The following is a 72,089-nucleotide window of genomic DNA, read 5'->3' as shown; positions in this document are numbered from 1 at the left end:
CATTTCATGCATGTTATCATGGAAAACCTGGGGGTCAGGTGGCCCCCCTTGTGAGGAGCATATTGTCATGATCCAGTTTGGGTTTTGAGTCCTGCTTGCCTTTTCCCGGGCAGATCATGTCAAGTGCAAAAAGAAAAAAAAAGAGCATGAACCGCACATCCCAAAATCATACGTTGATCTAAAGCCGCTAGGCAAAAATTTAAATACTGAACATGAGGTTTTCAGTTTAACATTCTGATCAGACTCTATGAAGCCCACTGCCCCTTCACGGCAAACCTCGTAGTGGGTCCTAACGCCCTAACGGAGCGGAGCCGTGCGGCGACCACCGCCGCAGCGGCCATGCACCAGCAGGGCGGACGGTCTGTTGCCCCACAGCACCCATGCTGCGAGACTGAGTCCCCAAGACTCCAGACCGCGCCGCCCCACCAGCACAAAGCCACAGCAACAATGGCCGCCACACAGCACCAGCACCAAAATGAAGGGAGCATTTAAACTCACCTTCCTCCAGCTCTTCAGTGAGAGCCAAAATGGGCTAGACCCCTTACTTTGCAGTCTCCTGCTACTTAAAATCACCTGAGCCAAATGGGAGGAGTGCTGGTCCAAAAAAAAGAGACAAGTACATGCTATGTGCAAAAAGAAAAAAAAAAAGAGCATGAACCGCACATCCCAAAATCATACAGTGATCTAAAGCCGCTAGGCAAAAATTTAAATACTGAACATGAGGTTTTCAGTTTAACATTCTGATCAGACTGTATGAAGCCCACTGCCCCTTCACGGCAAACCTCGTAGTGGGTCCTAACGCCCTAACGGAGCGGAGCCGTGCGGCGACCACCGCCGCAGCGGCCATGCACCAGCAGGGCGGACGGTCTGTTGCCCCACAGCACCCATGCTGCGAGACTGAGTCCCCAAGACTCCAGACCGCGCCGCCCCACCAGCACAAAGCCACAGCAACAATGGCCGCCACACAGCACCAGCACCAAAATGAAGGGAGCATTTAAACTCACCTTCCTCCAGCTCTTCAGTGAGAGCCAAAATGGGCTAGACCCTTTACTTTGCAGTCTCCTGCTACTTAAAATCACCTGAGCCAAATGGGAGGAGTGCTGGTCCAAAAAAAGAGACAAGTACATGCTATGTGCAAAAAGAAAAAAAAAAGAGCATGAACCGCACATCCCAAAATCATACGTTGATCTAAAGCCGCTAGGCAAAAATTTAAATACTGAACATGAGGTTTTCAGTTTAACATTCTGATCAGACTGTATGAAGCCCACTGCCCCTTCACGGCAAACCTCGTAGTGGGTCCTAACGCCCTAACGGAGCGGAGCCGTGCGGCGACCACCGCAGCGGCCATGCACCAGCAGGGCGGACGGTCTGTTGCCCCATAGCACCCATGCTGCGAGACTGAGTCCCCAAGACTCCAGACCACGCCGCCCCACCAGCACAAAGCCACAGCAACAATGGCCGCCACACAGCACCAGCACCAAAATGAAGGGAGCATTTAAACTCACCTTCCTCCAGATCATGTCAAGTGTTAACTTTGCTCTGCCTCATTCTGGGTTCAGGTTTGCTATTTAGCTCCGCTGCATCCTGCAGGCGGTGTCAGTTACATTTTCTGCCTAAGGCATGAATATTTAACTCTGGTAGTACCCTGATTGGTCCTGCTGTGCTTTCTGACCTTTGCCTGTGTCTATTACTCCTTCTGTTCCCGTCCTGTCTTGGTGTTTCCTGATTGCTTTTGGATTTATCAGTGTTTGACTTGGCTTTGACTCTGACTTGACTTTGCCTCTGGTCCCTGGTACTTCTGCCTTTTTTCTGGTATTGACCCTTTGGCTCTCCCCTGACTTTTTCCCCTTTGTACTGCTTTACTGTTTAGGTTTTGACTCTGCTTTTTTGACTATTCTGCTGCCACCTGGTGGTAGCTTCGCTGCTGCACTGCAGGTCTGCCCTTGCAGACTTGTTAACCCCTTCCTGACCTTTGACGCCATGTAGGCGTCATGAAAGTCAGTGCCAATCTGACCTGTGACGCCTATGTGGCGTCATGGAATGATCGCGTCACTGCAGATCGGGTGAAAGGGTTAACTCCAATTTCACCTGATCTGCAGGGACAGGGAAACAGCCAATCAGAGCGATTTGTAATATTTCACCTATGAAAATGGTGAAATATTACAATCCAGCCATGGCCGATGCTGCAATATCATCGGCCATGGCTGGAAAACCTAATACCCCCCCACTGCCACCAATCTCCTCCCCAGTCCTCCTTTCTGTCACGTAATGTGGTCCGCTCCCCTCTGTCCTCCTGTCCGCTCCCCCCATGCTCCGATCCCCCCCTGTGCTCCGATCTCCCCCCTCATACTTACCGAGCCTCGCGGTGTCCATCCGTCTTCTTTATGGGCGCCACCATCTTCCAAAATGGCGGGCGCATGCGCAGTGCGCCCGCCGAATCTGCCGGCTGGCAGATTCGTTCCAGGTACATTTTGATCACTGTGATAAAACCTACAGTATCTCAGTGATCAAAATTAAAAAAATAGTAAATGAACCCCCCCCCCCTTTATCACCCCCATAGGTAGGGGCAATAATAAAAATAAAGAAAATATATATTTTTTTTTCTTCCCCCGCTAGGGTTAGGGTTAGGGCTAGGGTTAGGGTTAGCGTTAGGGCTAGGGTTAGGGTTAGGGTTAGGATTAGGGTTAGGATTAAGGTTAGAATTAGGGTTAGAACTAGAGTTAGGGTTAGATTAGACTATGTGCACACATGGTGCGGATTTGGCAGTGGATCTGCAGCGGATTGGCTGCTGCAGATTCGTAGTAGTTTTCCATCAGGTTTACAGTACCATGTAAACCTACTGAAAACCAAATCCGCTGTGCCCATGGTGCGGAAAATACCGCGCCGAAACGCTGGGTTGTATTTTCCGCAGCATGTCAATTCTTTGTGCGGATTCCGTTTTACACCTGCTCCTCAATAGGAATCCACAGGTGAAATCCGCACAAAAAACACTGGAAATCCGGGGTAAATGCACAGGTAAAACGCAGTGCCTTTTACCTGTGGATTTTTCAAAAATGATGTGGAAAAATCTCACACGAATCCGCAATGTGGGCACATAGCCTTAGGGTTAGGGTTGGAATTAGAGTTAGGGTTGGAATTAGGGCTAGGGTTGGAAATAGGGTTAAGATTAGGCTTGTGGTTAGGGTTAGGGTTAGCGGTGTGTTGGGGTTAGGGTTGTGGTTTGGGTTGGGATTAGGGTTAGGGTTGGAATTAGGGTTAGGGGTGTGTTGGGTTAGGGTTGTGGTTAGGGGTGTGTTGGGGTTAGGGTTATATCTAGAGTTGGGATTAGGGTTTGGGGTGTGTTGGGGTTAGTGGTGGAGTTAGAATTGAGGGGTTTCCACTGTTTAGGCACATCGGGGGTCTCCAAACGCAACATGGCGCCACCATTGATTCCAGTCAATTTTGCGTTCAAAAAGTCAAATGGTGCTCCCTCCCTTCCGAGCCCCGCTGTGCGCCCAAACAGTGGTTTACCCCCACATTTGGGGTAACAGCATACTCAGGACAAACTGGGCAACAATTATTGGGGTCCAATTTCTCCTGTTACCCTTGCGAAAATAAAAAATTGCTTGCTAAAACATAATTTTAGAGGAATGAAAAATTATTTTTTAATTTCACGGCTCTGTGTTATAAACTTCTGTGAAGCACTTGGGGGTTCAAAGTGCTCACCACACATCTAGATAAGTTCCTTGGGGGGGTCTAGTTTCCAAAATGGGGTCACATTTGGGGGGTTTTTACTCTTTAGGCACATCAGGGGCTCTGCAAATGCAACGTGACACCCGCAGACCATTCCATCAAAATCTACATTTCAAAACATCACTGCTTTTCTTCTGAGCCCTGATGTGTGCCCAAACAGTGGTTTACCCCCACATATGGGGTACCAGCATACTCAGGACAAACTGGACAACAACTATTTGGGGTCCAATTTCTCCTGATACTCTTGCGAAAATAAAAAATTGCTTGCTATAACATAATTTTTGAGGAATGAAAAATTATTTTTTATTTTCACGGCTCTGCGTTGTAAACTTCTATGAAGCACTTGGGGGTTCTAAGTGCTCACTACACATCTAGATAAGTTCCTTGGGGGGTCTAGTTTCCAAAATGGGGTCACTTGTGGGGGGTTTCTACTGTTTAGGCACATCAGGGGCTCTGCAAACGTAACATGATGCCCGCAGACCATTCCATCAAAGTCTGCATTCCAAAACATCACTACTTACCTTCCGAGCCCCGACTTGTGCCCAAACAGTGGTTTACCCCCACATATGGGGTATCAGTGTACTCAGGACAAACTGGGCAACAACTATTGCAGTCCAATTTCTCCTGTTACCCTTGTGAAAATAAAAAATTCTTGCTAAAACATCATTTTTGAGGAAAGAAAAATGATTGTTTATTTTCATGGCTCTGCGTTGTAAACTTCTGTGAAGCACTTGGGGCTTCAAAGTGCTCACCACATATCTAGATAAGTTCCTTGGAGGGGTCTAGTTTCCAAAATGGGGTCACTTGTGGGGGGTTTCTACTGTTTAGGCACATCAGGGGCTCTGCAAACGTAACATGATGCCCGCAGACAATTCCATCAAAGTCTGCATTCCAAAACATCACTACTTCCCTTCCAAACCCCGACGTGTGCCCAAACAGTGGTTTACCCCCACAAATGGGGTATCAGCGTACTCAGGAGAAACTGGGCAACAACTATTGCTGTCCAATTTCTCCTGTTACCCTTGGGAAAATAAAAAAGTGTGGGCTAAAAAATCATTTTTGAGAAAAGAAAAATAATTTTTTATTTTCATGGCTCTGCGCTATAAACTTCTGTGAAGCACTTGGGGGTTCAAAGTGCTCACCACACATCTAGATTAGTTCCTTGGGAAGACTAGTTTCCAAAATGGGGTCACTTGTGGGGGAGCTCCAATGTTTAGGCACACATTGACTCTCCAAACGCGACATGGTGTCCGCTAACGATTGGAGCTAATTTTCCACTCAAAAAGTCAAATGGCGCGCCTTCCCTTCCGAGCCTTGCCGTGCACCGAATCAGTGGTTTACCCCCACATGTGAGGTATTGGTGTACTCAGGAGAAATTGCCCAACAAATTTTAGGATCCATTTTATCCTGTTGCCCATATGAAAATGAAAAAATTGAGGCTAAAATAATTTTTTTGTGAAAAAAAAGTACTTTTTAATTTTTACGGATCAATTTGTGAAGCACCTAGGGGTTTAAAGTGCTCACTATGCTTCTAAGTAAGTTCCCTGGGGGGTCTAGTTTCCAAAATGGGGTCACTTGTGGGGGAGCTCCAATTTTTTGGCAACGGGGGCTCTCCAAACGCAACATGGTGTCCGCTAAAGATTGGAGACAATATTTCATTCAAAAAGTCAAATGGCATGCCTCCCCTTCCGAGCCCTGCCGTGCGCCCAAACAGTGGTTTACCCCCACATATGAGGTATCAGCGTACTCGGGACAAATTGGACAACAACGTTTGTGGTCCAGTTTCTCCTTTTACCCTTGGGAAAATAAAAAATTGTTGCTAAAAATCATTTTTGTGACTAAAAAGTTAAATGTTCATTTTTTCCTTCCATGTTGCTTCTGCTGCTGTGAAACACCTGAAGGGTTAATAAACTTCTTGAATGTGGTTTTGAGCACCTTGAGGGGTGCAGTTTTTAGAATAGTGTCACTTTTGGGTATTTTCAGCCATATAGAACCCTCAAACTGACTTCAAATGTGAGGTGGTCCCTAAAAAAAATGGTTTTGTATATTTTGTTGTAAAAATGAGAAATCACTGGTCAAATTTTAACCCTTATAACTTCCTAGTAAAAAAAAATTTGTTTCCAAAATTGTGCTTATGTAAAGTAGACATGTGGGAAATGTTATTTATTAACTATTTTGTGTCACATAACTCTCTGGTTTAACAGAATAAAAATTCAAAATGTGAAAATTGCAAAATTTTTGAAGTTTTTGCCAAATTTCCATTTTTTTCACAAATAAACTCAGAAATTATCGACCTAAATTTATCGCTAACATGAAGCCCAATATGTCACGAAAAAACATTCTCAGAATCGCTAGGATCCGTTGAAGCGTTCCTGAGTTATTACCTCATAAAAGGACACTGGTCAGAATTGCAAAAAACGGCCAGGTCATTAAGGTCAAAATAGGCTGGGTCATGAAGGGGTTAATATCCTTCCACTCTATTGCCATCTAGTGGAAGTTGCAGTTACCTGCATAGCTGCGGCGTGACATGTACTAAATATCTTGGTCAACTTTCACATTTGAAAGAATTTGTTTTTGCAACTGTATTTTTCTGTGTTTCATTTATTATTCTCCTTTCATGCTCATATAATCTTTTTTTCTTGATTAAATAGAACATTTTTATAGCAAAATTATAGTGAGAGTAAGGTACAAACTACGTCTTCATTATTTTCTTCTTGTAACTACAGAACCATATTTGATTTAAAACAGATGGTGCTAAGCTACCATAGTTTGCTGAAATTGCCTAACTTAAATATGAAATTAATTAAAAATTTCCAACAAGAAAACATTAAACTGTATAATTGACTTAAGAGTGCAGTTAATTGTCTCTTCTTACAAATTTAAGTAATGCTACAACATAAAATTTCTGAAAATTTTTCCAACTCTACCTCTTCTCCATGGTCACAACACAAAATACTTGATTCAATAATTTGTGGAGCTTTTTTCAGTAATTTTTTTTCTCCTGCTGCATTCTTTTATGCTTTTTATGGCACTTTCTACAGACTGGTGCAAGTGGTTCATGAATTTTGAGCAGAATAAATATTTTTTTTTTTGGGGGGGGGAGTCAAACCTTCAGCTAAAACAAAAATTTGACTTGCTGATTTTTGTTTTTTTTCCTCCCAATGAGTTAATAAAAACTGATAAAAAGGCACATTGAAATGGCACCATTGAAAATTATAGCTTGTCAAGCATAAGTAAAGCCCTCATACAGCTCAGCTGGCAGAAAATTGTTAAAAGAATGGCCCTGAAAATATGGCATCCCAAGATCAATTTTTTTTTACAATTGTAATTATACAAAAGCAATAGGAAAAAAAAAATTACATAAATTTGTAAACCCACAGACTAACACTATAATTGTGCAGCACGGTGACTAGCATAAAAGTTAAAATGTAAAGAAACCAATGAAAGAATTTTTGTTACATTTATATTTTTTTTCTATATAGAGCTAATAAAAGTTTGTTGTAAGTTATGTGTTACTCAGAATGAGGCACTGATTACCACAACTCGTCCAAAAAACAAGTCCTCATATGACTAGATTTATAAAAAAAATAAAAAATTGTGGCTCCCGGAATGCGAAAATAGAAAAGTGAAAAAAACAAATGGTATGTCCAATTGGTCTGTCGTAAAGGACACAATTAGCTGTGAAACCAACGGGTTAATTACCAACAAATATATTCATAAACTCACAATAAATTACATATACCAATTTCTCAATATAACTCTTCTCATTAGAAATCCGTTATGCCCTTCAATCTTGGAGAAAACCCTCTTCGACAGATTTTGTATAATTTTCTGGTTGTTGTCATTCCACTAGTTGCACACATTGGTTTTATTGAAGCAGCTTGTGCATCAATCATTTACCCTCCGGGTACTACGGTTTCCTCCCACATTTCAAATATATACTGATAGGGAATTAAGATTGTGAGCCCCATCGGGGACAGGGATGATAATGTGTGCAAACTGTAAAGAACGGCGGAATATGTTAGCACTATATAAAAATAAAGATTATTATCTACTATATAATTGTCTAAGGGTCACTTCCATCTTTCTGTCTGTCCTTCTGTCTGTCTGTCTGTCTGTCACGGATATTCATTGGTAGTGGCCTCTGTCTGTCATGGAAATCCAAGTCACTGATTGGTCACGGCAAAACGGCCACGACCAATCAGTGATGGGCACAGTCTGGCGGCAAAATGGCCGCTCCTTCCTCCCCGCAGTCAGTGCCCGCTCCATACTCCCCTCCAGTCAGTGCTCACACAGGGTTAATTGCAGCGGTAATGGACCGCGTTATGCCACGGGTAACGCACTCTGTTACCGCTGTTATTAACCCTGTGTGACCAACTTTTAACTATTGATGCTGCCTATGCGGCATCAATAGTTAAAAGATCTAATGTTAAAAATAATAAAAAAATAAAAAATTGTTAATTACTCACCGTCCATCAGCCCCCGGATCAGGAACAGGCCTTCCCCGCTCCTCGCAACGCTCCGATGACTGCTCCATGCATTGCGGTCTCGCGAGATGATGACGTGGTGGTCTCGCGAGACCGCTACGTCATCATCTCGTGAGACCGCAATGCACTCTTGGGTCCGGAGCACCCGAGGAGCATCGGTAACCGCTTCGCCTGGATCTGGGGCCAATGGAAGTTGGGTATACAACTATTTTTTATTTTAATTCTTTTTTTAACAGGGATATGATGCCTACATTGCCATATACTGTGTGGGCTGTGCAATATACTACGTGGGCTGTGCAATATACTATGTGGGCTGTGCAATATAATACGTGGGCTGTGCAATATACTATGTGGGCTGTGCAATATTCTACGTGGGCTGTGCAATATACTACGTGGGCTGTGCAATATACTACGTGGGCTGTGCAATATACTACATGGGCTGTGCAATATAATACGAGGGCTGTGCAATATACTATGTGGGCTGTGCAATATACTACATGGGCTTTGCAATATAATACGTGGGCTGTGCAATATACTATGTGGGCTGTTATACACTCCGTGGGCTGTGCTATATAATACGTGGCTATGCTATATACTCTGTGGGCTGTGTTATATACTATGTGGCTGTGCTATATACTACGTGGCTGTGCAATATACTACTTGGCTGTGCAATATACTACGTGGCTGTGCAATTTACTACATGGGCTGTTATATACTACATGGCCGGCCGTGAACAACCAGCGACAGGCGCAGTCCGGCCGTGAATTGGCGCGGGATTTGAACCACGCTTCGCTAATTGGTCACGGCCGGCCGAATCCTGTGTATTCAATGTATTATTCTAAAATCTTCATAAATAAACTACGTACATATTCTAGAATACCTGATGCATTAGAATCGGGCTACCATCTAGTTATTATATATATGTATACAGTTTTGGCAAAAATTAAGAGACCACCACCACATCAAAACCCTGTCATGGGCAGCCAAATCTCCAGACCTGAACCCCATTGAGAACCTCTGGAATGTAATCAATAGGATGATGGATAGTCACAAGCCATCAAACAAAGAACTGATTACATTTTTGCACTAGCAGCAGTGTGAAAAACTGGTGGAAAGAATGCCAAGATGCATGAAAGCTGTGATTAAAAATCACGGTTATTCCACAAAATATTGATTTTGGAACTCTTCCTGAGTAAAAACATTAGTATTCTTATTTATAAATGATTATTAACTTTTTTTCTTTGCATTATTTGAGATCTGAAAGCCTTTTTTTTCATTTTGACCATTTTTCTTTATCGTAAAAAAATACAAAAATTATTGCTTGGAAATTTGGAGAAATGTTGTCAGAAGTTTATAGAATAAAAGAACAATTTAAGTTTTACTCAAAAATATACCTATAAAGAGAAAAATCAGACAGACTGAACATTTTTCAGTGGTCTCTTATTTTTTGCGAGAGCTGTATCTATATAATGAATTTAAGTATATATTTAGTAGCAAATAATTATATACAAAGGTTTAGAATGTAAGTGGATTGCTGTATACTAATTTAGAATTACATTTTCTATTTCTTTATTCTTCTATGAAGATGTAATGAGTGGCTGCTATTTATATTACTGATTAGGAGATGCTATGATGCCCCAGAAGAAGATGTGACAGCGAAACCCTGCATTGGGCTTATACAAGGCGTGAAATTGTTTTTAATGTTTAGGCTGATAGTTGATTTTATTTATGTGAGTAAAGATGGATGTAACAAAATAAGAGAAAAGGTCAGCTCACCCCTGAGATGTCCAGGAACCAGAGCATGAAGAGTCTGTATTGAAGCAGTATTAGTAATCGAAAAGGAGGTAATCCAGCTCTTTGTTCCTTTACATCCATCACTTATTGAAGCATTACATTAAAATCCAGCATCATATCATACAGCATAAGTGTCACCAGCTTCCCCAGGGATCCGCAAGCAGACGCGTTTCGAGCTTAGTGGCTCTTATTCATTTAATTTGACATGGATGGACTTATTTGTGGGACCCCACTACATTAATAGAAGGATCATGAATCTCTTACCTTAATATAGCCCAGTTTTTCATTGTCTGGATTTTACTACATCATCAGTGCATCACACCAGGCTAATCAGAAGCTGCAGTAGAAGGCAAGAGATTTGTGAACCTCCCGTCCAGAGACTACTAACTTGGCCGATGTACCCGACTCCAAGAATCTATGAGGTATCTGCCCATCTCTACTTGTTAGCATAGTAAATATATCAAATATACCTTGCTGTCTTGTAATATCTTTGTACCATGTACATCTTTATCTCATGAAATAGTTGAATTTGGTAACTAAATCCCACAAAAATCCAGAAAGGAAGTTGAGTGATGCAAAATCTGACTCCATATTCTGATTTTATGGAAATTAGAGGATCCTCATATAATCAGGATATTGTAATTATTCAATAATGTTGACCTAATTTTACCATTTCTTCTCCTATATTTTGGGAGGACTAAGCACTGAATTAAATTCTCTTCAGCTCCATATGGAAATACACAACTGATTTGATTCCAAGTTTAAAAAGTAAGCAACCTCTCTTGAATTCTCACTCCCAACCATTTATTCTCTGTGTAGCAGGTGGCTTGTCTTGTAATTTCTCTATTTATATACCCCAAAGACAGTTTGAGTGGTGCAATATGTAACCATAATATTTTAATGGTGCTAGCTGTATGAGGCTTTCCATTTAGAAGTTGGCTGATTCCTTCCTCGAGAGCTTAGGCATAGACACCGGGCAGTAATGGCATTAGATGGACAGCTTGCTTTCCACTTTAAGTTGATATTTTTTTCTGCAGGAGGCTTTTATTAGGTGCCAAAAATGTTAGATTGCCAATTGTTGCCACTACCCCCTTTTGTATTCAAGCACACCTGTTCATCATTATGTGCCAAAGGAATGAAAGAGATTAGTTTATAGGCACAATTAGCTGCCAAGAAGTTAGAGTATATTGCAATACTAATTTAGAGAAAAAGTACAAGCAATGTATAGAGGGAAGAGGTATTACATTGATGACAGCAAAATGAATTTGCTGTGCTCTCTGATTTATAATCAGTTGATAAACAGTAACTCTGCTTTCAAGACCGGCCATACGCACTGGTAACAGGTTTTATGTATTTATACGCTATTCTTTATAACTTACATCTAGTTTTATAGGAGCAATTTTAGCCTTCCTAACATACCTGGATGTAATCTTAGTAAGTATATTGGGTAAGATATCAATTTTATCACCAGCATTAGCACTGACCATCGCCCTAGTGAAATGAACAAGCTCATTGTTGACTCATGAAGGGAATAGATGGGAAGAAGGAGGAAAGAGGGAAAGAAAAAAAAGAATAGTAGAGAGAAAGGAAAAGAAAGAAATAGAAATAACGATAGAAAGGGAGATGGAAAGAAAGAATGAAATAAAAAAAGAAAGAAAGAAAGAAAGAAAGAAAGAAAGAAAGAAAGAAAGAAAGAAAGGGTAAGAAAGAAATAGTAGGAAACGAAAAGAAAGAGAAAAAAGAAATTAAAATGAAAAGAGAAATAAAAAAAGGAAATAAAGAAAGAAGGAAAGAGAAAGAAAGAAAGAAAGAGAAAGAAAGAAAGAAAGAAAGAAAGAAAAAAAGAAAGAGTACGAAACAAAAAGAAAGAGAAAAAAGAAAGTAAAATGGAAAGAGAGAAATAGAAAAAGGAAATAAAGAAAGAACGGGAGTAAGAAAGCAAGAAAGAATGAAAAAAGAATGAAAAATGGAAATTAAAGAAAGGGGAGGAAGGAACATAAAAGGTGAAAGAGGAAAAAATAAGAAGAGTGAGCTCATTAGTCCATTTGTATTTAATCTCCATCCACTCATCCTAACAATTGCAGCTTGTACTGAGCAGTGTTAGAATTCAGCATCAGCCAGGAAGAGAGAAAATAAGGAGCTGTTAAGCAGGTCAAGTGGATGGACATTAAGTGGACACTAGTAAAAAGATTATTTAGCCTTTCTGATACAGATTTTCAAAGTACACCAATCTCATCTGATCTATGAGATTTATTTAAAAGTATGTGCACTTTGTATCATGAAATCTGGCAACAAAATATGCTGTATCACAAAAAAGAGTAATAAACTTTAGGTATTTTAATCATTTCAATTTGACAAACTAAAATAAATGAGAAACGTCTCCTTTTCCTACCCCATGCACCTGAAAATTCATTGTTTCCTTTATGATCTTATATGTTTCTTTAATATTTATCTAAAAAACAACTTAATAATGTCCTCCAAATTCACATTATTTTACTATCTTACATCACTGAAGCCAAATGGAGATAGCTTTCTGAAATAGGGGTATTGATGTAAATGAGTTTGTTTGGGATTTAGATTTTCTAATGAATATACTACAGTGATTTGAAGGCAAATCTCAAGACTCAATTAGGTAAATAAGAAGTCATGCCGTGACTTCATTAAGTGTCATCAAGAATGATAAAAATATTGCTCTTAGGAAAAGCATACTTAAAAATGTGCATTAGAACATTGTGTATGCAAGGCACTCATTTGTGCTTTTTTAAGATGTTGATATTTACAAAATATTTAGGCAATAATCCCTACATTACAGTTACAGATGTAGACGGCGCTAACTTTTCATTTGTTTGAAAAAAGTTTTCCACCACATATAATAAACTTTTTAATTTGCCTTACATCAACAACACTGCTTCTTTTTCAACTTACAAGCCTCTACTTTTCTCTCTATCCTCCTGAACTAATAATTCTCTCATAATTGCAGCGACAATATTTCTTGGTCAAAATAAGTGGAACTGCCAACTCTTTGAAAGATCAGATTACAGCTGTCTATTGAAGTCTATGGACTAGGTCTTCAAATTGAGGAAAATTTCAGTGGCGATGAAGACACGGCTAGTACATAGCTTGGCTTTCTATGTGGTTAAAAAGAGAAACAAAATTTGGATGAAAAAGAACAAGACAGAAAAAGAATCAACACCTTCTAGACCTTCTAGATGTGGTGCTGGAGAAGGATGTTGTCAATATCATAGATGGTAAGAAGAACAAACAAACCAACTTTGGAACAAATCAAGTCAGACATGTAACTCAAAGCAAGGATCACCAAGCTATGACTTGCCTATTTTTGTCAAATCACACGAAGTTAGTAATGACTGGAGAAGGACATCATGGTGGGAAGAATAGAAGGAACAAGGCAAAGAAGAAGACCAGCAACCTGATGGTTTTATTCTATCAAGATAACAGAAGAGGAAACCTTGTTTGACCTATCTAGGCTTGCACAAGATCAATCTTCCTACAGATCATCCATCATCAAGTCACCCGACATTTTCTGGATGTTTTGAAATCCATAAAACAATTAAGAAAATAATATAATTTTAAGCAAAAATGTTGAAATCATGCTCAAAAATATGTTTGAGCATCTTCATGGCAGCTTATTAGCCTCCCAATGTCTCAATTAATCCTCTCACTGTGGTGGGTGGAAGCTCAGCTGTCTACTCTGGGGCAGGGGCATGCTGAGCTGAGTGTCATGATAGACAGCTTAGCTGTCCAATCTGTGGTTGGACATGGCGAGCTGTCAGTGTCATGAGTGACAGTCCAGTCACCCAATCAGAGCCAGGGTGGGCTGGGTTTCCTACAGGTGTCTCCTGCTCTGAAAGATTCTCAGGCAATTTAGCTGACTGTCTGCATGTGCTATCTGTCAGATGTAACTTGGCACAGTATGGTGTGTGTTGGCTCTGTGCCTTGACCCTGTTTGACTTGATACACTACTTTCTTGGAATTCTGACCCTTGACTGTGACCTGACTAAGCCTTTGCCTGTTTATGACATACCCCCTGGCTTTTGATCTTAGATTCCCTGACTTCCCCACCTCATGGTGTGTCCAAAATAGTGAATAGCGTCACACCATTGACTTATGTTGTAATGTATTGTGCATATTCCTAGTGTTAAATATCAAAAGAATGTAAACTATTTTTTTTAAATGCTTGGTGTCTTAAACATCTTTAACCCCTTCCCGACATTTGACGTACTATCCCGTCGAGGTGGGGTGGGCCCCCATGACCGCCGACGGGATAGTACGTCATACGCGATCGGCCGCGCTCACGGGGGGAGCGCGGCCGATCGCGGCCGGGTGTCGGCTGCATATCGCAGCTGACATCCGGCACTATGTGCCAGGAGCGGTCACGGACCGCCCCCGGCACATTAACCCCCGGCACACCGCGATCAAACATGATCGCGGTGTACCGGCGGTACAGGGAAGCATCGCGCAGGGAGGGGGCTCCCTGCGGGCTTCCCTGAGACGATCGGTACAAGGTGATGTACTCACCTCGTACCGAACGTCTTCTCCCTGCAGGCCCCGGATCCAAAATGGCCGAGGGGCTGTATCCGGGTCCTGCAGGGAGCACTTCCGGGTCGGAGCAGGCTGCAGATGAAAGCTGCAGCCTGCTCCGATGAAAGGATGATCGCCGATCTCATAGAGTGCTGTGCACACTATCAGATCTGCGATCTGTGATGTCCCCCCCTGGGACAAAGTAAAAAAGTAAAAAAAAAAATTTCCACATGTGTAAAAAAAAAAAAAAAAAAATTCCTAAATAAATAATAATAAAAAAAAAAATATTATTCCCATAAATACATTTCTTTATCTAAAAAAACCAAACAAAAACAATAAAAGTACACATATTTAGTATCGCCGCGTCCGTAACGACCCAACCTATAAAACTGGCCCACTAGTTAACCCCTTCAGTAAACACCGTAAGAAAAAAAAAAAAAAAACGAGGCAAAAAACAACGCTTTATTACCATACCGCCGAACAAAAAGTGGAATAACACGCGATCAAAAAGACGGATATAAATAACCATGTTACCGCTGAAAACGTCATCTTGTCCCGCAAAAAACGAGCCGCCATACAGCATCATCAGCAAAACAATAAAAAAGTTATAGTCCTCAGAATAAAGCGATGCCAAAATAATTATTTTTTCTATAAAATAGTTTTTATCGTATAAAAGCGTCAAAACATAAAAAAATGATATAAATGAGGTATCGCTGTAATCGTACTGACCCGACGAATAAAACTGCTTTATCAATTTTACCAAACGCAGAACGGTATAAACGCCTCTCCCAAAAGAAATTCATGAATAGCTGGTTTTTGGTTATTCTGCCTCACAAAAATCGGAATAAAAAGTGATAAAAAATGGTCACGTGTCCGAAAATGTTACCAATAAAAACGTCAACTCGTCCCGCAAAAAACAAGACCTCACATGACTCTGTGGACCAAAATGTGGAAAAATTATAGGTCTCAAAATGTGGAGACGCAAAAACTTTTTTGCTATAAAAAGCGTCTTTTAGTCTGGTTTCACACTTGCGTTTTTATCTGCATGCGTTTTTTAAAAAAACCGCATGTGTGAAAAAATGCATGTAAACGCGGTAAAACGCATGCGTTTTTATAGAAAAACACAAGAAAACAAGAAAAAAAAAAAAACCCTAACCCTACCCCTAACCCTACCCCTAACCTGAAATACGTGGCACTGAAATACGTGGCACTGAAATATACGTTTAAATACGTATATACGTATATAAGTGCCACGATATTTCAGTGGCCACGTATTTAAGTGCCACGTATTTAAGTGCCACGTATTTAAGTGCCACGTATTTCAGTGCCACGTATTTCAGTGCCACGTATTTCAGTGCCACGTATTTCAGTGCCACGTATTTCAGTGCCACGTATTTACGTGCCACGTATTTTTCAGTGCCTGAAATACGTGGCACTGAAATACGTGGCACTGAAATACGTGGCACTGAAATACGTGGCACTGAAATATCGTGGCACTGAAGTATTTACGTGCCACGTATTTTTCAGTGCCTGAAATACGTGGCACTGAAATACGTGGCACTGAAATATCGTGGCACTGAAATACGTGGCACTTAAATACGTGGCACTTAAATACGTGGCACTTAAATACGTGGCACTTAAATACGTGGCTCTTAAATACGTGGCACTTATATACGTGGCACTTATATACGTGGCACTTATGACTGTCAGAAAATGTTCAGTAAACGGTTAGGGGTGAGGTTAGGGGTAGGGTTTCAGGTAGAATTGGGGAGATTCCACTGTTCAGGCACATCAGGGGCTCTCCAAACGCGACATGGCGTCCAATCTCAATTCCAGCCAATTCTGCGTTGAAAAAGTAAAACAGTGCTCCTTCCCTTCTGAGCTCTCCCGTGCGTCCAAAAAGGGGTTTACCCCAACATATGGGGTATCAGCGTACTAGGGACAAATTGAACAACAACTTCTGGGGTCCAAGTTCTCTTGTTATCCTTGGGAAAATAAAAATTTGGGGGGCTAAAAATCATTTTTGTGGGAAAAAAAATATGTTTTATTTTCACGGCTCTGCGTTGTAAACTGTAGTGAAACACTTGGGGGTTCAAAGTTCTCACAACACATCTAGATAAGTTCCTTGGGAGGTCTAGTTTCCAATATGGGGTCACTTGTGGGGGGTTTGTACTATTTGGGTACATCAGGGGCTCTGCAAATGCAACGTGACGCCTGCAGACCAATCCATTTAAGTCTGCATTCCAAATGGCGCTCCTTCCCTTCCGAGCTCTGTCATGCGCCCAAACAGTGGTTCCCCCCCACATAGGGGGTATCAGCGTACTCAGGACAAATTGGACAACAACGTTTAGGGTCCAATTTATCCTGATACCCTTGTGAAAATACAAAACTGGGGGCTAAAAAATCATTTTTGTGAAAAAAAAATAATAATTTTTATTTTCACGGCTCTGCGTTATAAACTGTAGTGAAACACTTGGGGGTTCAAAGTTCTCACAACACATCTAGATAAGTTCCTTGGGGGGTCTAGTTTCCAATATGGGGTCACTTGTGGGGGGTTTGTACTGTTTGGGTACATCAGGGGCTCTGCAAATGCAACGTGACGCCTGCAGACCAATCCATTTAAGTCTGCATTCCAAATGGCGCTCCTTCCCTTCCGAGCTCTGTCATGCGCCCAAACAGTGGTTCCCCCCCACATAGGGGGTATCAGCGTACTCAGGACAAATTGGACAACAACGTTTAGGGTCCAATTTATCCTGATACCCTTGTGAAAATACAAAACTGGGGGCTAAATTTCATTTTTGTGAAAAAAAAAAAAAATTATTTTCACGGCTCTGCGTTATAAACTGTAGTGAAACACTTGGTGGTTCAAAGTTCTCACAACACATCTAGATAAGTTCCTTGGGGGGTCTAGTTTCCAATATGGGGTCACTTGTGGGGGGTTTGTACTGTTTGGGTACATCAGGGGCTCTGCAAATGCAACGTGACGCCTGCAGACCAATCCATTTAAGTCTGCATTCCAAATGGCGCTCCTTCCCTTCCGAGCTCTGTCATGCGCCCAAACAGTGGTCCCCCCCCACAAATGGGGTATCAGCGTACTCCAGACAAATTGGACAACAACTTTTGAGGTCCAATTTATCCTGATACCCTTGTAAAAATACAAAACTGGGGGCTAAAAAATCATTTTTGTGAAAAAAAAAATAATTTTTATTTTCACGGCTCTGCGTTATAAACTGTAGTGAAACATTTGGGGGTTCAAAGCTCTCAAAACACATCTAGATAAGTTCCTTAGGGGGTCTACTTTCCAAAATGGTGTCACTTGTGGGGGGGTTTAATGTTTAGGCACATCAGGGGCTCTCCAAACGCAACATGGCATCCCATCTTAATTCCAGTCAATTTTGCATTGAAAAGTAAAATAGCGCTTCTTCCCTTCTGAGCTCTGCTATGCGCCCAAACAATGGTTTACACCCACATATGGGGTATTGTCGTACTCAGGACAAATTGCACAACAACTTTTGTGGTCTAATTTCTTCTCTTACCCTTGGGGAAATAAAAAAATGGGGGTTAAAAGATCATTTTTGTGAAAAAATATGATTTTTTATTTTTACGGCTCTGCATTATAAACTTCTGTGAAGCACTTGTTGGGTCAAAGTGCTCAACACACATCTAGATAAGTTCCTTAAGGGGTCTACTTTCCAAAATGGTGTCACTCGTGGGGGGTTTCAATGTTTAGGCACATCAGGGGCTCTCCAAACGCAACATGGCGTCCCATCTCAATTCCAGTCAATTTTGCATTGAAAAGTCAAATGGCGCTCCTTCCCTTCTGAGCTCTGCCCTGCGCCCAAACAATGGTTTACACCCACATATGGGGTATCAGTGTACTCAGGACAAATTGCACAACAATTTTTGGGGTCCAATTTCTTCTCTTACCCTTGGGAAAATAAAAAATTGGGGGTGAAAAGATCATTTTTGTGAAAAAATATGATTTTTTATTTTTACGGCTCTGCATTATAAACTTCTGTGAAGCACTTGGTGGGTCAAAGTGCTCACCACACATCTAGATAAGTTCCTTAGGGGGTCTACTTTCCAAAATGGTGTCACTTGTTAGGGGTTTCAATGTTTAGGCACATCAAGGGCTCTCTAAATGCAACATGGCGTCCCATCTCAATTCCAGTCAATTTTGCATTGAAAAGTCAAATGGCGCTCCTTCCCTTCCGAGCTCTGCCCTGCGCCCAAACAATGGTTTACACCCACATATGGGGTATCAGCGTACTCAGGACAAATTGCACAACAATTTTTGGGGTCCAATTTCTTCTCTCACCCTTGGGAAAATTAAAAAATTGGGGGTGAAAAGATCATTTTTGTGAAAAAATATGATTTTTTATTTTTACGGCTCTGCATTATAAACTTCTGTAAAGCACTTGTTGGGTCAAAGTGCTCACCACACATCTAGATAAGTTCCTTAGGGGGTCTACTTTCCAAAATGGTGTCACTTGTTAGGGGTTTCAATGTTTAGGCACATCAGGGGCTCTCCAAATGCAACATGGCGTCCCATCTCAATTCCAGTCAATTTTGCATTGAAAAGTCAAATGGCGCTCCTTTGCTTCCAAGCTCTGCCATGCGCCCAAACTGTGGTTTACCCCCACATATGGGGTATCAGCGTACTCAGGACAAATTGTACAACAACTTTTGGGGTCTATTTTCTCCTGTTACCCTTGGTAAAATAAAACAAATTGGAGCTGAAATAAATTTTGTGTGAAAAAAAGTTAAATGTTCATTTTTATTTAAACATTCCAAAAATTCCTGTGAAACACCTGAAGGGTTAATAAACTTCTTGAAAGTGGTTTTGAGTACCTTGAGGGGTGCAGTTTTTAGAATGGTGTCACACTTGGGTATTTTCTATCATATAGACCCGTCAAAATGACTTCAAATGAGATGTGGTCCCTAAAAAAAAATGGTGTTGTAAAAATGAGAAATTGCTGGTCAACTTTTAACCCTTATAACTCCGTCACAAAAAAAAATTTTGGTTCCAAAATTGTGCTGATGTAAAGTAGACATGTGGGAAATGTTATTTATTAAGTATTTTGTGTGACATATGTCTGTGATTTAAGGGCATAAAAATTCAAAGTTGGAAAATTGCGAAATTTTCAAAATTTTCGCCAAATATTCGTTTTTTTTACAAATAAACGCAAGTTATATCGAAGAAGTTTTACCACTAACATGAAGTACAATATGTCACGAGAAAACAATGTCAGAATCGCCAAGATCCGTTGAAGCGTTCCAGAGTTATAACCTCATAAAGGGACAGTGGTCAGAATTGTAAAAATTGGCCCGGTCATTAACGTGCAAACCACCCTTGGGGGTGAAGGGGTTAAAGTATTTTGGGATTTCAAAAAGATTAAACATTCTTTTATTCAATTTGTTGGTGCCATTTCTGCTATTTTTGGGGTTTGAAAATACGATTAGAATGCAACAAATGTTTTGATTTGATTTATTATATATTCATTTATTAGGTTAAATACTCTATACTTTCAAGCACTAGACAGTAGACAACCTAAAAGTCCTTCAATATCTCAAATGGTTTTTGAAAATACATCAAGATAGCAACAAGATAACTATTATATAATTGTGTAATATTAAATGTAAACCATTAAGACACGTTAGTCATATCAGAAATTATCTTATAACTATTCTAGACAAGTATAATTTCTAGATGTTATTTGTATCTTCTTTATTACTATGGATATCAGTTATTGAATTTTAGGATCTTAAATATGACGGGGAAATTTTTCATTAACGCTTCTTCTTATTTTTTTCTCTTCTTCTTCCCAGAACAATAACTACTTTTTCTGCCAACAAAACAAAAAGAGCTCTTGTTTTGTGTGGAACAATGTGAAGTTCTAAATGACACCATTGATTTCACCATACAATGTATAGTAAAATCTGTGGTGATATGCAAAAATATGCAACTTCGCCATTGTTTTTTGGGTTTTGTATTGACTCTGTGATAAAAAGAAATTAGCAACTTGATTCCTTAGGTTATTATGACACCAAACTTGTTTTTTTATTTTTTTTTTATTTATGGTGAAAAAAATGAAAATCTGCTAAAATTTTTTGTAGAAAAAATACTTTTGTGTGAACATATTCTGAGGCCAATAAGAGTTATACTTTTCTGTTAATTGAACTGTATTCATTTTTTTAATGGCAAGCTTTTTACATATATAATATTGTATACATTTGATGTTTTAGCTCTTTTCATTGCATTTTTAGGGATCTGTGGCCACCATAAAAAAGTAATTCTGGTGCTATAATTTTTAAGCATTTACCAATTGGATTAATTATTTTTCATTTTTATAGGTCACATTTTTGTAGACATGTCAATATCAAACATTTTTTTTTTAGTTATTTGCTTAATATTAACTGGAGAAAAGAGGGGGACTAAAATTTATATAGTTTTTCACATTTTTAAAATTCATTTTTATGGTAGTATAGTTTTTAGCCCCTCAGGAGTCTTGTACATTTGACTGTTTTGACTTTTGTTCTATATGCTGCAATAATACTTTATTTTAGTATATAGCTAAAGTGGTATTCTAATATGAAGCCTGAACTTCTACGGATTCGCTCGTCCCTACTAAGGAGGAATAACATGACATTCATGGGGATCTTAAGCAGGTATGCAGATCCCCAGCTACATTGGCAGCCCATTGGCAGGCACCATTGATCCCTGCCAATTGCATCTAAATGCATTTAAAAGGTTAAAATCAGTTATAGAGAATGCTCCAGGCACTGCTCTTTCAAGACTATGCTGGCTGCGTATTACAGCTGGCATTTCTCCATTATATTCTACAATTTATATTGGGTTATATTACTCTAGTATATATTCACTTGCAAAACTTTATTACAAATACCAAAACAATGGCTAACTGCAACTGAACAACTAAACACTCTTGAAGCTTAAAATTATTATTATTATTATTATTATTATTATTTATTTAGATAGCGCCATTAATTCCATGATGCTGTACATGAGAAGGGGTTACATACAGAGTTATAGATATCGTTTACAGTAAACAAATTTACAATGACAGACTGGTACAGAGGGGAAAGGACCCTGTCCTTGCGGAACTTAAATTCTATATATAAAATACTGAACATCAAATCCAAAAGTTAGCATTGACAAAAGTATAAAACCAAAACAGCATTGATTTGTAGCATGTGCTAAACAGTTTGTGTTCTCAGCCAGACAGTCATCATTTATAAAATCAGGCTAAAAGACATTTTTTTTTCCAAATAGACTCATGAACAAACAGTAAAAAGCATATGGCAACAATGCGAACAGCTGTTAAAATAACAAGAAAAAAATCTACATCAATTGCTTTGTAGCATGTTGAATCTGGTCTATGAGGAATTGTTTTTTTTTTTCTAACGCTGAAATCTTTTTTTTTGCTTTCCTCAAATTGAATGAAAGTCTTATCTTCCTACTAGATCATACCAAATTACCAATTTTAACCCTTAATGTCAGATGAGTATAGTATGTGATGAGGTGTCAGTTCGTGAATCATGACGTGTTATACCCGTCATGAAATTAAACAGTCACTATGTGAAGCCACAAATTGACAGGTTCAGAACAGCGTCAGTCACCGACAGTAGACCGGCACAACTACAAATGCGAAGACCAATTCCGATAGTCCCTGCTCTCTGATTGCTACGATCGGTCAGTCAATTTGATGAACCGATCGATCACAGTATGAAATCAGCAGCAGGTGCTGAAAGATCAACACTTCCCTGCATGATCACATGCGGGTGCTCGGCTCAGCTGACAGCCGAGTTCCTGCAGTAAAAGCCAATGCCTGCACCACACCAAACTGATTGACCCTCCAGATGCCTCAATCGATAATGGTCACAGCATTTAGAAGATTGTGAGAAGCAGGTGACTCACTCTGTCACACTCATCGGCATCCCAGCAATAAAATCAGTGAGCCGATGGTTGTCATGGCACCTGGAAGTCAGGCAATGACCTCCTTATGTGCCAGGTACAGGGACCTGTTAGACCTAGCCTTATGATGGGTCTGATATGTGTTCTGTTAGTATAATTTGACAGGTCTCATGCATTGCTGCATTGCAATGCTGATGCAGTGCAATGCATGAGACCAGTGAACAGACAAATAAAAGTTAAAGTTTCACAGAGTGACTAAGTAAAAAAGTTAAGAAAAAATTTCTAAAAAATGTAAAAAACAGCTCAAAATGAAAAAAAATCTTACATCAATTCATACACATATGTATGTAAAAACAAAAAATAAAATAATAAAATACACATATTTGATACCACCACATCTGTATTGACCCGATGTATAAAACTGTCACATCAGTTAACCCCTTCAGTGAACATCGTAAAAAAATATAAAAAACTTGGTAAAAAGCTATGCTTTATCAGCATACGGCCAAAAAAGTGGAATAAAATGCCATAAAAAACACGAAAGTAAATAAAAATGGTATATGGTTCCATCAATGAAAAAATAAAAACTCTTGATCTCAGAATATAGAAATGCAAGGGCAATTTTATTCTATAAAATAGCTTTTATAGTGTAAATCAATATAAATGTGGCATGACTGTCAGCATACTGTCGAATAAACATGTCTTACCACTTTTACCAACTGGTGAATGGCAAAAAAAAAAAATTCTGAATAACTTTTTTTATATATATATTTTGTCTCCTAAAAATCGGAATAGAAAACAATCAAAAGAAGTTATGTGTACAAAATTGGTACCAATAAAAATGTCACCTCATTGTGCAAAAAACAAGCCCTTACCTGACTTTATGGTTATGCAAAAGCTTATTTGCAAAAAAAAAAGGTTCTTAGTGTGTGATAGCAGCCAATGGCATATTTTCATTTTTAATCTGCAACATCCATTGCTGTTTGTTTCAGGAAAACACCCATGGAGTCAAAATCACAACTACACCAGTGAATGCATTTCTAGAGGGGTGTAATTTTCAAATATTGTGGAAGATTTTTATTTTCTGCCACTTAGGAGCTCTGCAAATGGAGTCACTTTTACCTATTTACCCTTGTAAAATTGTAAACTCTGGGGCTAAAACAACATTTTAGTGGTAAAAATGTATCCATTTTTTCTTCTCTCCCGAATGCTATAATATTTTGTGAAACACATGTGGTGTCAATATGATGTCATTAAGGGGTGTGGTTTGTAAAATTGGGTCACTTATGGGGGGCCTGCTGCCCTGACATCTCATAGGCTCTGGCAATGTCACATGGCACCCACAAAACATTCCAAACAATTTTTTATGTGCTTTTTCATCACTTAATTGCTAATAACTTATGTTTTTTTCTTTTTATACTGACTTTTTATTATTGCACTTTTACTGTGAAAAAAAATCTGAAAAATGTTATATGTAGCTAAATGCTTGGAAAAAAAATGTACCAGCTTGGAGATCCCCATGACTCTATTAACTCAATGAACCCCTTTTGAGTTAATTAATGCCAACATGGCCTTAAAGGGAACCTATCACCCCGTTTTTTAAAGATTAGATAAAAATAGTGTGAAATAGGGGCAGAGCTGGGCTTTACATTAGTGCCTTTTTGGTGCCTTTACACCCCCGTTAGGCTGCCGAAATACCTTTGTGAAGTGGCCGTTTTGTCCTGTCACTCAAGTTGGTCAGGTCGGATGGGCGTGGTCACAGCGCTGTTTCTCCCCCAGATCAGGCTCATCATTACGTTGGTGGCGTAGTTGTGTGCGCATGTCCAAGGTCCCGAATCCTGCACAGGGGAGTGAAAATAGCAGCGATGTCCGTTATTTCATTGGTGGTCGGTGGGCGCGGCCATCTTGCTTTGGCCGCACGTGCGCAGAAGCGGCGCTCTGCTGGACGCGGCTTCAGGAAAATGGCCGCGGGCATCCGCGCGTGCGCAGATGGCTATCGCGGCGGCCATTTTCATGAAGCAGAGTTCGCATCTCACATTCAGCACACCCTGGAGACAATTAATATCACTTTACTACCACCAGTTCCTCATTAGATAAAAGAACCATCTGTAAATGGGATTATATTGGGCCAGAAACCAGCCCCAGTAGCATCAGAAGTTAAACTGAGAAACAAATGTGTGGATTTGTGGATCAAGATAAAAGAGCAGCCCAAGGTTAAATTATATATTTAATCCCCTTAAAGGGAACCTGTCACCCCCAAAATTGAAGATGATCTAAGCCCGCCGGCATCAGGGGCTTATCTACAGCATTCTGTAATGCTGTAGATAAGCCCTTGATGTATCCTGAAAGATGAGAAAAAGAGGATATATTATACTCACTCAGGGGCGTTCCCGCTGCAGTCCAGTCCGATGGGCATCACGTTCCGGTCCGGGGCCTCCTATCTTCATGCTATGATGTCCTCTTCTTGTCTTCATGCTGCGGCTCTGGTGCAGGCATACTTTGTCTGCCCTGTTGGGGGCAGAGCAAAGTACTGTAGTGCGCAGGTGCCGGGCCTCTCTGACCTTTCCCGGCGCCTGCGCACTGCAATACTTTGCTCTGCCCCCAACAGGGCAGACAAAGTACGCTTGCACCAGAGCCGCAGCGTGAAGACAAGAAGAGGACGTCATCATAAGAAGATGGGAGGCCCCAGACCGGACCGTGATGCCCATCGGATCGGACCGCCCACCCAGGTGAGTACAATCTAACCTCTTTTTCTCGTCTTTTAGGATATATCGGGGGCTTATCTACAGCATTCCAGAATGCTTTAGATAAGCCCCTGATGCCGGTGGGCTTAGCTCATCTTCGATTTTGGGGGTGACAGGTTCCCTTTAAGGGCACACTAGACAATGCACTATATACACTAGAGTTATACCCATACAATGGGCAGATATGCAAATGCAATAGTTGTAGGACAAAAAATATAAGCAGATGGATCATGAAAATTACCGGGTTGATGTCAACTATGTGTGTTCTTGGCTACAAGGGGCATAGGCTGCCAGCTTTCTCCTAGGTCCTTCACAGCACATTACTCAATGTGATTCACCTCTTGAAGTGGACCGCATGCATAACAGGGAGAGGGACCACATGGTCTTAAACTAGCTTTTATCCCCTCTGGGTCACTCCCTTCCTGCACTCTGGGCTGAACACAATTCCTATCCCCTTGTCTCTAGCAGCTAAAAACTCCAAAATCTAAGCTGTCCATTTGCTATCTGATTCCTACAAGCCATTCTACGTATTACTCTCATTGAGGTGTTAGAACTGATCACGAACCTTGGAGGCGTTCGTTCTGTTCCAGAGATCTCAAAAATGTACACGATGTACGGCTAGGAGATAAAGTATCTCCATAACTCCTTATGAAAAAATGTTTTTAGAATGTTCTTTGGCAGCTTCAGCATGATTCTTTATTATTAAACAGAATCAACACAGGCGTGGAGAGAACCAGTCTATATAATAAACTGATATATATTCTAATATCTCATCAAATATAACTGAAATAAAATAAAATAGAGAATGGTCACCACCTGTGTAGAGAAATATAGTGAACCCACTAGTAATACAAAGAATAAATACTGTTTTTATATTGTACCTCTATTCTTACCATTAAATAAAATATATATATATCAATAACATTTCTCTGCTATTCTTTCCACTGACTGGGTCCATATTTGGTGCATGTTATTCTTTTTCTTTATTATTAGTGCAGTGCCCCAGAGTCCTGGTCGTTGGAGTAATGTCGCTCTGCCACTAAGGGGAGCGATGTTATGTCTGATTGTACTAAAAGAGTTCACCTGACCAGGTATCACAGACACACACTACACTTCACACTCCAACCACCAGGGGGAGAAAAGGGTTCTATGTATTAGGCCACTCCTCACACTCGGGTAAAACTGGGAGTTGGATAGGAAGTTAGGAGAGAACGCTACTGGGTGAGACCCAGGAAAGACCTGTCAGGCAGACAGGGAGAGAAGGAGGAACATCTGAGCTGCAGACAGAGGTCCCTGTCAGGGGTGGGATCCTGGCAGAGACTGAGCAAGAGATAGAACGTTACGGAGCTGTGCCTGCACCTCATTGCGGTAGCATCCTAAGAAAGGACAAGAAGCGAAGTATATTAGTGGAGGAGTGAGAAAGGAGAGCAGAGCACAAGGAGATAATACCAGGAGGAGTCCTGCCCTAAGATCGGCAATAAATCCATTAACCTCAGCAGCATTGTATAAACATAACATGATGGTTGAGGGCAGCAAAACTAGGTAAAACAGAATGAACAGGCAGGAGGTTACTACAGCCGATCCTATCAGTAGCATCACTTATACAGTAGATAACTGAAAATTGGCACTTATTCATGCTTAAAAAGAAAAAGATAGTGATTCAGCTCACCTTTAGAGAGCACGATCAAAAAGCTCTACTCCTCCTGGACATTCTACTTATTTATGCTTGATTCAATTTGTTAGGGTACTGTAACACAGTACCATTTTGATCGCTACGACGGTACGATTCGTGACGTTCTAGCGATATCGTTACGATATCGCAGTGTCTGACACGCAGCAGCGATCAGGGATCCTGCTGAGAATCGTACGTCGTAGCAGATCGTTTGGAACTTTCTTTCGTCGCTTGATCACCCGCTGACATCGCTGGATCGTTGTGTGTGACAGCGATCCAGCGATGTGTTCGCTTGTAACCAGGGTAAACATCGGGTAACTAAGCGCAGGGCCGCGCTTAGTAACCCGATGTTTACCCTGGTTACCAGCGTAAACGTAAAAAAAACAAACAGTACATAGTCACATTCCGGTGTCTGTCCTCCGGCGTCTCAGCTTCTCTGCAGTGTGAGCGCCGGCCAGCCAGAAAGCGAGCACAGCGGTGACGTTTGACGTCACCGCTCTGCTTTCCGGCTATGGCGCTTACACAGTGCAGAGAAACAGAACGCCGGGGGACAGACACCGGAATGTAAGTATGTACTGTTTGTTTTTTTTACGTTTACGCTGGTAACCAGGGTAAACATCGGGTTACTAAGCGCGGCCCTGCGCTTAGTAACCCGATGTTTACCCTGGTTACCCGGGGTCTTTGGCATCGCTCCAGCGCCGTGATTGCAAAGTGTGACCGCAGTCTACGACGCTGGAGCGATAATCATACGATCGCTGCGACGTCACGGATCGTGCCGTCGTAGCGATTAAAATGGTACTGTGTGACGGTACCCTTAGATGTAAGGTTTTCCACACTTCTAGAGGACAATCTGATCTCCTTAGGCATGAAAAAGCCACCTGTTGTGCTGATTTACCTTTCTAACAGTACAATGGAGACTGAAAATGACAATACGCCCATTTCAAACTTGGCTAGTTCTTGCCACAGGTCCAATCTGCTGACCCAGAAATCTATGTAATCAGACTCTGGGTATTCACCAAAGAAAGGACATATTCCAGGTTTGACAAAACCTGTTGATTTAGACAACATATGTCTGTTTGCTGAAGTGCTGCAGGTTGGCACAATGGAAGTAAAACATTTGGTCCATCATGTCATATATACTGCAATCGCTGCTTCTGCCTCAGTCACGTGTTATAGCACAAGCACAGGTGAGGGAGAGTTGGTTCTGCCTTAAATGTAGAGTCACACATGTGGTCGTCAGGCGCCTGCTCAGCAAAGGCTTTACCAAGCAGTATACACAGCTTTTCAATGCACCAATTTTGACTTGCTTTCTGGTGGTGGATACATTCCCACCATTTTGTCTTTATAGCATGGGACTAAAAGCACTGCTTTCTGATAGTCATCTCTTTACTTGATGCTAATGGGTTTGCCTGCCATTCCACAAACAATCAAGCATTCAGCTTGACAAGCATACCAGCTCAACAGGGTCCCATTTGTTTTCTTTCTGCACCTTGAGCAATGATAGATTGTTATGGCCTGCATTGTCATCATAAATAACATTGAACTGATGAACATTTACATGTTGCTGTTCTTCGTCCATCCCTTGTTGCATCCCTGTGTTTGTTTTCCATTACACATATTAGCGGGATGAAATAATTGATATCTCAGTTCTCTTTCTTTCAACTTTAGTTTCCTCTTTGAAGGGCTTCAGTAGGCCACATACATCCCCCATCAGTTTTCCACTGCGCACGTCAAAGTAACCCAAGCTCCAGTTTTCATGCTGCATGATGTTATCAGAAACAGCTTTACATACATAGCTCGGACAGATGCTCCAACATATGCACCATTCAACCCCACAGAGATTCTGCGTGTGTTATAAAAACATATTTTAATAGCCACTGGGGACTGAGCCAAACTGTAGACTTCTTGTATAGGCCCCACTGCTAGTGATGAGTGAGTGTACTCGTTGCTCGGGTTTTCCCCAGCACGCTCGGGTGACCTCCGAGTATTTATGACTGCTCGGAGATTTAGCTTTCATGCGGCAACTGAATGATTTACAGCTACTAGTTAGGGTTGCCTGCTTGCTAGGGAATCCCTACATGTAATCAAGCAGGCTAGTAGATGTAAATCTTTCAGCTGCCGGGATGAAAACTAAATCTCCGAGCAGTCATAAATACTCAGAGGTCACCCCAGCGTGCTCAGGAAAATCTGAGCAGCGAGTACTCTCGCTCATCACTACCACAGGCCCTTGATTGACAGGTCTCTGCCTACTCTCAGTGGATATTAAAGTATGCATATTTCTAAAACACCGCAGCGTTTTAGAATTAAACATATCTGGGTCAGTTCATACAGCAACTGTCTGATACATGCTGAATGTGGATTGGGCAGCATGTGTCAGCTGTCAGGTTCACTTTAAGTAGTTGTCATGTGACCACTCATATGCAATTTTCATATCTACAGTCATGTGTCAACTAGCTGCTCCTCCCAATTCTTTCAATGTCTAGTGAAATACTACAGTCTATACTTCATTGAGGGAAGCAGGAAGAGAAGCTTCGTCTCACAAGCACGTGACCATACGAATAAAAATTAGGTATGAATTGTCATGTGGTAACCATTGGAATAGTAAAGCAGAACACGAATCCTGGCAGTGAGAATACTACACGTTGTTTGGTTTCAGCCTGCTAAAGTGCTCTATTTAATAATTAAAGGAGTTATCCAAGTTTGTGAAGAAAGTTTGCTGTCACTCTATATGACTGCTGACTTTTTAATCTGTACAGCATGAACCCTGCACACTGCAGGCAAGAGTCATGTAACCACTGGTTTACAATTTGCCTATGCAGCGCCCCAGAGACCTGGTCGTTGCAGTACTGATGCTCCACCACTAAGGGGAGTGACGGTACGTCTGATGGCACTAAAGGAGATCACCTGACCAGGTATCACAGTCACACATTACACTTCACACTCTGGCCACCAGGGGGAGCAAAGGGTTCTATGTATTAGGCCACTCCTCGCAATCTGGTAAAACTGGGTCCTCGTTATTCATCGCGACCTGCACCACGCACCCTCATCACACCTTTCATTGGATGCCCCTTAGCAGGGTCACGGACCGGGTCTAGCCACCGTGACAACCCTAGGGCCGAGACTGAGAGGCCCGGTACTGAGTACCCCGCGGCCCTGCGTCTGGGGGCGCTCCACTTACATCTGTCCACATTCCGACGAGACACTCACATCTCTGCTCAATTCATTATTTGCCACATGACTTCATGCATACAAAATACTTATATGCCATTACGTAACCTGCCCGCGCTCACCATCGGCACCAGATAATTTTGACAGCCTGCTGTGAGGACTCACATGTCTTCGTTCACATAGAGTGACTGCAGACTTTCATCACAAACCTGAATAACCCCTTTAATGCTCCTAACTAGTGTTGAGCGATACCTTCCGATACCCAGAAGTATCGGTATCGGATTGGATAGGCCGATATTCAAAAAATATCGGATATCGCCGATACCGATACCCGATACCAATGCAAGTCAATGGGACAAAAATATTGGAATTAAAATAAACCCTTTCTTTCCTTGTAGGTTAATTCTACATGAAGGAAAATAACTAAAAATAATGTAGGATGTATTGGGGGAGGTGGAGGAGACATTAAAGGCATACAGAGACACAGAGACCATGCAGACAGCCGTGAACGGCGCTGCAAGGCCAAAAACAGCTCCTCTATGTAATCCTACATAGTGTTTTTCCACAATCTAGCAGGTTACGAATGGAAAGCCACTAATAGGATAAATTTGAAAAAATGTGTAGCAGGCTGCACTAATTGAGAAACAGACAATGGAACGGTATGAGGCAGTGACGCACCCTGAGCTGACTACAACCGGCTGTGGCTGCAGAACAGACTACAGAGTGAGCTGCACTCACACACAGAGACCTTGCAGACAGCTGTGAACAGCGCTGCAAGGCAAAAGCAAGGTTCTCACACAGCGGTTGCTAAATTAGCCTGGGTAAAGCACAATGAAGCAAATCGCTATCTCTAAACTGGCCCTCAGTCAGAACACAGCATCCTGTCCCTAACTGAATTCACAGCAGAGTGCACCCAAAATGGCGGCGGCGACTTTTACAGTGCATCATGACATCATTTCAGCAGCCAATCACAGCCATGCCAGTACTTACATGCCTAACATGCAGAACAGGATGTGCCCACACTTCTAATGATTCCTCAGTGGCTGAATTCTGGCTCTTTGAATTATGGGAATTTCCGATTCCAGTATCCGATAAACTGAAAGTATCGGAACTCGGTATCGGAATTCCGATACCGCGAATATCGGCCGATACCCGATACTTGCGGTATCGGAATGCTCAACACTACCCCTAATACTACTTTATTAGGGTAGCCATGTATCATATTATATGACATTTCTAGATTGTTGAACCAATAGCAGCACAAAAATGTCACCAAAACCACCATGAGTACTGAAATGTATCACCAGAAACACCAACAGTACAGAAATACATCACCAAATACTCTGTGACATCACTACCATTATGTCTCATGTATTCCCCTCACTTCCCTTACTGTCTCCTCACACATTTCACATACTGTTTCCTCAATCTCTCCCCCCTATTATCCCCCCACAAGATTCCCCTTGACAATAAAAAAATCCCAATGTACTGTACTGACATTAACAGTCTATGCGGTGCAGGAGAATTATGTCAGCAGTGTGATCAGATGGACTGATCATACTGCTGATGTCGAACTGGCCAAGAATTGCTGGTGTTAACGGCTTCAATGATACACTTGCCTGAAACATGCAAGTTCAATTTAAAGGGAATCTGTCACCTCCAAAATCGTATATGAACTGCGGCCACCCACATCAGGGGCTTATCTACAGGATTCTGTAATGCTAGCAGCAGGAATCCCATATACATATTTTAGAAACAGGGGTAGCGACACAAATTGTCTGCAGCCCCTGTTCAAACAAACTCAGCTCCAATAGACATCAAACAAAAATAGGAGAAAAAGGAGCAAACTGATTACATCCACTAAAAGTAATCATATAATTTTATTATTTGTAGAAAAGATAAAACATCGCAACAGTACAAAAAGAGCCATAAACAATGCAGATTGCTATATACCCCACCCCCACCTATTACCAACTCACATGTACACATGAACCCCTGAAATAATAATGTAAAGGTCAAAGGACCGTAACACTGGGGAAGCGGTGCATCCAAAAGTGGGCATCTAGGGGTCAGCACTCATCAGTACGGTGACTGAGAATAGAGTAACACCAGTCTATCTTTCATATAAAGTGCAAAAGTAAATAGCAAAAGGTGCAATGCTTACAAGCAGATGAGTGGAAACAAGGGGGGTCGGATGGAGGGTCCCGATGCGCATTTTGCGGCTACGTGGGGCTGCTTTCTCAAGGGAATATACCTCAGGCCCCTACAGGACCTTCAAATAGCCTGGTGAACTTGGTCACATGGCCAAATGTGGCCAATTAGGATGGCTTTCTTCGGTGCATGCGCACTGCGGGCCGCCCGGTCCTGAACTGCGGATAAGGCATCATGGAAAGTGCGCACGCGCCAGGGGGAGATCCACGGAGCAATGCACACACCATAAAGATGCCCACCCGCAGACAGGAAACAGCAGGCTACAGCATGATGTGCACAACCATCTAAATATATAAGTAAGCAATAGCCTGGATGGTAAAAAGTAAATAAATAGCGGAAAAAATAATCACTATATGTACTATAACATCACAGATAACATTATCAGATGGTGAATATTCAGTTCATCCACAATCACTATGGTGGCTGTGCTTTTCCCATATGGTGTAGTAAAAGTCCAGGATCATTTTCTGGTCCAGAAAAGGGGCCGGATAAGGAAGTATAAGAAAGCGCTATAGATCAGCAGAGTCACAACCACTAAATAGACAAAAAAATTTAATATTAAAATAAAGTTAAAACACAAAATCACATCCGCGGGGTTTATAGACAAGGGGGCATGTGGGAACAGGAGGCTGAAAGGCCGGAAGACGTATATTGGGAACACTATAAGAAAGGAGTGAAACTCAGAGATTCGTTGAGGCCTTTCGGTGTCATGGTGTCTAGTTGGACGATCCACCTTGTCTCAATTTGTGCGAGGAATTTTTTATTGTCACCTACTCTTATACCCAAATGGAGGGCATCAATCCCCCTCACCTTCAAAATTCTTGCGTCACTATTATGGTACAACTTAAAATGATGGGGAATTTTTTTCAATTTCAAAATATCAGACACTGTCTTGTCCGCGCCAATGTCCCGCACATGCTCGCGCACCCGTATTTTTAGTTCTCTTGTGGTAAGACCCACGTATATCTTGGGGCACGGACAGGTTGCCTAGTATATAACATTAGAAGTACCACAAGAGATACGTTGTCTCATTTTAAATTCCTTCGTCCCATCTGATGAGACAAAGGAAGAGCAGCGTAGAACATTGGCGCAGGCAAGACAGTGCCCACATGCAAAAGATCCAGCCTGAGGACCACTAGTACCAAAGGGATTGCACGGAGTCAGAACGTAGTGGTTCCTAACCAATAAGTCACCAAGGTTTTTAGATTTTTTAGGGGTCATCAGGAAAGAGCTACCCAGGGAGGCCCTCAAGGTGGAATCAGCCCCAAGCACGGGCCAGTGTTTATTAAGAATAGCACGCATACTGTGCCATTCATGGTTGTAGGTGGAGGTGAATCGAATTGGTCCATCGCCACCCACATTCTTACACCTCTTCACTGGATGTAGCAAAGTATTACGTGAGGTTTTCCTTGCACGATCATACCCAGTTTTGACACATCTGTGACTGTAGCCTCGGGCCAAAAAACGTTGTTTAAGGTCCGAGGCCTGTACCTCGAATTTGGAGTCGGTAGAACATATTCGTCGCATCGCAGGATTCTGTAATGCTGTAGATAAGCCTCCGATGTATCCTGAAAGATGAGAAATAAAGGTTATATTATACCCACCCATGGGTGGTCCCACTGCGTTCCAGGTCCGATGGGCGTCGCGGTCCGATGCAGCAACACCCATCTTCATGCGATGACGTCCTCTTCTTCTTTTCTTGCCGCAGCTCTGGTGCAGGTGTACTTTGTCTGTCCTGTTGAGGGCTGAGCAAAGTACTGCAGTGCGCAGGTGCCGGGCCTCTCTGACCTTTCCCGGCACCTGCACACTTCAGTACTTTGCTCTGCCCTCAACAGGGCAGACAAAGTACGCCTGCGCCGGAGCCACGGCAAGAAGACAGGAAGAGGACGTCATTGTATGAAGATAGGAGATGCCGGACCCAGACCGCGACGCCCATCGGACCGGACCACAGCAGGACCGCCCCTGGGTGAGTATAATATAACCTTTATTTCTCATCTTTCAGATTACATCGGGGGCTTATCTACAGCATTGTATAATGCTGTAGATAAGCCCCTGATGCCAGTGGCCACATCTCATATACAATTTTGGGGTGACAGACTCCGTTTAATGCTGGATGCTGGAATTTCAAATCTTTTCTAAGCCTGCTGTCAGCTTGACAGCTTTCTTCAAAAATCATCTGAATCCCACTCCAGGGACAGCAATATTTACAGTAGTCCAGCCAGGGACCAAAGCTAAACTTTTTACCACTGATCACAACTGCGGGTTCATATTGTCATTTGACTGCTTGGAAACCGCAGCTCTCTGAACAGTTATAATGATTTTACCTCCAATCAGACTTTGTGCTTGCTGCACTGTTATGCACTCCACCAAAACTGAACTAGCTAAAATTACTAACAATTTACCGCAATAGCTACCAGACAATTTTCCATACTCTTCCTTCTAGACTTGACTCTGCCTTCGATACAGTCGACTACTCCCTCTTACTATAGATGTTTTCTTCCCTTGGCATCAAAGACCTTGCCCTTCACTGGATCTCCTCATACCTTTCTAACCACACATTTATTGACTCCCTCTCTCATGCTACCTCATCATTCCACCCTCTTTCTGATAGTGTCCCTCAAGGCTCTGTCTTAGGGGTCCCCTATTCTTCTCCATCTATCCTTTGGCTTAGGACAACTCATAAAGTGCCATGGCCTTCATTACCATATATTCACTGATGACACTCGGATCTACATCTCTTGCCCGTATGTCACCTCTCTGCTATCCTGAATCCCAGAGTGTCCATCAGTAATATCCTTCTTATCATCAAGCTTCTTAAAGCTGAATGGAGACAAAACTGAACTCATCATCTTTCCCACATCTCACATGATTTGCCTACTATATCTATCTATCACAATAATTGACATCATGCTTTCCCATGTACAGGAAACCTTTGCCTCGGAGTAACTCTCGACTCTTCCCTGTCTTTCATGCCACACATACTAGCTCTTACCACCTTCTGCCACCTGTAACTCAGAAATATTTCCAGAATCCATATTTTCCTCAACCCTGAATCTACTAAAATGTTAGTGCATGCCTTCATCAAGAACTCATTCTCTCCTCCACACTTATACTTTCCTCACCTAATTGCCTCCAAACTTCTCCAGAGTATCCCTCAACCTAGGGAAATCTGTGCCCCACATTTGGAACTTTCAGACTGAACTTGATAACCCATTTCTTCAAGAAAGCTTACTGACTGTAATGATCCCCTGCCACCTCACCACCACCAGAACTACGACAATCCTCACAACCTATTGTCTTCTTACCCACTATCCAGTAGACTGTACACCCGCAAGTACAGAGCCCCCTCTTTTCTATACCGCTCTGTTTTTTTTTTTCATTTTTCATTGTAATTTATATTTGTATATAGTATGTATTCCCTTCTCATGTATAGTGCCATGGAATCAATGGTGCTCTAAAAATAAATAATAATAAATAGTTGTGCTATACCATGTGATGTCATAGTTGCAAGGTATTATTGGGAAGGCCTGGTGTATATACAGTATATATATATACATATATCTATATATATAATTGTCTAAGGGTTTTTCTGTCTGTCTGTCTGTCCCGTTTATTCATTCGCTGATTGGTCGAGGCCTCGACCAATCAGCGACGGGCACAGTATCGACGTAGAAATCCCGCGTCTCTGATTGGTCGAGGCCGCCAGGCCTCGACCAATCAGCGACGGGCACAGCATGGCGACGATGATGTCATAATGGAAATCCCGCGTCTCTGATTGGTCGAGGCTGCCAGGCCTCAACCAATCAGCGACGGGCACAGTATCGACATAGATGTCATAATGGTTGCCATGGCGACGATAATGTCAAAAAGGTTGCCTCGACCAATCAGCGACGGGCGCAGTCGGAATCATCATTGTCCATATACTACGGGAACATGCATATTCTAGAATACCCGATGCGTTAGAATCGGGCCACAATCTAGTATATATATATATCGTAATATATACTTACCTTGTAATGTCTTCACATCCTGTTCCGTCCAGATGTGTACGGATCTCAGAATTCCAAGCGGCGGAAAATCGCCAACCTCCATATTGGGACAATATGTAAACTGCTGGTGGTACTAGCCTCTTGTTTGGTACCACCAGCGGAACACTGTCGCACCACACACACACACTGTATACGCCGTACACACCACACACACACTGTATATGCCGTACGCACCACACACACACACAAACACACTGTATACACTGTACGCAGCCTCTTGTGTGGTACCACCAGCAGAACACCGTCGCGAACACGCCGCCACCGGGATCAGCTGAATGATTCACTGACCACCGCCATCTTTGTACAGGAGGAGCGCATGCACAGTTTTAATGTGACTGCGGCTATCTGTCTGCACGAAGATGGTGGCAGTCTGATTTACAGTGCCTGTGTGAATTCCGTGCAGGCACAGTGAATCTTTCGGTGGGGGGAGAGATTCTCAATGCTGCAAAGCCTGCCCCATCCTGACATTACCACCCTCCCGATGTGCGACAGCATCGGGCCTCCATCTAGTGTATATATATATATATATATATATATATATATATATATACTATATATATATATATTATATATATATATATATATATATATATATATATATATATATATATATATATATAGTAGGAGGCATTTATGAAATACAGTGTCCTCTGGAAGTGGAGTGGGCAGAAGTCCTGGCTTATAGTGAAAAGGCCAGAGATGTGGTGCACAATGTTGGAAGAAAGAGGGCCGACACATCAAACAGCCAAGAGATATCATCATCAGATTAAAGGAGGATGTTGTGGTTCTTGGTCTAGTGGCTACAGATTACTGACATAACCAATGAATCAGGTCATTGAAATTGATTCACACGGACTCTACTTTTAAGACTTATGCACTGAGTTCCTGGTGACATTGTAAGTTTTTGAACAGAGTGATTACAGTGCAATATTCACATCTATTTCCTCTGTAAGCCTGAAAGAGAGAGTAAACCGCCACCTTTCTCAAGGTATAAAAAAGGGAACAGGGTACAATAACTGGAGGCTTTAAATAGGAGAAAATGGATCCAAAAAGCATAAGAATATCCCCTAAAAGGGAGAAGAGAAAGCAGAGGAAAAGAAAAGAAAAAAAGTTGTCGACACAGAGGAGGTGGAGAGGTTAAAAAAGTAGGTAGAAGAAAAAAAAGGGGAAAGAGAGCGGAGCATGGAATAAAGTTAAGACTTGATCAAGCAGATTGATATGCAAGATATAGAGAAAAGTGATAGAAAGATATGAATGTTAAGAATTTTGAAGGGATATAAATATAAAGAGTAATTACAAAGATAAAGAAAAAAGAATTATAGGAACGTGAGACAAGCAAGATTAGAACTTGTCTCAAGATGTGATGGATTTAACCAAAGTCAGGAGATTTATGTTTGTGGCTACATGAGAATCCAGTGGAATAAGCAATGGAAAAGGAATAGAGGAGAGGAAAAAAAAAACTTTGGCTTGCATTCAGAGAAAGTGCTCCAGCGTTTCACAGTGGAGTTATGAACAGTGTGGACTGGGTGCAAAGATAAAACTAGTGCAAATGTGGTTAAGGTAATTAAAAATGTAAAGGCATGGTTAAAGTACAGTAGGTAGTAATATAGCCAAAGGCTTTAATATGCAGGTGCTTCTCACAAAATTAGAATATGATCAAAAAGTTAATTTATTGCAGTTCTTCAATACAAAAAGAGAAACTCATATATTGTCTAGAGTCAATAAAAGCAGAGTAATCTATTGCAAGTGTTTATTTCTGTTAATGTTGATGATTATGGCTTACAGCTAATGAAAACACAAAAGCCATTATCTCAGTAAATTAGAATAATTATCAAAAAACACCTGCAAAGGCTTCCTAAGCATTTAAAAAGGTCCCTAAGGGTACCGTCTCACAGTGGCACTTTTGCCGCTACGACGGTACGATCCGTGACGTTCCAGCGATATCCATACGATATCGCAGTGTCTGACACGCAGCAGCGATCAGGGACCCTGCTGAGAATCGTACGTCGTAGTAGATCGTTTGGAACTTTCTTTCGTCGCTGGATCTCCCGCTGTCATCGCTGGATCGTTGTGTGTGACAGCGATCCAGCGATGCGTTCGCTTGTAACCAGGGTAAACATCGGGTTACTAAGCGCAGGGCCGCACTTAGTAACCCGATGTTTACCGTGGTTACCAGCGTAAAAGTAAAAAAAAACAAACAGTACATACTTACATTCCGGTGTCTGTCCCCCGGCGTTCTGCTTCTCTGCACTGTGAGCGCCGGCCAGCCGGAAAGCGAGCACAGCGGTGACGTCACCGCTGTGCTTTCCGGCTGGCGCAGACACAGTGGAGAGAAGCAGAACGCCGGGGGACAGACACCGGAATGTAAGTATGTACTGTTTGGTTTTTTTTACTTTTACGCTGGTAACCACGGTAAACATCGGGTTACTAAGCGCGGCCCTGCGCTTAGTAACCCGATGTTTACCCTGGTTACCTGGGGACTTCGGCATCGTTGGTCGCTGGAGAGCTGACTGTGTGACAGCTCCCCAGCGACTACACAACCACTTACCAACGATCACGGCCAGGTCGTATCGCTGGTCGTGATCGTTGGTAAATCGTTATGTGAGACGGTACCCTTAGTCTGTTTCAGTAGGTTCCACAGTCATGGGTAAGGCTGCTGACTTGACAGATGTCCAGAAGGCAGTCATTGACACACTCCACAAGAAGGGTAAGCCACAAAAGGTCATTGCTAAAGAATCTGGATGTTCTCTGTGTGCTGTATCCAAGTATATTAATGGAAAATTGAGTGGAAGGAAAAAGTGTGGTAGCAAAAGGTGCACAAGCAACCGGGATAACCGCAGTTTTGAAAGGATTGCTAAGAAAATGCCAATCAAAAATTTGGGAGAGATTCACAAGGAGTGGACTGCTGCTGGAGTCATTGCTTCAAGAACCACCAAAAACAGACATGTCCAGGACTACAAGTTACAAGTTACATTCCTTGTGTCAAGCCACTCATGACCAAAAGACAACACCAGAAGCCTCTTACCTGGGCCAAGGAGAAAAAGAACTGGACAGTTGCTCAGTGGTCCAAGGTGTTGTTTTCAGATTAAAGTAAATTTTGCATTTTATTTGGAAATCAAGGTCCCAGATTCTGGAAGAAGAGTGGAGAGGAGCCACGTCATCTGTTGGTGTAGGTGCACTATGTTTTATCAAGACCAAAGTCAGCACATCCATTTACCAGGAAATTTTAGAGCCCAGAAAATTTCATTCTCCAGCAGGACTTGGCACCTGTCCACATTGCCTAAAGTACCAATTCCTGTTTTAAAAACAACAGTATCACTGTGCTTGATTGGCCAGCAAACTCGCCTAACCATAACCTCAGAAAATCTATGGAGTATTGTCAAGAGGATGACGAGAGACACCAGATCCAGCAATGCAGACCAGCTGAAGGCTGCTATCAAAGCAACCTGGGCTTACATAACACCTCAGCAGTTCCACATGCTGATCGCCTCCATGCCACGTCACACTGATGCAGTAATTGATTCCAAAGGAGCCCTGACCAAGTATTGAGTGCATTTACTAAACACATATTTCAGTAGGCCAGCATTTTGAATGTATTTCTATTGTCCCAATGGTATATTATTATTATTATTATTATTATTATTATTATTTATTTATGTAGCACCATTGATTCCATGGTGCTGTACATGAGAAGAGGTTACATACAAATTATAGATATCACTTACAGTAAGCAAACTAACAATTACAGACTGATACAGAGGGGCGAGGACCCTGCCCTTGTGGGCTTACAGTCTACAGGATTGCAGGGATGGAGACAATAGGTTGAGGGTTACAGGAGCTCCGGTGAAGATGAGGCGGTAGATTCGGTAGTGGTGAGGAGGCAGCGGGGTCAGTGCAGGCTGTAGGCTTTCCTGAATAGGTGGGTTTTCAGGTTCCGTCTGAGGGATCCGTGTTGTGAATTTGGATTCTGGGCTCCCCCGGTGGCTACTGGTGGAATTGAACTGTGTCTTCATCTTCTCTGTTCACCTGTTCCCATCAGGATGTGGGAGTCGCTATATAACCTTGCTGCTCTGTTAGTTGCTTGCCGGTCAGCAATGTTATCAGAAGCCTCTCTGTGCTTGTTCCTGCTCCTAGACAACTACTAGATAAGTTGGACTCTTGTCCATGTTTGTTTTTGCATTTTTGTTCCAGTTCACAGCTGTAGTTTCGTTACTGTGTCTGGAAAGCTCTTGTGAACAGGAATTGCCACTCTGGTGTTATGAGTTAATGCCAGAGTTTTAAAGTAATTTCTGGATGGTGTTTTGATAGGGTTTTCAGCTGACCATGAAAGTGTCCTTTCTGTCTTCTGCTATGTAGTAAGTGGACCTCAAATTTGCTAAACCTATTTTCATACTACGTTTGTTATTTCTTCTTAACTCACCGCCAATACATGTGGGGGGCCTCTGTCTCCTTTCGGGGTATTTCTCTAGAGGTGAGCTAGGACTAATATTTTCCTCTGCTAGCTTTATTTAGTCCTCCGGCTGGTGCTGGGCATCTAGAATCAACGTAGGCATGCTACCCGGCCACTGCTAGTTGTGCGTTAGGTTTAGTTCATGGTCAGCTCAGTTCCCATCTTCCAAGAGCTAGTTCATATATATGCTGATGCTATGTTCTCTTGCCATTGAGAACATGACAGTTTGACCGGCCCACTAAAGGGTTAAAATCCTTGGCTGTGACAGGAGAGAAATAAGTAGTCTGCTGAAATTTTTTTTTTTTTTTTCTCTCCTTCTAATCTTTGAATGGCTCTGTGTCCACCTGTTTGTAATGGATCTTCAGAGTGTAACTGCAGGTTTGAATAATCTCGCCACGAAGGTACAAAATTTGCAAGATTTTGTTTGTCATGCACCTGTATCTGAGCCGAGAATTCCTTTGCCGGAATTTTTCTCGGGAAATAGATCCGGGTTTCAGAATTTTCGAAATAATTGCAAATTATTTTTGTCCCTGAAATCTCGCTCTGCCGGAGACCCTGCACAGCAGGTCAGGATTGTGATTTCCTTGCTCCGGGGCGACCCTCAAGACTGGGCTTTTTCATTGACACCAGGGGATCCTGCGTTGCTCAATGTGGATGCGTTTTTTCTGGCCTTGGGGTTGCTTTATGACGAACCTCATTTGGAGCTTCAGGCAGAAAAAACTTTGATGTCCCTATCTCAGGGGCAAGATGAAGCGGAAATTTACTGCCAAAGATTCCGTAAATGGTCTGTGCTTACTCAGTGGAATGAGTGCGCCCTGGCGGCGACTTTCAGAGAGGGTCTCTCTGATGCCATTAAGGATGTTATGGTGGGGTTCCCTGTGCCTGCGGGTCTGAATGAGTCCATGACAATGGCTATTCAGATCGATAGGCGTTTGCGGGAGCGCAAACCAGTGCACCATCTGGCGGTGTCCACTGAGAAGTCGCCAGAGAGTATGCAGTGTGATAGAATTCTGTCCCGAAGCGAGCGGCAGAATTTTAGACGGAAAAATGGGTTGTGTTTCTATTGTGGTGATTCTACTCATGTTATATCAGCATGCTCTAAGCGCACTAAAAAGCTTGGTAAATCTGTTTCCATTTGCACCTTACCGTCTAAGTTTATTCTATCTGTGACCCTGATTTGCTCTTTGTCATCTATTACCACGGACGCCTATGTCGACTCTGGCGCCGCTTTGAGTCTTATGGATTGGTCCTTTGCCAAACGCTGTGGGTATGATTTAGAGCCTTTGGAGACTCCTATTCCTCTGAAGGGGATTGACTCCACCCCATTGGCTAATAATAAACCACAATACTGGACACAAGTAACTAAGCGTATTAATCCGGATCACCAGGAGATTATTCGCTTTCTGGTGCTGTCTAATCTACATGATGATTTGGTGCTAGGATTGCCTTGGCTGCAATCTCACAACCCAGTCCTCGACTGGAGAGCTATGTCTGTGTTGAGCTGGGGATGTAAGGGGGCTCATGGGGATGTACCTGTGGTTTCCATTTCATCATCTATTCCCTCTGAAATTCCTGAGTTCCTGTCTGACTATCGTGACGTCTTTGAAGAATCCAAGCTTGGTTCGTTACCTCCGCACCGAGAGTGCGATTGTGCCATAGATTTAATCCCGGGTAGTAAATACCCAAAGGGTCGTTTATTTAATCTGTCTGTGCCTGAACATGCTGCTATGCGAGAATATATAAGGGAGTCCTTGGAAAAGGGACATATTCGTCCATCGTCATCTCCCTTAGGAGCCGGTTTTTTCTTTGTGTCAAAAAAAGACGGCTCTTTGAGACCATGTATTGATTATCGGCTTTTGAATAAGATCACTGTTAAATATCAATACCCATTGCCGTTGCTGACTGATTTGTTTGCTCGCATAAAGGGGGCCAAGTGGTTCTCTAAGATTGACCTTCGTGGGGCGTTTAATTTGGTGCGAATCAGGCAGGGGGATGAGTGGAAAACCGCATTTAATACGCCCGAGGGCCACTTTGAGTATTTAGTGATGCCTTTTGGTCTTTCAAATGCTCCGTCAGTTTTCCAGTCCTTTATGCATGATATTTTTCGCGATTATTTGGATAAATTTATGATTGTGTATCTGGATGATATTCTGATTTTTTCGGATGACTGGGACTCTCATGTCCAGCAAGTCAGGAGGGTTTTTCAGGTTTTGCGGTCTAATTCTTTGTGTGTGAAGGGTTCTAAGTGTGTTTTTGGGGTACAGAGGATTTCCTTTTTGGGATATATTTTTTCCCCCTCTTCCATTGAAATGGATCCTGTCAAGGTTCAAGCTATTTGTGATTGGACGCAGCCCTCTTCTCTTAAGAGTCTTCAGAAATTTTTGGGCTTTGCTAACTTTTATCGTCGATTTATTGCTGGTTTTTCGGATATTGCTAAGCCATTGACCGATTTAACTAAGAAGGGTGCTGATGTTGCTGATTGGTCCCCTGATGCTGTGGAGGCCTTTCGGGAGCTTAAGCGCCGTTTTTCCTCTGCCCCTGTGTTGCGTCAGCCTGATGTTGCTCTACCTTTTCAGGTTGAGGTCGACGCTTCTGAGATCGGAGCTGGGGCAGTGTTGTCGCAGAGAAGTTCTGACTGCTCCGTGATGAGGCCTTGTGCCTTCTTTTCCCGTAAATTTTCGCCCGCTGAGCGGAATTATGATGTTGGGAATCGGGAGCTTTTGGCCATGAAGTGGGCTTTTGAGGAGTGGCGCCATTGGCTTGAGGGGGCCAGACATCAGGTGGTGGTATTGACTGACCACAAAAATTTGATTTATCTTGAGACCGCCAGGCGCCTGAATCCTAGACAGGCGCGCTGGTCATTATTTTTCTCTCGGTTTAATTTTGTGGTGTCATACCTACCGGGTTCTAAGAATGTTAAGGCGGATGCCCTTTCTAGGAGTTTTGAGCCTGACTCGCCTGGTAACTCTGAGCCCACAGGTATCCTTAAGGATGGAGTGGTATTGTCAGCCGTTTCTCCAGACCTGCGGCGGGCCTTGCAGGAGTTTCAGGCGGATAGACCTGATCGTTGCCCACCTGATAAACTGTTTGTTCCTGATGATTGGACCAGTAGAGTCATCTCTGAGGTTCATTCTTCTGCGTTGGCAGGTCATCCTGGCATTTTTGGTACCAGGGATTTGGTGGCAAGGTCCTTCTGGTGGCCTTCCCTGTCACGAGATGTGCGAAGCTTTGTGCAGTCTTGTGACGTTTGTGCTCGGGCCAAGCCTTGTTGTTCTCGGGCTAGTGGATTATTGTTGCCCTTGCCTATTCCTAAGAGGCCTTGGACGCACATCTCGATGGATTTTATTTCAGATCTGCCTGTTTCTCAGAAGATGTCTGTCATCTGGGTGGTGTGTGACCGATTTTCTAAGATGGTCCATTTGGTTCCTCTGCCCAAGTTGCCTTCTTCTTCCGAGTTGGTTCCTCTGTTTTTTCAAAATGTTGTTCGTTTGCATGGTATTCCTGAGAATATCGTTTCTGACAGAGGGACCCAATTCGTGTCTAGATTTTGGCGGGCATTCTGTGCTAGGATGGGCATAGATTTATCTTTTTCGTCCGCTTTCCATCCTCAGACGAATGGCCAGACCGAGCGGATTAATCAGACCCTGGAGACATATCTGAGGTGTTTTGTGTCTGCTGACCAGGATGATTGGGTTGCTTTTTTGCCATTGGCGGAGTTCGCTCTCAATAATCGGGCCAGCTCTGCCACTTTGGTGTCCCCGTTTTTCTGTAATTCGGGGTTTCATCCTCGATTTTCCTCTGGTCAGGTGGAATCTTCGGATTGTCCTGGAGTGGATGCTGTGGTGGAGAGATTGCATCAGATCTGGGGGCAGGTGGTGGACAATTTGAGGTTGTCCCAGGAGAAGACTCAGCTTTTTGCCAACCGCCACCGTCGTGTTGGTCCTCGGCTTTGTGTTGGGGATTTGGTGTGGTTGTCTTCTCGTTTTGTCCCTATGAGGGTCTCTTCTCCTAAGTTTAAGCCTCGGTTCATCGGCCCGTATAAGATATTGGAGATTCTTAACCCTGTTTCCTTCCGTTTGGACCTCCCTGCATCCTTTTCTATTCATAACGTTTTTCATCGGTCATTGTTGCGCAGGTATGAGGTACCGGTTGTGCCTTCCGTTGAGCCTCCTGCTCCGGTGTTGGTTGAGGGTGAGTTGGAGTACGTTGTGGAGAAAATCTTAGACTCTCGTGTTTCCAGACGGAGACTCCAGTATCTGGTCAAGTGGAAGGGATACGGCCAGGAGGATAATTCTTGGGTGAATGCATCTGATGTTCATGCCTCTGATCTGGTTCGTGCCTTTCATAGGGCCCATCCTGATCGCCCTGGTGGTTCTGGTGAGGGTTCGGTGCCCCCTCCTTGAGGGGGGGGTACTGTTGTGAATTTGGATTCTGGGCTCCCCCGGTGGCTACTGGTGGAATTGAACTGTGTCTTCATCTTCTCTGTTCACCTGTTCCCATCAGGATGTGGGAGTCGCTATATAACCTTGCTGCTCTGTTAGTTGCTTGCCGGTCAGCAATGTTATCAGAAGCCTCTCTGTGCTTGTTCCTGCTCCTAGACAACTACTAGATAAGTTGGACTCTTGTCCATGTTTGTTTTTGCATTTTTGTTCCAGTTCACAGCTGTAGTTTCGTTACTGTGTCTGGAAAGCTCTTGTGAACAGGAATTGCCACTCTGGTGTTATGAGTTAATGCCAGAGTTTTAAAGTAATTTCTGGATGGTGTTTTGATAGGGTTTTCAGCTGACCATGAAAGTGTCCTTTCTGTCTTCTGCTATGTAGTAAGTGGACCTCAAATTTGCTAAACCTATTTTCATACTACGTTTGTTATTTCTTCTTAACTCACCGCCAATACATGTGGGGGGCCTCTGTCTCCTTTCGGGGTATTTCTCTAGAGGTGAGCTAGGACTAATATTTTCCTCTGCTAGCTTTATTTAGTCCTCCGGCTGGTGCTGGGCATCTAGAATCAACGTAGGCATGCTACCCGGCCACTGCTAGTTGTGCGTTAGGTTTAGTTCATGGTCAGCTCAGTTCCCATCTTCCAAGAGCTAGTTCATATATATGCTGATGCTATGTTCTCTTGCCATTGAGAACATGACAGATCCGAATGTGGTTGATAGTCGGACGTATTGGGGCAAAGAATTCCAGAGGATGGGGGATATTCGGGAGAAGTCTTGGAGGTGGTTGGGTGAGGAGCGAATAAGTGTGGAGGAGAGAAGGAGGTCTTGGGAGGACCTGAGATTACGTGATGGAAGATATCGGGAGATTAGTTCAGAGATATATGGAGGAGACAGATTATGGATGGCTTTGTAGGTTCGTATTAGTAATTTTAACTGGATACACTGAGGGAATGAGAGCCAGTGAAGAGATTTACAGAGAGGAGAAGTGGTGGAGTAGCGAAGAGAGAGCTGAATTAGTTGGGCAGCAGAGTTAAGAATGGACTGGAGAGGTGCATGGGTGTTAGCAGGGAGGCCAAAGACAAGGATGTGGCAGTAGTCAAGGCGGGAGATGAGGAGGGCATGCACAGGAATTATAGTAGATTGACGGTTGAGGAAAGGATGGATTCTGGAGATATTTTGCCACTATTTCTCTGGAAGAACCTTTTCCTCCAGCCATGTGGCAGCAGCAGCTTTCCAAGCCTTCTTAGGTGTTGTGCCTGCACAAAATACCTCTAGATGAGGGCTACCATTGATTATACCTATTCCTTACCATATGGTATTGCCTTATTTTGTGTGCCTCTTTGGATAAATTACACAGTAGTATAAATATCACACTTTTCTTTAGACAGTAATGTTAATGAAGAGAACAATGAGGGTGTGTTGTGTTTGGATCTCTCGTATGTGTATGTTCATGCTTCAAAGCTAGGGCTTAACGAGAGTGTGTGGGAAGAGTATATCGGCAATGATGTGACTTGCCAATGGTATGTAGATACAGGGCTGGGGAAAATGAAACCTTTCGCATATTAATATCACTTTAATATATCTTTGTTGTGTCGAGAAATGAATCAAGTCACATATCAGAATCATATCATTCAGGAGACATAAAAATGTTCAGGTTTACAACACTAAAGTTTTGTGTGTTCTGTACAGTTTTCTTCCCTGACTGACTCAGTAGACAAAGTGACCACACAGTAGAACTTTATCCTACAACCCTATAGACAGATACAATGTTTCTGGTCTGGATTCTTTACCAATCAAAGTATAACAAGATAAGACCACACTGTTGTCATTTTGTATATTTCCCTAGACTGTTCATCCTACTACACCAAGCCTGCTTCTTGCCATACATATAAATAAATATCCCATATATGAATTATCTAGAACCACATGATTTCACTTGGATAATGAAAGTGCTAAATATTCCATAGTAAAGAAGCAGTTTCTCTGAGAAAAGTAACAACTTCTCTCGATAAATGACTCGATGCGGAAGATGATTCTTTCCAGAAGCTAAAGTTTAATGTTTAATACTTTACCGCTAAGTCATCAATATTGAACATTAATTTTCCTGCACTGCACAAGGTTATCATCCGTCTTTAAAATCCATCCTATCATATTCAGATAGTCGTTTTCTATTAATTTGAGATTTCCGCACAGTATTTTTGAAACATGTTGATAAGTCACTCGAATTGATGCATTTCTATGTATATCAGGTAAGAGATAATGGGAAACGTTGACAGATGACTCCATTGAAAACACCCATTGCTACCATTTACAATTCTCACAGCCAAGGACGTGTTCAAGGACAAGATTTTGAACTCACTAACAATCTAATGACATGCTTTCTTCTGTTAAATTGCTTATTCAATTGCAGGCATGCATCTCTACCTCTTTACTCATAGATAACATGCATATCTAGTTTTATTCCTCACACTCTTGGTGTCTTCATTTATTTATACAAGATGACATTATATGATAAAAACCAGAATGGTAGGAATAAAATAGATATTTCATAATATTTAATCAGTGGAGTTTAGCTTAAAGTTAAATCAAAGCTGTAATAAAATGTGCTAGTTATCTCAATGGAGTTCTAAGGAAAGTTTCAAAGCTTCTCCTATGTGACTCTTAGACAGTTTTACTGACAATACTTTTTTCGTATTTTATTGCAAAATCTACTTTAAATATTAACCCATAATTATACACTCCAATGTATGCCTGTCAAATAAAACTAGATGGGTTAAAAAGAATTAAACAAGCCCCTCGATCAAAGTGTTTATCATTTTAATATATGGCAATCATCATATATATATACACTGTGTACTTACAATTGCTCATTTGCCTTTATACCCAGTAAATTCTGCTTTTTTCTCTGCTCCATGTAGAAACAGGAAGTCTTTATCCATGCATGAGTCATTCCTCTCCTTAACTCCGACCCAGCTGCTCCATTTCTGCATCCTGCCGGGGCCTTTAGCAGTAACTCATGACTCATACAGGAAAAATGATCTTCCTGTTTCTACATAGAGCTTAGGAAGACTAAAGGGAACCTGTCACCAGAAAAAAAGCTATTTACCTGGAGTTAGTCTGCAGGTTAATAGCATTATTAACCTCTTATCTGAAGTTTAATATAATTTTTTTCTAGTGACAGATTCCCTTTAAGCTAGAATGTTTTTAATTATGTGATGTCATAGGCCTTATAGAAAAGGGAAGAATTAGCTAAGTAGAAAGGCAAAATGAGCAATTGTAAGTAAACAGTAAACAGTGCTATATAATATGATGATTGTAATATATTAAGAGAATAAACACTTTGATGGGAGTACTTATTTAAGGATGGTTATCATTACACTTTTCCCATTTATCAAGCTGAATTTGCACAGAATTGTGTAACTACTAATAACACATCCAGGGAGAAAAACAGGAGAAGCCGGAGCATGATTATAAGAAAAAAGTACTTTATTGTAACAAAATAATTAGTTAAAATCAGCAATAACATTTTAGAGGTGTATAATAAATACCATGATGCACACATAGGAGGGCACCCACCCCTCTAAAATCCCCTATAAGTAATCTCAAAGGGAAATCCCTTCCATGTCATATAGCCTGGTAAGGTGGCTAATGAATAATCAAGTATAAATCACAGAAAACACATTTTATATACAATATATGATAAACAGGTTAGAGCAAGTCCGCTTACCAGGATAAGAAGGGGGAGGATGAGGGGGCAGGGTCCCGCCAGAGTACCGGCTCCCGACACGTGTTTAGCGGCCAAGAGACGCCGCTTTTTCAAGGAAGTGAAATTGTGACCGGGAGGACCTGTTTTTGAGCCAACTGACCAACATCACATGTCCATATTGGACCAATACTAGCGGCGCCAACGGCGCATGCGCGCGGCGACGGACCGGTCCGCCATGGGGGCAGGGCGCAAAGCCGAGCGCGCACGCGCCGGGAGCGAACCCGGAACGCCCGCACAAGGCTCACTAGCGCCCGCCCACATGGGGGAGCCACCCACCAGCCGAGCGATGCGCACGGCCACTAGAAGAAAGTAAAACTATAAGTCCGGACCAGGGAGTATATCATGGTGGCTTCCATATGTAAGGACAAAAGGATTATAAGTAGGCCACAGGAATGAGGGCTCTATATAAAAATGCAGTAATGTCTATATGGGCACTAGCAGGAGTATACAAAAGTGTGCCAAACAGCACATAATAAGATGTATATAAATACACAGAGTACATAGCAATGATACCCTGATAGAGAGACAACTATATCAAATTAGTAGTAACAATAATCAATATTTTCAGGATGACCAAATTGCATCAATGTCCCATAAATAGAGATTACATATTTATAATAAATAATATAACAGGTATTATAAAACTAATAATAATCACAGTAAATTATATATCCATTATATGACATAATTATGTCCATATAGAACAAAAGAAGCAATGAAGTCAGCATATCCAATAAATGGCACATGTGATATAGTAGTCTCTTGTTCCTACAGGTGTCCACATTCCATCACAGCGGGGAACTCCAGAACAAAGGGTCCAGACTAACAGAGAAGGCCAGCGGCCAAAAAGAAGGTCCACAGGTAAGAGAAATAATTAGTACTGCAAAAACGAAACAAAATACAATAGTTAAAAAACAATTTAAAACCAAAGAACATTGACGGGATAATGAGAGGACCCAGTTATCTCATACATTACTAAAGGTATGGAGCAAAGCTCAAGGACTCATTGAGCCCTTTAGGAGTCACACACTCCAAAAGGACAATCCATTTTGTCTCGATCTGTGCGAGACGTTTCTTGTTATCACCACCTCTCACGCCCAGGTGAAGCACATTAATCCCTCGAACAGATAGTAATTTTGAGTTGCAATTGTGGTGCAACCAAAAATGTCGGGGGAGTGTTTTTAATTCTAAAGTTGGCTCAAAAACAGGTCCTCCCGGTCACAATTTCACTTCCTTGAAAAAGCGGCGTCTCTTGGCCGCGAAACACGTGTCGGGAGCCGGTACTCTGGCGGGACCCTGCCCCCTCATCCTCCCCCTTCGTATCCTGGTAAGCGGACTTGCTCTAACCTGTTTATCATATATTGTATATAAAATGTGTTTTCTGTGATTTATACTTGATTATTCATTAGCCACCTTACCAGGCTATATGACATGGAAGGGATTTCCCTTTGAGATTACTTATAGGGGATTTTAGAGGGGTGGGTGCCCTCCTATGTGTGCATCATGGTATTTATTATACACCTCTAAAATGTTATTGCTGATTTTAACTAATTATTTTGTTACAATAAAGTACTTTTTTCTTATAATCATGCTCCGGCTTCTCCTGTTTTTCTCTTATGTGATTTGGAGCTAATTGACGGGTCTGGTTGGAGACAACACACATGTGTTGCCCCAGACCAATAACATGACTTTGGGATTTGTTATAATATTAATAACACATCCAATACAAACTTTACAAACTTAGGGACCTACACTACTCACAAAAAGTTAGGGATAGTTGGCTTTTGGGCACCAATTTTGTAAAACATAAAAAGTTCATCCTACAGTAATATTTTGTCATGGAATAAGGGTATTTAAGTTGAAGCATAGAGTGGTGATTTCCTCATTTCAAACAATTTATTGAAACACAAGCCAGCAATGGTGGTGGATATACCCCAACAAAAAATTTAAGTTTCTCAATAACTTGTCATGTGTCCTTGAACATCAATTACAGCTTGACAATGACATCTCATGCTGTTCACAATTGGAGTTTTCATCTGCTAAGGTATAGCATCCTACTTTTCTCGAAGGGCATTCCTCAGGTCATTGAGATTCTAGGGTACTAAGTTACGAGCCTCTACATAGTGACTGAGCTGATCCCATAGGTTTTCCATGGGATTCAGGTCCAGACCACTTCATTTAAGGTACTCCAGTCTTCGGCAGCCATTCTCTATTGATATGACTTTGATGAGCTGGAGCATTGTTGTCCATGAGGATGGAATTAGGCCTACATTGTTTATACAGAGGCATAAAGACTGGATTAATGATATTATTGAAGTAGTAGGGGCTGGTCACGATACCAATCACAAACTGTAAGGCAGTTCTGCATTGACTAGACACATTTGTCCACTCTGTAACACCAAACAGTGGCTGATGGATAGAGCTCTCATTTACTTCTCCAACATAGTTTGTGGCCATCATTTCTGCTCTTCATGTTTTGTGTTTCATCAGTGAAGAGCACTATGGTCCACTGTTCCCTATTCAATGTATAGATGCTCCCTGGTTTGTACTTCGTCATCTAGCATGCAAACTATGTTGATGTAAATGATTTTGAATGATCTGACATGACACTTTGGTGCCTATCACATCCCTCAAACATACCTGAAGTTGTGTGCCATTCATCATCCGGTTCCAAAGGGCATTGTTGACAATGAATTTTTCTTCAGTGTGGGATGTGGACAAAGGACATCCACTTCTCTGCATTTCTGTAACTTTTCCAGTCTTTCTGTATCTCTGATGCAATCTGCCGATGACTCTCTGTGACACTCTAAGCTCAGTGGCCACTTCGATCTGAGAACATCTTGCTTGAAGCCTCTCTATGGCGAGGTACTGTTAATCAATTATTAGATGTCATCTTGGTCTCATGATGTCAAATGTGAACAGCATGATGTGGAGGGTGGTTTAATTACCAATTCTAATTGAAACCCGAAATGTATTGGCCAATTCATAGATCAAACACCTGTTGTGAATGTTGCCATTAAGCTCATTGTTAGAGAATGGCAAGTTGTGCAAACAGTCCCAAAAGCAAAATATCTTTACCTTTTTGTGAGTAGTGTATCTGAGATCATATTAAAAAATTCAACCACAATCTGTGGTAAACACTGCTGAGAACAACAGTAGTATTGTGCAAGTTTGCTAGATAAATTACAGCAGGGGCAGGCATATCATTGGTGCAGCTCGTGCAGCCATGCAGGGCCAAAAAGGTAATGGGCCCACTAGCACCTCCAAATAAGCAAGACACTTTTTTAGAGACAGAACTATTGCTCTGTAAAAGACCCATACACTGTTCTTGCACAGGGGCCTGTTTCTATCTGTTTCCACCACTGAGGTACAGTAGTGTATTGCTGCCAGAGAGATATGACTAAGAAAGAGGCTATTAGAAGCATTGAGATAGTGTGCTGTGCAGTAGTGACACTAAGTCAGCCCATCTTTGTTGCAAAAACCAACTGCCTACTTGTGTGCAAACCAAGCTTTTGCCTCTTGAAGTTTTGTTAAAACCATCAACTTTATCAGCTCATACAAGACTCTGCAAGCATTCAGCTTGTTGCCTCTTTTTTTAATATTATTATTATTATTATACATTTTTATAGCACCATTTATTCCATGGCACTTTACATATGAATATGGGGCAAATATAGACAAATACATTAAACATGAGCAAAAAAACAAGGCACACAGGTACATAAGGAGGGAGGACCCTGCCTGCGAGGGCTCACAGACTGCAGGGGATGGGTGAGTATACACTAGAAGAGAGTAGAGCTGGTTGTGCGGCGGTTCAGTAGGTTGAGGATCACTGCAGGCTGTAGGCTTGTCAGAAGAGGTGAGTCTTCAGATTCTTTTTGAAGGTTTCTATGGTAGGCAAGAGTCTGCTGTGTTGGGGTAGAGAGTTTCAGAGTATGGGGGAAGCATGGGAGAAGTCTTCGATGCGGTTGTGGTAGAAGGGATGAGAGGGGAGTAGGGAAGGAGGTCTTGAGAGGATCAGAGGTTGCATGTAGGTAGGTACCGGGAGACCATGTCACAGATGTATGGAGGAGATAGGTTGTGGATGGCTTTGTATGTCATTGTGAGGGTTTTGAACTGGAGTCTCTGGGCGATAGGAAGCCAGTTGAAGGGTTTGGCATAGGGGAGAGGCTGGAGAATAGCGGGGAGACGGGTAAATTAGTCGGGCAGCAGAGTGTAGGATGAATTGGAGTGGTGCCAGAGTGGAGTCCAGAGAGTAGAAGGTTGCAGTAGTCAAGGCGGGAGATGATAAGGGCATGCACTTGTGTTTTTGTGGTGTCGCGGTCAAGGAATGCGCGGATGCGGGAAATATTTTTGAGTTTGAGATGGCAGGAGGAGGCAAGGGCTTGGATATGTGGCTTGAAAGAGAGGGCAGGGTCGAGAATCACCCCAAAGCACCGGGCCTGTGGGACTGGGGAAAGTGAGCAGCCATTTACATTGATGGATAGGTCTGGTGGAGGGTAGAGTGAGATGGGGAAAGATGATGAATTCTGTTTTGTCCATGTTCAGTTTTAGAAAGTGAGCATAAAAGAAGGCTGAAATAACAGAAAGACAGTGTGGGATTTTGGTAAGTAAGGAGGTGAGGTCAGGTCCGGATAGGTAGATCTGCGTGTCATCGGTGTAGAAATGGTACTGCATACTGTGGGATTCTATGAGCTGTCCAAGACCAAAGGTGTAGATGGAGAAGAGTAGAGGTCCTAGAACAGAGCCTTGAGGAACACCGACTGGCAAGGGGCGAAGTGAGGAGGTGGTGTGGGAGAGGGAGACACTGAATCTTCGGTCTGTCAGATATGACGAGATTCAGGACAGGGACAAGTCTGTGATGCCAAGAGATGAGAGGATCTGTAGCAGAAGGGAGTGGTCCACAGTCGAAGGTGGAAGACAGGTCCAGGAGAAAGATGACAGAGTAGTGTCGCTTGCTCCTGGCAGTTAGTAGGTCATTGGTGACTTTAGTTAGGGCAGTTGCAGTTGAGTGATGGGGACAGAAGCCAGATTGTAACTGATCAAAGAGGGAGCAAAGGAGAGGTGGGAGGACAGTTCAAGATGGATGTGTTGCTCCAGTAATTTGGAGGCATAAGGGAGTAGAGATATCGGGCGATAGCTAGACACAGAGGATAGATTGAGGGAGGGCTTTTTGAGGATGGGTGTGATCTTGGCATGCTTGAAGGATGAGGGGAAGACACCTGTTGTGAGTGAGAGGTTAAAGAGGTGCGTTAGGGTTGGTATGAAGACCGTGGAAAGGTTAGGGATGAGGTGGGATGGGAGCAGGTCGAGTGTGCAGGTGGTGAGGTGTGACCTTGACAGGAGGGTGGAGAGCTGATATTCTGTCATGTTGGAGAAGATGGTTTTGGAGGAGACAAAGCTTTCTCTGATTGTATTGATGTTCTGTTTAAAGAAAGAGGCAAAGTCTTCAGCAGAAATGAGAGGGGAGGGAGGGGGTGCAGGGGGACGGAGTAGAGAATTGAAAGTGTTGATAAGCTGTTTAGGGTAGTGAGACAGGGAGGATATGAGAGATGAGAAGTAAGTTTGTTTTGCGGCAGTGAGCGTGGACTTGAAGCTAGTGAGGGCCTGCTTGTATGCAGTGAAGTGGTCGGCAGAGCGGGATCACTTCCATCTCCGCTCAGCGATCCTGGAAGCCTGTCTCAGTTCTTTGGTCATCCTGGTCAGCCAGGCCTGCCTGTTGAGTGTACGAGTTTTGCTATGCATGAGTGGGGCAGCTGAATCGAGAGTCGCTGTTATTGTGGTGTTATGAAAAGTCGCAGCAGCATCTGTGTCATGAAGGGAGGCAATGTCTGTAAGAGGGAGAAGGGACTCAGAGAGTGATTGTAAGTTGAGATGTTTGAGATTTCTGTGAGGGTGAGTGAGTTTGTGGAGTGGGGGTTGCACACTAGGAGAGGAGAGGGAAGAGAATGTCAGTAGGTTGTGGTCGAACAGGGGGAGGGGTGTGTTAATGAGACTAGTAAGGGAGCAGAGGTGGGTGAAGATGAGGTCCAGCATGTGGCTATCTTTGTGAGTGGCCTCAGAGGACCATTGATTGAGGCCAAAGGAGGTAGTCAGTGATAAAAGTTTAGAGGCAGCTGAGGTGGAAGTGTCAATGGGGATATTGAAATCACCCATGATGATAGTGGGGATGTCAACAGACAGGAAATGAAGAAGCCAGGTGGTGAAGTGGTTGAGAAAGGTGGAGATGGCTAGTTCTGGGGTGCGGTAGATAACAGCCAGCTGGAGGTTGGAGGGGGAATAGATGCGGATGGAGTGCACCTCAAACGAGGAGGGTGGTAGCGGTATTGAAGTGAAGGAGCAGGTGTCGGACAGGAGCAAGCCAATCCCTCCACCACGTTTGTTGGTGGAGCGAGGGGTGTGAGAAAGATGGAATCCGCCATAGGAAAGCGCAGCTGGAGAGGCCAAGTCAGAGGGGCCTCTTTGCGAGTAAAGTTGAACTGTCTTCCTATATAAGTCAATACAAGAAAAATTCAGTCAGCACAACTAATTATGAATTGCCCAGGAAACAAGTTCAAGACAAGAGTTGTTATTATTATTATTATTATTATTATTATTTATTGTTATAGCGCCATTTATTCCATGGCGCTTTACATGTGAGGAGGGGTATACATAATAAAAACAAGTACAAAAATCTTAAACAATACAAGTCATAACTGGTACAGGAGGAGAGAGGACCCTTCCCGCGAAGGCTCGCAATCTACAAGGGATGGGTGAGAATACAGTAGGCGAGGATAGAGCTGGTCATGCAGCGGTTTGGTCGATCGGTGGTTACTGCAGGTTGTAGGCTTGTTGGAAGAGGTGGGTCTTCAGGCTCTTTTTGAAGGTTTCGATGGTAGGCGAGAGTCTGATGTGTTGTGGTAGAGGGTTCTAGAGTAGGGGTGATACGCGAGAGAAACCTTTTATACGATTGTGGGAAGAGGAGATAAGAGGGGAGTAGAGAAGGAGATCTTGTGAGGATCGGAGGTTGCGTGTAGGTAAGTACCGGGAGACGAGGTCACAGATATATGGAGGAGACAGGTTGTGGATGGCTTTGTACGTCATGGTTAGGGTTTTGTACTGGAGTCTCTGGGCAATGGGGAGCCAGTGAAGGGATTGACAGAGGGGAGAGGCCGGGGAATAGCAGGGGGACAGGTGGATTAGTCAGCAGAGTTTAGAATAGATTGGAGGGGTGCGAGAGTGTTAGAGGGGAGGCCACAGGGCAGGAGGTTGCAGTAGTCAAGGTGAGAGATGATGAGGACATGAACTAGGGTTTTTGCAGATTCTTGGTTGAGGAATGTACAGATTCATGAAATATTTTTGAGTTGAAGTCGGCAGGAAGTGGAAAGGGCTTTGATATGTGGTTTGAAGGAGAGATCAGCATCAATGATTACCCCGAGGCAGCGAGCTTGTGGGACTGGGGAGAGTGGGCAGCCTATTTACTGTAATGGATAGGTTCGTTGGGGGGGTCGCGTGAGATGGGGGATAGATTATGAATTCTGTTTTGTCCATGTTAAGTTTCAGAAATCTAGCGGAGAAGAAGGATGAAATAGTGGACAGACATTGAGGGATTCTGGTTAGTAGGGAAGTGACATCTGGTCCAGAGATGTAGATCTGTGTGTCATCAGCATAGAGGTGATACTGAAAGCCATGAGATTCTATGAGCTGTCCCAGGCCAAAGGTGTAAATGGAGAAGAGCAGGGGCCTGAACTTTGTGGGACTCCGACAGATAGGGGGCGAGGTGAGGAGGTGGTGTGTGAGTGGGAGATGCTGAATGTCCGGTCTGTTAGGTATGATGAGATCCAGGTTAGGGCCACGTCTGTGATGCCAAGGGATGAGAGGGTCTGTAATAATAGGGAATGGTCCACTGTGTCAAAGGCAGCCGACAGGTTGAGGAGGAGGAGTACAGAGTAGTGTCGCTTACTCTTGGCGGTTAAGAGGTCATTGGTGACTTTAGTTAGGGCAGTTTCAGTGGAATGGTGTGACCGGAAGTCAGATTGTAAGCGGTCAAAGAGGGAACAAGAAGAGAGATGGGAGGACAGTTCGTTGTTCCAGTAGTTTGGAGGCATAGGGGAGAAGTGATATAGGGCAATAGGTAGATACAGAGGATGGGTCAAGAGATGGCTTTTTGAGGATAGGTGTGATGGAGGCATGTTTAAAGCTTGAGGGGAATACACCAGTTGTTAGTGATAGATTGAAGAGATGGGTTAGGGTTGGGATAAAGACTGTGGTGAGGTTTGGGATGTAGTGGGATGGGAGCGGGTCCAGTGCACAGGTGGTGAGATGCGATCTTGAGAGTAGAGTGGAGAGTTGATCTTCTGTAATGGTGGAGAAGTTAGTTTTGGAGGTGGAGGGCTGGGAATTCGGGAGGAAGATCTCTGGGGGTTGTTGACCAAAACTGTCTCTGATGTTATCAATCTTCTGCTTGAAAAATGAGGCAAAGTCTTGAGCTGAGATAAGTGGGGAGGGAGGAGGTGCTGGGAGACGAGGAGAGAATTGAAAGTGTTGAATAACTGTTTAGGGTTGTGAGACAGGGAGGATATGAGAGATGTGAAGTAGGTTTGTTTAGCTGTGGTGAGTGTGGTCTTGAAAGTAGTGAGGGACTGTTTGAATGCAATGAAGTGCTCATTGGAGTGGGATATTTTCCATCTGCGCTCAGCAGCCCTGGAAGCTCGCCTCAGTTCTTTGGTCAGGCTGGTGTGCCAGGGCTGTCTGTTGATTTTGCGAGCTTTGGTATGTGTAAGTGGGGCAGCAGATTTCAAAGCTACAGCTATTGTGGTGTTAAATAGAGCGCCAGCATCATCCGCATTGTGTAAGGAACTTACAGTTAGGTCCATATATATTTAGACAGAGACAACATTTTTCTCATTTTGGTTATAGACATTACCACAATTTAATTTTAAACAAAACAATTCAGATGCAGTTGAAGTTCAGACTTTTAGCTTTCATTTGAGGGTATCCATATTAAAATTGGATGAAGAGTTTAGGAGTTTCAGCTCCTTAACATGTGCCACCCTGTTTTTAAAGGGACCAAAAGTAATTGGACAGATTCAATAATTTTAAATAAAATGTTCATTTCTAGTAAAAAGAAAGTCTGAACTTCAACTGCATCTGAATTGTTTTGTTTAAAATTCATTGTGGTAATGTCTATAACCAAAATGAGAAAAATGTTGTCTCTGTCCAAATATATATGGACCTAACTGTATATCTGTGAGAGGGAGGAGGGATTCAGAGAATGAATGTAGGTCAAGATGTTTAAGATTTCTGCGAGGGTGTGAACATTTGTGGGGTGGGGATTGTAGACATGAAGTGGAGAGGGAAGAGGATGTGAGAAGGTTGTGGTCAGAGAGAGGAAGAGGTGAGTTAGAGAGGTTAGATAGGGAGCAGAGGCGGGTGAAGATGAGGTCCAGTATGTGACCATCTTTGTGGGTGGCTGTAGAAGACCATTGAGTGAGGCCGAAGGAGGAAGTGAGAGATAGAAGTTTAGTGGCAGCTGAGAGGGAAGTGTCAATGGGGATGTTGAAGTCGCCCATGATGATAGTGGGGATGTCCGCGGAAAGGAAATGAAGTAGCCAGGTGGTAAAGTGGTAAAAGAAGGTGGTGGCTGGCCCTGGGGGGCGGTAAATGACAGCCAGTTGGAGGTTGGAGGGGGAGTAGATGTGCACAGAGTGCTCCTCAAAGGAAGGGAGGGTAACAGAGGGTGACAGTGGGATTGGGGTGAAGGAGCAGTTATCCGACAGGAGAAAACCAACTCCTCCACCATGTTTGCTGCTGGGGTGGGGTGTGTGAGAAAGGTGGAAACCACCGTAAGAGAGTGTAACAGGGGAGGCTGTGTCAGAAGGGGTGAGCCAGGTTTCGGTGATGGCGAGGAAGGAAAGTTTGCTAGTAACAAAAAGATCATGGATGTAGGAAAGCTTGTTGCAGACAGAGCGAGCGTTCCACAGAGCTCCTGTTAGTGGGACTGGGGAAGCGGGGGCTGGGCGAATGGGTATAAGGTTAGAGAAATTATGGAAGTTTGTGATAGAGCGTGGATGGGAGGTAGAAATGACTGTTGGAATGTGGTGAGGAGGACCAGGATTTGGAGAGATATCACCAGCAGTGAGAAGGAGAAGAGAAAGTGTTAGCAGGTGGGAGCAGGAGAGGGCATGAGGGGGCTGTCTGTGTTTGGAGGCAGAGGATTGTAGGTTAAGGAAGAGTTCTGAGGAGGAGGTGAGATGGATGGGGAGGACTGAAGCAGAGATAAACAGTTACTTACTTGGTGTGGGGATTAGGGGAGGTAGCATAAAATGAAGGATTAAAGGGGTAAGGGTGAAAATAAACAGAAACATTATTTACACTGACTGGCCAGTTCCCTTCAGTTCCCTTCAGGTTCAATTCAGGTTTTAATTGTACTGTAATCGTCACACTTCTGGGACACACTTATAGGAATCATACTGCAGACTGAAGTCATTGCAGACTTGAGCTATGCAATATATGTAAAACTAAGTGCATTCAGGTGTGAAGCAGAGAGGAGTGGTCTCTGTTCATCTTGGTCAGAGAATTAAGAGTGGACCAGATGCATACAATCAAACATTGAGTAAACAAGGTCATAAATAACACTAGGGTAGAGCTGCGGTTAGCTGAAAGGCATACCATGAGAATGCTAGGAGCTGAGAAAAGTCTGTGTGCAAAGCTGGGTTATGTACTATGTGCACTTCATGGACAGACAGCAGGAGAGCTGGGTGGATGAACATACCATGAGAATGCTAGGAGCTGAGGAAGGTCTGTGTGCAAAGCTGGGTGATGTACTATGTGCACTTCATGGACAGACAGCAGGAGAGCTGGGTGGATGGACATACCATGAGAATGCTAGGAGCTGAGGAAAGTCTGTGTGCAAAGCTGGGTGATGTACTATGTGCACTTCATGGACAGACAGCAGGAGAGCTGGGTGGATGAACATACCTGTTGGAAGAATAGAGGTGCTTGTTAGAGTGTGATGGTGGCAGGTAGCAGGGCACAGTCTGTATACATCTTTCAGGTTTTAATTCTACTGTAATCGTCACACTTCTAGGACACACTTCTAGGAATTACACTGCAGACTGAAGAGTGAACATTCTCTCACATAGAAAAGAGTTGTTTGGGATCAAACAACAATGTGGAACGCAGATACAACCCTTCTGCGAGCATAATTGGTATGACAAGGAATTATTGTGGTGTCAGCTCCAAGGGCAATTTATGACCCATGCTGAGTTAAAGTACAGCGGCACTCAACTTTCTTAAAAATAGTCCTTTATTCCATCATGAGGGACATAAACGCGGTGTGCAGGGGGTGCAGAGAGAATGAGGGATGATTGCCATTGAACAACACTTCTACGCAAGGGTGGACACAGACAGCCTGAGGCCCCTGTGCAGGAAATGTGTTTGGGCCTCCCTCTTTTTAAGGCGATATATATATATATATATATATATATATATATATATATATATATATATATATATATATATATATATACAGTATATATATATATATATATATATATATATATATATATATATACTGTATATATATATATACTAAGGGACTGTGCTATACATAAGTAAGTACACTTTATACTAAGGGACTGTGTTAGACATAGTAATCGATAATAACGTCTTCCTCCACCTCCCCCTGTTCTTAAATCCATTATAAATCCTCCTTCCTCTATCCTGGCTATCATTATATTGTCTTGCTAGCTGGAAGCTCTGGGTTGCAGAGTGGCACCTACCGCGCCGTGAGTCGGCGTGGGGTTTTTTTTTGCTCACTCTGCGTGGCTTTTTGTAGTTTTTTGTGCTGACCGCAAAGTTCCCTTTATCTATCTTCTGTCTATTTAGTAAGTCGGGCCTCCTTTGCTGAAACCTGTCTCATTCCTATGTTTGTGCCTTCCTCTTAACTCACAGTCAATATATGTGGGGAGCTGCTCTTTTCCTTTGGGGAATTTCTCTGAGGCAAGGTGAGGCTATATTTCTCTTTAGGGGAAGTTACCTCTCAGGCTGTGAAGAGTCATCTAGGCAGAGTCAGGTACGATCCACGGCTAATTCTAGTGTGTGTGATAATAGATTAGGGCTGCGGTCAGCAGAGCTCCCACTTCCCAGAGCTCGCTCTATTTTTGCAGTTTTGACTATCAGGTCATTCCCGGTGCTCCTAACCACCAGGTCCAGCCATAACAGTACAACTGGCCAGAAAGTGTTAATGCATCTCAATAGAGGGATAAGAGAAGTTCTGAGACCATTTATTTTTCTCTGCAGTGTGTTTAGTCTTTTTTTTTCCCCGAAACCTCTGGGTGGTTCAGGACTCAGGTGTAGATATGGACATTCAAGGTCTGTCCTCTTGTGTGGATGATCTCACTGCAAGGGTACAAGGCATTCAGGATTATATAGTTCAGAATCCTATGTTAGAGCCTAGAATCCCAATTCCTGATTTTTTTTCTGGGGATAGATCAAAGTTTCTGAATTTCAAGAATAATTGTAAACTGTTTCTTGCCCTGAAACCTCGCTCCTCTGGTGACCCTAGTCAGCAAGTAAAAATCATGATGTCCTTGTTGCGTGGTGACCCTCAAGACTGGGCATTCTCCCTTGCGCCAGGAGATCCTGCATTGATTAATGTAGATGCGTTTTTTCTGGCGCTTGGATTGCTCTATGATGAACCAAATTCTGTGGATCAGGCAGAAAAAATCTTGCTGGCTCTATGTCAGGGTCAGGATGATGCTGAAATGTATTGTCAGAAGTTTAGAAAGTGGTCTGTGCTTACTCAATGGAATGAGTGTGCTCTGGCAGCGATTTTCAGAAAGGGTCTTTCTGAGGGCCTTAAGGATGTTATGGTGGGGTTCCCCACGCCTGCTGGTCTGAATGAATCAATGTCCTTGGCTATTCAGATCGATCGGCGTTTGCGGGAGCAGAAAGTTGTGCACCATATGGCGGTGTCCTCTGAGCAGAGGCCTGAGCCTATGCAATGTGATAGGACTTTGACCAGAACTGAATGGCAAGAGCACAGACGTCAGAATGGGCTGTGTTTTTACTGTGGTGACTCCACTCATGCTATCTCTGATTGTCCTAAGCGCACTAAGCGGTCCGCTAGGTCTGTCACCATTGGTACTATACAGCCTAAATTTCTTTTGTCCATTACTTTGATTTGCTCTTTGTCATCCTACTCTGTTATGGCGTTTGTGGATTCAGGCGCAGCCCTGAATTTGATGGACTTAGAGTATGCCAGGCGCTGTGGTTTTTTCTTGGAGCCCTTGCAGCATCCTATTCCATTAAGGGGAATTGATGCCACGCCTTTGGCCAATAATAAGCCTCAGTACTGGACCCAGTTGACCATGTGCATGGCTCCTGCACATCGGGAAGATATTCGCTTTTTGGTGTTGCATAATTTGCATGATGTGGTCGTGTTGGGTTTGCCATGGCTACAGGTCCATAATCCAGTATTAGACTGGAAATCTATGTCTGTGTCCAGTTGGGGTTGTCAAGGGGCCCATGGTGATGTTCCAGCGTAGTCAATTTCTTCTTCCACTCCTTCTGAAGTACCTGAGTTTTTGTTGGATTACCAGGATGTATTTGATGAGCCCAAGCCCAGTGCCCTGCCTCCTCATAGGGATTGTGATTTTGCTATTAATTTGATTCCTGGTAGTAAGTTTCCTAAAGGCCGACTTTTCAATTTATATGTGCCAGAACACGCCGCTATGCGGAGCTATATAAAGGAGTCCTTGGAGAAAGGGCATATTCGCCCGTCGTCGTCACCGTTGGGAGCAGGGTTCTTTTTTGTGGCCAAGAAGGATGGTTCTTTGAGACCTTGTATAGATTACCGCCTTCTTAATAAAATCACGGTCAAATTTCAGTACCCTGTGCCTCTATTGTCTGATTTGTTTGCTCGGATTAAGGGGGCTAGTTGGTTTACCAAGATAGATCTTCGAGGAGCGTATAATCTTGTGCGTATTAAGCGGGGCGATGAATGGAAAACCGCATTTAATACGCCCGAGGGTCATTTTGAGTATATGGTGATGCCATTCGGGCTTTCTAATGTGCCATCTGTATTCCAGTCCTTTATGCATGACATCTTCCGAAAGTATCTGGATAGATTCATGATAGTATATTTGGATGATATTTTGGTCTTTTCGGATGATTGGGAGTCTCATGTGAAGCAGGTCAGAATGGTGTTCAAAGTCCTTCGTGCTAATTCCTTGTTTGTGAAGGGGTCTAAGTGTCTCTTCAGAGTTCAGAAGGTTTCCTTTTTGGGCTTCATTTTTTCCCCTTCTACTATCGAGATAGATCCAGGTAAAGTCCAGGCCATTTATGATTGGACTCAGCCTACATCTGTAAAGAGCCTTCAGAAATTCCTGGGCTTTGCGAATTTTTACCGTCGCTTTATCGCTAATTTTTCTAGTGTTGTCAAACCACTGACTGATTAGACCAAGAAAGGTGCCGATGTGGTGAATTGGTCCTCTACGGCCTTTGACGCATTTCAGGAGCTGAAACGTCGTTTTTCTTCAGCTCCTGTGTTGTGTCAGCCAGATGTTTCACTTCCTTTTCAGGTCGAGGTTGATGCTTCTGAGATTGGAGCAGGGGCTGTTTTGTCTCAGAGAAGTTCTGATGGCTCTGTGATGAAGCCATGTGCTTTCTTTTCTAGAAAGTTTTCATCTGCTGAGCGTAATTATGATGTTGGCAATCGGGAGTTGTTGGCCATGAAGTCGGCATTCGAGGAGTGGCAACATTGGCTTGAGGGCGCCAAGCATCGCGTGGTGGTCTTGACGGATCACAAGAATTTGACTTATCTCGACTCTGCCAAGCGGTTGAACCCTAGACAGGCTCGATGGTCACTGTTTTTCTCCCATTTCGATTTCGTTGTTTCATACCTTCCGGGTTCTAAGAATGTGAAGGCTGATGCCCTTTCAAGGAGTTTTGTGCCTGATTCTCCGGGAGTTTCTGAGCCGGCTGGTATTCTCAAAGAGGGGGTGATTTTGTCTGCCATCTCCCCTGATTTGCGGCGGGTTCTGCAAGAGTTTCAGGTGGATAGACCTGACCGCTGTCCTGCAGAGAGACTGTTTGTCCCTGATAGATGGACTAGTAGGGTTATCTCAGAGGTTCATTGTTCGGTGTTGGCTGGTCATCCTGGAATTTTTGGTACCAGAGATTTGGTGGCTAGGTCCTTTTGGTGACCTTCCTTGTCCCGGGATGTGTGTGCTTTTGTGCAGTCCTGTGGGACTTGTGCTCAGGCAAAGCCCTGCTATTCTCGTGCCAGTGGGTTACTTTTGCCCTTGCCGGTCCCGAAGAGGCCCTGGACGCATGTTTCCATGGATTTTATTTCAGATCTCCCTGTCTCTCAAAGGATGTCGGTCATCTGGTTGGTTTGTGATCGCTTCTCTAAGATGGTCCATTTGGTACCCTTGCCTAAGTTGCCTTCATCCTCTGATTTGGTTCCGTTGTTTTTCCAGCATGTGGTTCGTTTGCATGGGATTCTGGAGAACATTGTGTCGGACAGAGGTTCCCAGTTTGTTTCGAGGTTTTGGCGGTCCTTTTGTGCTAAGATGGGCATTGATTTGTCTTTTTCTTCTGCTTTCCATCCTCAGACAAATGGCCAAACTGAGCGAACCAATCAGACTTTGGAGACCTATCTGAGATGCTTTGTTTCTGCTGATCAGGATGATTGGGTGACCTTCTTGCCATTGGCTGAGTTCGCCCTTAATAATCGGGCCAGTTCGGCTACTTTGGTTTCACCTTTTTATTGTAATTCTGGTTTTCATCCTCGTTTTTCTTCAGGGCAGGTTGAGCCTTCGGACTGTCCTGGTGTGGATTCTGTGGTGGACAGGTTGCAGCAAATTTGGACTCATGTAGTAGACAATTTGACATTGTCACAGGAGAAGGCTCAACGTTTCGCTAACCGCCGTCGCCGTGTTGGTCCTCGACTTCGTGTTGGGGATCTGGTTTGGCTGTCATCTCGTTATGTTCCTATGAAGGTTTCTTCTCCTAAGTTTAAGCCTCGTTTTATTGGGCCTTATAAGATTTCTGAAATCCTCAATCCTGTGTCATTTCGTTTGGACCTTCCAGCTTCTTTTGCCATCCATAATGTGTTCCATAGGTCGTTGTTGCAGAGATATGTGGCGCCTATGGTTCCTTCCGTTGACCCTCCTGCTCCGGTGTTGGTTGAGGGAGAATTGGAGTATGTGGTGGAGAAGATTTTAGATTCTCGTATATCGAGACGGAAACTTCAGTATCTGGTCAAATGGAAGGGCTATGGTCAGGAAGATAATTCCTGGGTTCTTGCCTCCGATGTCCATGCTGCCGATTTGGTTCGTGCCTTTCATTTGGCTCGTCCTAATCGGCCGGGGGTTCTGGTGAGGGTTCGGTGACCCCTCCTCAAGGGGGGGTACTGTTGTGAACTCTGTTCTGGAACTCCCTCCTGTGGTCAGGAATGGTATTTCTGTTAATTCTATCCGTGGGTTCCCTCTGGTGGCTGAAAGTGGAGCTGCTGGTCTGGAGGTGGCTTCATCAGCTGCATCGTTTAAGACTGGGCTGGTTCCTCTATTTTACTCTGCTCAGATCGTTACCTGATGCCAGTTGTCAATGTATCTGTACTGGTTCAGATCTCACTTGGATCTCCTGATGACCTGTCTACTTCAGCAGAAGCTAAGTCCATGTTAAGCTCATTTGTTGTTCATTTGTGTGCTGAATACATTTCTGAGTACCTGCTAAGTTTAGTCCAGCTGGCTATCATGATATTGTCTCGCTAGCTGGAAGCTCTGGGTTGCAGAGTGGCACCTACCGCGCCGTGAGTCGGCGCGGGGGGGTTTTTTGCTCACTCTGCGTGGCTTTTTGTAAGTTTTTGTGCTGACCGCAAAGTTCCCTTTATCTATCTTCTGTCTATTTAGTAAGTCGGGCCTCCTTTGCTGAAACCTGTCTCATTCCTATGTTTGTGCCTTCCTCTTAACTCACAGTCAATATATGTGGGGGGCTGCTCTTTTCCTTTGGGGAATTTCTCTGAGGCAAGGTGAGGCTATATTTCTCTTTAGGGGAAGTTACCTCTCAGGCTGTGAAGAGTCGTCTAGGCAGAGTCAGGTACGATCCACGGCTAATTCTAGTGTGTGTGATAATAGATTAGGGCTGCGGTCAGCAGAGCTCCCACTTCCCAGAGCTCGCTCTATTTTTGCAGTTTTGACTATCAGGTCTTTCCCGGTGCTCCTAACCACCAGGTCCAGCCATAACACCAATCATTGCCAATTACACCACCTCCATCACTTTCTCCTCCCCACCACCCCTATCATTGCCCTCTCCATCAACCCAATCATTGCTTTCCACCCCATCACCTCCATCATTGCCCTCTCTGGCAACCCAATCATTGCCTTCTGCCTCATAACCCTCATCATTGCCCTCTCAGTAAACCCACTCCTTGCCTTCTGCCCCATCACCCCCATCATTGCCGTCTCCTCCACCTACACAGATACACATAGCATCATTCACCTCTCTGCACACACACACATACACACAGCACCATTGACCTCTCTACATACACACACACATACACAGCACCATTCACCTCTCTGCATATACATACACACACACATATAGACACACCTCACCTCTGCTCACGGTATCCTGAAGCCGCACCATCGCCGGCAGCTTCCTGTCTTGCACAGCCGTGGCGCTGAATGATGATGTCATTCAGCAGATGCTGTGTGAGACAGGAATCGCGGGCAGGAAGCAAGATGGATCCATTCCCTGCAGCTCTGCTGCCATGTTCTCTTGCCGGCAGCAGAGCTGCAGGGATTGCTCTCTGCCCGCTGCACATGAGGGCAATCTGGCCAGCAGCTCCCTGGTGCCACGGGGCCAGATAAACTGGCCTGATTGCACTCATTATTAGTTACCCTGCAGGGGCCCCCAGGAGCCTCTGGACCCCGGTGCATTCGCACCGGTTGAATTGGCTGTGTATCCGCCCATGCTTCTAAGGCTAGGTTCACATTGCGTTATTGGGTGATCGCTAACGGACAGCGTTGCACGGCGAAAATGTCGCAATTAACGCCGTGCAACGGGTCCGTTAGCGCACCCATTGACAGCAATGTAAATTTCGCCTGCAGCGCATCGCTAGCGCGTGCCAGTTTCGGCACACGCTAGCGATGTGCCATTCTCTTGTGATGCGCCTCGGATGCTGCTTGCAGCGTCCGCGGCGCACCCGAGGTCCGTTCCCCGCTGTGGCAGATCGGGGATTTGCACTAGCGGGGACGTTAATGTGACCCCTAAACGCGGCCCCGAAAAAGACATTGCGTTAGCGCAATCTGCTAGTGCTAGCGCTAAACAGATTGCACTAACGCAATGTGAACCTAGCCTTAGAGTCCAGATAGAAGCGTTGTTTGAACCTGAAATCACCATTGTCCTTCACTCTCTCTGCTCCAACTGCACACAGCACATTTATGTCCCACATGATGGAATAAAGGACTACTTTAAGGAAAGGATGAGTGCCACTCTTCTCTTACTTAGCATTGATCATTCTCTCATACAGAAATTGTTCTGTGCAGTAAATAAATAAGTAAAACCCATGACACTCAGCAAATGTTGGAAATACAGTCTTTAACTGTAATGGACAGTGAGAGGCAGTGGCAGTATCATGCTCGGATGATGCTTTTTCAATTGTTTGGTGTAATTCTTCATTTCTTCTGACAAAACTAAGCAGGAAACACTATCACCCAGGACCAATTTATACTTTATATTTTAGTCCCAAATATATAAAGAAATGAGTGTGCTAATAAAAAATCTCCCATGCTGAATATCAAATTAATTTATATTGAACACAAAAATGTGTATTAACCCCTTAGTGATAGAGCCAATTTTGTACTTATTGACCAAGCCAATTTTTACAATTCTGTCCACTGTCACTTTATGAGATTATAACTCTGGAACGCTTCAACGGATCCCACTTATTCTGAGACTGTTTTTTCATGACATATTGTACTTCATGATATGATTTGCATTTATTTGTAAAAAAAGAGAAATTTGGCAAAAATTTGGAAAATGTTGAATTTTCAAACCTTTAATTTTTTTTAACTCTTAAATCAGAGAGTGGTGTCACACAAAATAGTTAATAAATGGTTGGATTTTTGCTGCATAAATTAAGATGGACCTGGTAGCGGATACATACTGCAAAAACCTTGTGTTGCATGAAGCACTCACTTGCTGCTTGGTTTCAGCCATTTACATTTGATTCTGGAATGCACTTCATAGAGAAACATACTTGCAAAGCCACACGGGTGACTAGTCCAAAAGACCGGTGTCCAGCGGCTTATCCCTTCTGCTACATTTGAGTGACAGATCATTTCCTGCTTGTGTGTATTAGAAGAAACTTGTCAGTCATTAACAATGGGAGGGGAGAAACTGAAGAAAAATTTGTCTTTGAATAGTCTCTCTCAGTCCCTGGCTGCTTTCAAAGTATGTTTCTATCTGAAATGCAAAATAAAAATCTATTTATTTGTGTTTTGTTTTCTATTTAAAACTTTGTTAACTTCATTTGTATTCTGATTCTTTGTCTTTTTAAGAATCATATTGACATGTTGTACTAGGACATGTTTACCCCTACAAAGATTTCTTTTACCATCGATCTCTGTAAAGATTATCACTAATACCTGGTAGACATTGTTGTCTGCATAGCGTTTTTCTTACATTATTTAGTTTGAAAAGTAAGTACAACTGATATTTCTTTTATTCATGTTTATTTTTCTGTCTTTCTATACTTTGCATATTGACCTTTGCTGTTTGGTGCCTAGAACCAATCTGCTATCAGTTTAGTGCAATAAAAACTATATAAATATATAGCAAGATTTACAATGATTATAAGAAAAGTAATCTATGCGAGTTCCTATGGTGCCCAGATACAGCATTGCCAGGAGCCTTGATAAATTGAAAACAGGGGGAGGCTGGTTTGACTTGTAAGAAAGTGAGACAATTGGAATTTATCAAGATATACTTGTCAGAATTAATCAGCAAAGTATTGCCAGGAGCTCTGTAATTCTCTGGGATACTATCCACAAACAGTCATGTTTTTCTCTCTTCCTCTCTTGATTTTTTTTTTTCCTAACATAAAATCAATCACTGGAATGGGCAACAACAAAAAATAATTGAACAATAATACTTTGACTACTGTATAACTACAAAAACTAAATCAGAAAAGTTATAGAACTTTTGGAACTTATTTTATCAAGAAAATAATAATAATTTAATTAACTAGCAAATGTAAAACATATGATGTTCAGCACAATGTTACACTTTAGGCTTCTATCTGCAAGTAATAGAAAGTATGTTACATATAATAAAAACTGCATGTAAATCATGAAATACAGTATTTTTGTGCAAATTGCATCAGAATACTTGTGTATGTAGCTTGATAAATCTGCTCTGTTTAGTTTTCTAAATGTTTCCAAAGTTTCTGCTTGCTGCATTTACGTCCATAATCAAAGCTGGAAATGTGTATAGTAGATAAAATTATATCCAATCTAAATAATTCTCTTTAAGTAAAATAATTTAGACTACAGCTGGTACATAACTATATAGTTATGTAGATTTGTGACAGAAACTGCCTTCATATCTCTACTATCTAATGTACCAGGTCTTTGCCTACAGTCTACAGTCGGACTGGTCCACCGGAGGAGCAAAGCATTATCCGATAGGCCTTGGCTTCTTCTAATGCAGAGTTCTTCCTGCGAAGGAGAAAGCTCTTATGGAAACCGCAGTCACCAGGACCTTCTGCTGGGTGGGATTATTGACAATAGTTTTCCTAGTTACCTTTCCTGACTGACTGGAACAGTCTGTTGTGTCTCCTAATCTCCTTTCTTCTCAGATCATTCTTAGTTTGGGGAGAGAGGAAGGAAAGGGGAGACTCACAGCAAAGAAATCTTCAATCTAGCTCAGCCAATCCTTCTGGGTTAGTAGCGTTGTCTGATAGTCAACTGAGTAGCCCGCCTGTGAAGCTACCTACACCGCCTGTGTATCTCAATTTTTACTGCATCTAACCCAGTAAATTGTTTTGGGGTTTGGGGCTTAGTAGCAGCATCTGCACGTCAGCAGAGTAGGACGCCTGTGAAGCTAGCTACACTACCTGTGTATCTCAATTTTTACTGCATCTAACCCAGTAAATCGTTTTGGGATTTGGGGCTTAGTAGCAGTGTCTGCACGTCAGCAGAGTAGCCCGCCTGTGAAACTAACTACACCGCATGTGTATCTCTATTTTCACTGCATCTAATCCAGTTAATTGTTTAGGGTCTAGGAGCAGTGTCTGCACGTCAGCAGAGTAGCCCGCCTGTGAAACTAACTATACCGCCTGTGTATCTCAATTTTTACTGCATCTAATCCAGTTAATAGTTTTGGGCCTAGGAGCAGTGTCTGCACTGTCTGACAAGATTTACATGCTGGAGCACACCTTACACAGTGTTCGGAGTCAGGTGGTGGAACAAGAGGAGGAGGAGGAACAGGAGGAGTCGTATGCAGAAGGGATCATATCTCCAAGGTCAAGAAGACTGGCAGCACAAAGGCAGCTAGCTTTGGAGGCTGGGGGAGAGGGATTACCGAGGGCGCATGGTAGCAGCCAAACTGTTGAGGAAGGTGCAGGAGGCGAGGAAGAAGTGGAGGATGAACTGGCGCTGGGCATGGAAGACTCATCAGATGAGGGAGACCTTGATCCAATTTCTGTTGTGCGAGGTTGGGGGGAGAGGGCAGACAAAGGAAGCATGATTTTCACCTCGCCACCACCAAGACAACAAGGACTTGGTCCTCCTGGATGCGCAAGACACATGAGTGACTTGTTGCTGCGCTACCTGCAACATGACCCTCGGATTGTCAGAATCTGAAGTAATGCTGACTACTGGGTTGCCACACTCTTAGAACCCTGGTACAAAAGCAAATTTGGAGAAATAATTCCTGCCATAGAAAGGGATTCACGCATGCAGGAGTATCAGCAGAGACTGTTACAGAATCTAACATCTGCTTTTCCACAAAACACCAGTGGTGCACGTAGTCAATCTCTGAGTTCTAACTTGCCAACCGTGGGACTATCGAGTCATCACTGTAACTGTAACAGTAACATCATATCTGGTGGTAACAGCAATTTTTTCCAATTGTTTCAAGATTTTTTTAGACCATCCTTTGCAAGGCCACAGGAGAGAAGAAGTCTGGCGCACAGCCAACGCCTAGAGAGGATGGTACAAGAGTATCTCCAAGTTAACATTGATGCCATGACTGTGGAACTGGACCCTTGCTCATTTTGGGCTTCCAATCTTGAAAAATGGCCTAAGCTCGCCACTCACGCCTTGGAGATCTTGTCGTGCCCCGCAGCCAGCGTTCTCTCTGAACGTATGTTCAGCGCTGATAAGCGCACGCGGCTGTCCAGTGACAATGTAGACAGACTAACGTTCATCAAGATGAACAAATCCTGGATCCGCAAGGACTTTTCTACCCCTGTGTCATCTTGGGGAGACTAAAAGCTTGATGATTTTTGAAAATCACCTCACTAACCATTTTAAAAAACTCTGGCGAAATTGATGCCACTTAAGTGGTGTCTGTGGCCGAATTTTTTTAAAAAATGGAGACTCTTTTATTTAGTCCCCTTGCTGAGTTTTACATGATGTTGCCATCATCAATTCCAGGTGGGTGGGGTCGTCTGCAGAGTTGTTTACTCATACTATGGCCTGGGATTCAGAGGTCTGCTCCAAAGCTTCAGTATCTGCTAGTCAGCAGAGTAACCCAGCCACCCATCACCTGTTTACCTAAGTACTATTTTTAACGGCATCTGGCCGAGGAAATCCTTTTGAGCCTAGTAGAATTGGTGCTACTCAGCAGCGTATCCCACCCATGAAGCAAGCTACACCGCCTGTTTACCTAACTACTATTTTGTAATGGCATCTGGCCTAGGAAATCCTTTTGGGCCTAGTAGAATTTAGTGCTACTCAGCAGCGTACCCCACCCATGAAGCAAGCTACACCGCCTGTTTACCTAACTACTATTTTGTAATGGCGATTTGAAAAATAGCCCCAAAAACATATTAGTCTGGTAATTTTTACCATGCGTATAATCGCAAATACATGCTAAATTGCATGTCAA

This window comes from Ranitomeya variabilis, chromosome 1, assembly GCF_051348905.1.
Source record: "Ranitomeya variabilis isolate aRanVar5 chromosome 1, aRanVar5.hap1, whole genome shotgun sequence".
NCBI classification, from domain to species: Eukaryota; Metazoa; Chordata; class Amphibia; order Anura; family Dendrobatidae; genus Ranitomeya; species Ranitomeya variabilis.
This window is presented reverse-complemented; position numbering follows the sequence as displayed.